The sequence below is a fragment of the Cololabis saira genome, chromosome 20 (assembly GCF_033807715.1).
Source record: "Cololabis saira isolate AMF1-May2022 chromosome 20, fColSai1.1, whole genome shotgun sequence".
Classification (NCBI taxonomy): Eukaryota; Metazoa; Chordata; class Actinopteri; order Beloniformes; family Belonidae; genus Cololabis; species Cololabis saira.
The window spans coordinates 35,709,218-35,773,397 of NC_084606.1; the positions used below are offsets into that span (position 1 = coordinate 35,709,218).

General features: G+C 43.4%; 1 protein-coding gene across 2 annotated transcripts; it reads left to right on the forward strand.

Moving 5' to 3' along the window:
- The first annotated feature begins 13,112 nt into the window (after positions 1 to 13,112).
- On the forward strand, positions 13,113 to 59,631 carry ache (acetylcholinesterase (Yt blood group)). 2 transcript variants are annotated; one of them, XM_061710068.1, is made up of 9 exons: positions 13,113 to 13,312; positions 41,806 to 42,316; positions 45,940 to 46,163; positions 46,931 to 47,191; positions 50,607 to 50,829; positions 52,573 to 52,815; positions 54,494 to 54,686; positions 55,865 to 56,031; positions 58,212 to 59,631. In XM_061710068.1, exons 2-9 carry the CDS (start codon positions 41,893 to 41,895, stop codon positions 58,331 to 58,333), a joined length of 1,857 nt encoding a protein of 618 aa, XP_061566052.1. In that variant the 5' UTR covers positions 13,113 to 13,312; positions 41,806 to 41,892; the 3' UTR covers positions 58,334 to 59,631. The 2 variants fall into 2 exon arrangements, with proteins under 2 accessions (XP_061566052.1, XP_061566053.1); XM_061710069.1 differs by lacking the exon at positions 13,113 to 13,312 and adding an exon at positions 25,039 to 25,452.
- Positions 59,632 to 64,180: the final 4,549 nt, after the last annotated feature.

Sequence of the window (64,180 nt, forward strand, 5' to 3'; positions counted from 1 at the left end):
ATTACAGTGAGGAGTGTGCGTGCTCTTACAGCAGACTGTATTGATTATTTAAGAAATGGCTGCAGCCCTGCAGCGACTCTTTAATTTTCTGAGAGCTGTTTGCTATTATGCTGAGTTGGACACTGTAACAGAGAGAGAGATGGCTGGGAGACAGAAGACAATTACATTAATTCAATAGGAGCAAGGGAGAAGGAACCAGCTGTACGTTCTTGTGTGTTCTCATATTGAAAACAGCCTTAATCAGAGGTGAGTTACTATTTTCTGAAATCATGTCCAAATCACTGGAACGTGAGAGTGAGTGTGTGTTTTTCTGGAATGGATACCTTTTTATACTGATATTCCTGGATTTGACATATTACACTGATTGTTCATCTGGTGCCTCCATTTCTTCACTTTATTTAATCATTTTGAGATGTATAAAATATGGTATCATGAATACTGATGGAAAATAATGTTTTTGTTTGATGATATTATAAAATGCACTTTGAAAACTGGAAAAAGACTGATCCTCCAGCCATCTAAAGCCACATTCACTACATCCATTACTTTCCAAGCTATTTCCACTGGGCGGGGGGACCGTGGGAGGGACTGGTAGCCGCACTCAGGTATGGCATGCTTGCCGGGCTATACCGGGCCTCCAGGGGGAGATGGGAGTGGTGAGAGAATGATTGTCCATGTCTTTGTCAGTGTGTATGTTAGTGTTCGTGTGAATTGGTGTCCGTTGTCTAACCTGGGTTTGGGACTCTTTGCTGTTGGGCTTATCTGGGTGGCTCCTTGTTAGGGGGTTCCCTCTCTCCGGGCCCGTCTCCGCTTACCCCCACTGCCCTTGCAGCTGGGCACGCTTTTGGCTGTGGGCTTCCCGCTTTCATCGTGGCGGGTGCCGGCCTCTCGCTGGATGGGGGTTGTGGTCCTGGAGGGCGTGGACCTCTTGGGCCCGCGATCGACCCATGCCGGGTGGCTGGTGCTCGGCTTGGTCCTGGTCCATCGAAGTGGGTTTCCTGGCTGCCTCCTCCCGTGGTCATGGGGGCCTCGCCCGGGGCTTCCCTCTGTCGCTTGCTGGCGGGGGGGTTTCCTCCCGCCCTTTTCTGGCACTCTGTGGGGCGGCTGGTGGCCTGGATTCGGGTTTCTTCCTCGTAGGCTTCTCGGGTCTCGGGTCTCGGGTCTTGGGTGGCGGGGTTGTGCCCTCCCCCCCCCCCAACTAGACACCTCTCCCTGGCCCTGCCCCTTCTCAACCTTTCCCCGACCCTGAATCTAACCTGGGGCTTGCAGATTGGGCCGGAGCTTCGGGAGCTGCGTGCTGGCCTGCGGTCCCCACCCCGTTGCTGCTTCCACCTGCCTGATGCCCCCCCCCACTCTGGTCATCCCGCTGCTGCTTCCACCTGCCTGCTGTGCTGTTGACGTCCCCGACCCCCCAGTCTGGCCCTCGGCAGGAGGGTCCCCCATTATGAGCTTGATCCTGCTCAAGGTTTCTTCCCTCCTAAAGGGGAGTTTTTCTTGCCACTGTTTGGCTTAAGGCTTTTCTCCCACTATGGGAGTTTTTATTGTTTATTACATTGTTTATGTAATAATTGCTCGGGGGTCATGTTCTGGGTCTCTCGAAGGCATCTAGAGACAACTTTTGTTGTATTAGACGCTATATAAATAAAATTGAATTGAATTGAACTATAGTTGCAGTTCAGATAAAGCCTTGTTTTCACTTTGCACACACACAGATACACAGACATACACACCTGCTCACTCGCCTACATACTCAGCCCACAATTTTGGGTAAAGATAATCGCAGTAGCTTAGTACTGATTTAGTTTAAGAGACCTGGAATGGTTTCTGTTTGTGTCTCCGCCTGTTCCCATTTCTGTTTGTTAGTTTTTATCTGTTAAAAAAAAAAGAAGCCATTTCCACTGGTACAAAACTTACTGGCGCAATCACAACAGGGCGGGTGTCCGGGGTGGGTCCAAGAGCCACCATTCAAAACAACCTAGGTGCAGAATTGCTAATAAAACATTTAAATGTCAAGTTTTTACTGGAAAACCAAAAAATGTTTTTTTTCACAATCGTTCCCGTTCCAACGTCATTTCAGATGCTATTCAATTTTATTTATGTAGCGTCTATTACAACAGAAGTTGTCTCTAAGCGCTTTCCAGAGACCCAGAACATGACCCCCGAGCAATTATTACATAAACATAACATAAACAATGGTAGGTAAAAAAAAAAAGATAAACAGTGGCAACTCCCCTTTAGGAGGGAAGAAACCTGGACCAGGACCTGGATCATAAGGGGGGACCCTCCTGCTGGAGGCCAGCTGGGCAGAGCAGGAAAAGAGAGAACAGACAGAGAGAATGAAGAACAGAGAAAGGAGAGACACAGACACAATGGCTAACTCATGCACTACAGGGATGATTATATAAACAGATGTGCATAGAAGAATAGAAAGAAGGGGCATAACAGCACAACAAACTGCAAGAACAATGGACATCAATAATGGTTATGAGATACTTATAATTATCCATCCATTATCTATACCCGCTTTATCCTTTGCAGGGTCACGGGGGTCTGCTGGAGCCTATCTCAACTCATTACAAGCGAGAGGCAGGGATCCACCCGAGACAGGTCGCCAGTCCATCACAGTACTTGTAATTAATAAATGAGAAAGGAAGAGATGAAGAAGAGAGAATGAGGGGTGATGGGCCCTGCTCAGTGGATCACGTTGGTGCCCGCCTGCAGCGTAGGTCTATAGCAGCATATCTACAGTGAAGCTATGTTTGAAAATAACTATTATAGTAAAGGTTTAATTACTGCAACTTTGAAAACCTGTGGTACACATCCTAAATTTAGGGATAAGTTGATCTGGTCCAGTATTGCCGTGCCAATAAGAGAAAGAATATTTTTGAATAGTTGTGTCGGGATGGCGTCTAACATACACGTGGCTTAGTCGTCTAATCACAACTGAGGTCAGCTCAGAGAGGTTTATAGGATCGAAACAGTCTAGAGTCCCGTTAGAGCCTAAGGAAGTTGCTAAAGCTGAAGAAAGGCCCACAGCCGCTACCGGGTGGGCCTGGTTGATATCTTCCATCCATCCATTCATTTTCCATAGCTTATCCAGAACCGGGTCATGGGGCCAGCAGCCTCAACAGGGATGCCCAGACTTCCTTCACCCCAGACACTTCCTCCAGCTCTTCCTCCAGCTCTTCGAGGGGAGTCCGAGACGTCCCCAGGCCAGCCGAAAGACATAGTCTCTCCAGCGTGTCCTGGGTCTTCCCCAGGGTCTCCTCCCGGAGGGACATGCCTGGAACTCCTCCCTAGGGAGGCGTCCAGGATGCGATACAGATGCCCAAGCCACCTCAGCTGACTCCTCTCAATGTGAAGGAGCAGCGGCTCGACTCCGAGCTCCTCCCGGGTGACCGAACTCCTCACCCTATCTCTAAGGGAGCGTCCAGCCGCCCTGCGGAGGAAACTCTTCTCGGCCGCTTGTATCCGTGATCTTGTCCTTTCTGTCATTACCCAAATTTCATGACCGTAGGTGCGTAGATTGATCGAGAGCTTCGCCTTTTGACTGAGCTCTTTCTTCCCCACGACGGTCCGGTACACCAACCGCATAACTGCGGACGCTGCACCAATCCATCTGTCAATCTCAAGATTCAGCTCTCCCTCACTCGTGAACAAGACCCTGGGATAATTGAATTCCTCCACCTGAGGCAGGACTTCTCCCCACCCGGAGAAGGTACGCCACCCTTTCCCGGTGGAGAACCATGGCCTCGGTTTTGGAGGTGCTGATTCTCATCCCTGCCGCGTTGCACTCGGCCTCAAACCGCCCCAGCACATGCTGAAGGTCCCGGCTTGATGAAGCCAACAGGACAACATCATCTGCAAAAAGCAGATATGAAATCCTGGTGTTCCCAAACTGGATCCCCTCCGGCCCCTGGCTACGCCTAGAAATCCTGTCCATAAAATTATGAATAGAACCGGTGACAAAGGGCAGCCCTGCCGAAGTCCAGCATGCACTGGGAACAAGTCTGACTTGCTGCCGGCAATGCGAACCAGACTCCTGCTCCGATCATACAGAGACCGAACAGCCCTTAATAGAGGGCCCCGGACTCCATACTTACTGACCCCCCACAGAATGGCATGAGGGACACGGTCAAATGCCTTCTCCAGATTCACAAAGAACATTTGGACTGGTTGGGCAAATTCCCATGAACCCTCAAACACCCTGCAGAGGGTATAGAGCTGGTCCAGTGTCTTGAGGAGACTTGAGGTAGTCAAGGCAGATCTCATCCCCCCCCGGTGCCACGGAGGAGCTTACGAACTACCTCAGTGACCTCGGCTTGGGTGATGGACTAGTACATCCCTGAGTCCACAGTCTCTTCTTCCTCACTGGAAGGCATGTAAGTCGGATTGAGAAGATCCTCGAAGGTTCCCCACCTGCACAGTAAACACTGTTGTCAGAGTACTGGTTTCCCTTTCTGAGGCGCCAAATGAGTCGCCAGAATTTCTTCAAGGCTGACCGAAAGTCTTCTTGCATGGCCTCACCGACCTTAGTTTGTCCTTTATTCATCCCTCAGTGGGGAAATTAGCTTTGAGAAGCAGCAGTGCACGAAACACACACACATGCAGTGAAAAATGGATAAAACAGTTAAAAAATATATAATTACAAAATATAAACAGTATATACATCCATCCATCCATCCATTATCTATACCCGCTTTATCCCTTGCGGGGTCACGGGGGTCTGCTGGAGCCTATCCCAGCTCATTTCAGGTGAGAGGCAGGGGTTACAGTATATACAGTGGAATGAAAATAAAAGTAGTGCAGTATGAGAAAGAAAAGAGAGAATCACCAATTACATAATGCATTCCTATATTTTTATTGGCAGGCAGTAGTCCTCGAGAAGCAGCAGAGAAGCGTGTGAGACTGCAGCTGTGCATTCTAGCCGTGTCGTTGCTCTGCCTATGTTGTAGGCCCTATGGCATATCTTGATGGGTTATACATGCTGATATATCAGCCTGGGCTGATATATCAACCTCAACCGTGGTCCGAGCTTTTACGAAGGGCAGGAATCGTCACAGACGTTCAAGACAACAGCAGCGACGCTGACTCGCATCATGGCGACTGACGAGATGGAGCCGGGACCATTGGATGCCGCACTCGCCCAGCTGTTCTATTCCGACACGGAAGAAGTAGATTTCGAGGGATATCGGGATGAACTGGAAAAGTTCCCCTTCGCGTTTGTTTTGGGAGTGAACAAAGTTTTCAGAAAGCTGTTTTTTATTTTGTTAATAAAGTTTTGACTTACATTACCGTAATTTCGCGACCATAAGGCGCAACTTTTTTTTTTTTTTTTTAAATGTGCCGGGCGCCTTAAGAAACGGTGCGCCGTGTCTATTACCTGAATTACGGTAATGTAAGGCCATGACACGGTAAAGGGAGAAGGGGGCGGGTGAAGCACCCGTGAGTTGCGACGTGAACGAGACCATCCACTGAGCTGTTTAATGCGAAACAGATGATGAAAACTTTTAAGGATTTGCTTTATGTGTAAAGTGAAATAAAATACAATCAAACTAAGTTTTGCTCCAGCTCTATTTAAATAAGCACACTTGTTCTGCAGCGCGCGTGTGTTTTGCATGTCGGGAACCGAGGATGCACCTGCCGTGGGTTTGCGGGGTCCGATCGCCGGTTCCCCGGGGCAGATCCGGCTGAAATGCCGGTGCTCTTTCCCCGGGAGCCCCTACTACCAGTCCATGTGGGCTCCTCCGGTCCCCGCCGGTCGGAACCGGTCACGTTCCCCGGTTAAAGCCGCGGTGATGGGCGCTGCTGCAGCCCGACTTCCTGGTTCCCAAAGCGGATCCGATCGACCTGGTTCCCGCCCGCTTTAAGAGCAGAGATTTCTGGGGTACGTCTCAGGTCGGATCAGCTTCACACTCCGAGATTTCCAGCCAAATCTGTCGGTTACAAACCCGGTACCGGATCCCGACATGCGCGTGTGTGTGTTCGCGGCGCGACACACACAGATTCTCATTTATGTGGCGCTTGCCTGGCGCAGCTGATGGACAGAAACCTATGGTGATTTTTAAAAGAAAAACTTTGCATAAGACGTTTCCAGCCGGAGTCATTATAAGGACGAATGAAAAGGGGTGGCTGGATGAAGGGATGATGATCAAGTGGCTGAGACAGGTCTGGAAATTCGGACTGGCGCAGCTGAATTAGCGGAGCGGAGCTCCTGTCGGAATACAACCCGGTACCGGCTCCCCGACAGCGCGTGTGTGAGCGGGACCAGCGCGGGGGGGCGGACCGGGACCCGGGACCCGGTCCAGCGCGGGGGAGCAGACGGGAGCGGACCCGGACCAGCGCGGGGGGGGAGCGGAGCGGGACCCAGGACCGCCGCGGTCGGGATCCGCAGCACAACGGGGTATGACAAGTGTATTTACTCTTGTGCTTGCCTGCCACGCTGATGGACAGAAACTGCCGGCTATGGTGATTTTTAAAAGAAAAGCGTTGCCTGGAAACAAACGCTAAAGGGGTCTGAATAATATCACCATTATTTAGAGTTGTAAGCAAATTCTTGGATTCTTAATTTCTTTGCAATCCTTTTGAAAATAATGTTATACTTTGAATTTTGTACTTTGTACTTTGTACTTTTTACTTTTGTACTTAAGTACATTTTACACCATGTACTTTTGGTACTTTATTATATTTAAGTTGAGGTACTTTTATACTTTTACTTAAGTAATGATCTTAATGGGTACTTTTTACTTTTACTTAAGTAATTTTCAAGCAGAAAATTTGTACTTTTACTTAAGTAAAGCGGGAGTCAGCTCGCGCTGACTCCCGCTTCCTGATTCAAACGTCTGAAGGCCCCGCCCCCGACCAATCAGTGGCACGGAGGGTGGTGACGTCAGAAATAGTCCCGGCTCAGCCCGGATAGAACCTCGCCAGAATTTACAGAAATAGTATCGGCTTGTAGCTGCTCTACCCGTCTCAGCCCCTAGTGCAAAAGCCCAAGACGGGGCCGTGGCGGGTAGAACCGAGCTGAGGCGGGACTATTCAATTCAATTCAATTTTATTTATATAGCGTCTAATACAACAGAGTTGTCTCTAGACGCTTTACAGAGACCCATACCCAGAACATGACCCCCGAGCAGTTATTACATAAACAATGGCAGGTAAAAACTCCCCTAGTGGGAGAAAAACCTTAAGCCAAACAGTGGCAAGGAAAAACTCCCCTTTAGGAGGGAAGAAACCTTGAGCAGGACCAGGCTCATCAGGGGGGACCCTCCTGCCGAGGGCCAGACTGGTGGGTCAGGGACGGCAACAGCACAGCAGGCAGGTGGAAGCAGCAACGGGATGACCGGGGGTGGGGACCGCAGGCCAGCACACAGCTCCCGAAGCTCCGGCCCAATCAGCAAGTCCCAGGTTGGGGTGCAGGGTCAGGAAAAGACTTGTGCTCCGTAATGCAAGCTACAAGCCACCCACGGCCACCTGCAGGACAAAAGAGAGAAAAGGGAGGAGAAGGGGGGGCCAGCAACGGGATGACCAGGGGTGGGGACCGCAGGCCAGCACGCAGCTCCCGAAGCTCCGGCCCAATCAGCAAGTCCCAGGTTGGGGTGCAGGGTCGGGGAAAGACTTGTGCTCCGTAATGCAAGCTACAAGCCACCCACGACCACCTGCAGGTTCCGGTGTCCGGCAAAGGATGCTGCAACATGGACAAAAGAGAGAAAAGGGAGGAGAAGGGGGGGCCAGCACAAGAAACCACAGGAGCGACTCTGACACACTAAAGTTTACACTACCTAGAGATTTACCAACACCAGCTAGAGGTTTACTAAACACTAACTATAGGCTTTACTAAACAGAAATGTTTTAAGTTTAGTTTTAAAGGTGGAGGTGGTGTCAGCCCCCTTAACCCAGATTGGAAGTTGGTTCCATAGTAGTGGCGCCTGATAGCAGAACGCCCGCCCTCCAAATCTACATTTAGATACTCTAGGAACTACAAGTAAACCTGCACTCTGAGAACGGAGAGCTCTGACAGGAACATAAGGCACTATCAGGTCTTGCAAATAATGCGGAGCTAAGCCGTTTTGGGCTTTATACGCAAGTAATACAATTTTAAATTGGATTCTGAATTTTACGGGTAACCAATGGAGCGACGCTAACACTGGAGAGACGTGGTCTCTCCTGCTAATTCCTGTCAGTACTCGTGCTGCTGCATTTTGGATCAGCTGGAGCCTATTCAGCAAATTACTTGGACATCCTGCTAACAACACATTACAGTAATCTAGTCTAGAAGATACAAACGCATGAACTAGTTTTTCTGCATCACTCTGTGAGAGGATTTTCCTAATCTTTGCAATATTACGGAGATGGAAAAAGGCTATTTTACAAACCTGATTGACATATGGTTTAAACGACAAATCCTGATCGAAAATAACACCAAGATTTCTCACAGTTGCACTGGAAGCCATCGCAACACCATCTAATCCCTTCCTAAGATGCTCTGGACCAAGAATGATAACCTCTGTTTTATCTGAATTTAGAAGCAGGAAATTTCTGGACATCCAGTCCTTGATGTCCCTAAGACATGCCTGAAGTTTAACTAACGGTTCTGTTTCATCCGGCTTCATAGACAAATAGAGCTGCGTATCATCAGCATAACAATGAAAGTGTATGCCGTGATTCTGGATTATACTTCCCAACGGCTGCATGTATAAACTGAACAAGATTGGCCCTAGCACTGAACCCTGCGGAACACCATAACAGACCCTTGACTGGTGGAAAAGGGCCATAGATAGACCTGTTTCAGAGTGATGGAGGAGATAATCTGCAGAAGGACAGAAGCAGCTCATGAAAACGTGTGCAGCATGGTGGAGGTATGAACATGCATGACTGCTGACGGAGCAGGCACACTGATGTTTATTGATGATGACTCATCAGAAGTACAAAGATTGATTCTGAGACGTACAGGTCTATATTCTGATCACATCCAAAACGTCACAGGTGGTTAATGGCCATAAAGATAGAGAAAAGGCAGCTCGGGACATTTGGGAGGCAGATTAATGGAATATTCTTCAATGTTCGAGTCAGTTTCCTGATCTAGAGGCAAACTAAAAAAAGGCAGCTTTTTAGTTTAGAAACTGAAGGCAGAAGGACTCAAAAACAAACAGCAACTATGGAGGTCTGGACAAACATGTCCAGGGAGGATTCTCCAGACCCCAGGATTTTTATCAGAATATTAAAAATGGTGGTTATATGTACAGTTGTGTAACTTTGTCCAAATTGCTTAAAGTTGAAGTACTTTCTTAAATGGATGCAATTCCCAAATGGTAAAACTAAAAGTCTACACTTTGATCACATCTTGATTTTATTCCAAATCCATTATTGTGACATATAAATGCAAAATCATAAAAATGTGTATTCTCTAGACACATCTGGACCTCTGAATGCAGCTCTTAAACCTTAAACCCTAGATTAGACCTATGTCTATCCAAAATAAAGTATATTTCTGATAATAAAAAAACTTCACTAAGTAAGAGAGTTTTGCAAATCTCAATTTGAAACCCCAGGAGCGTAAATGTATGGATTTTGCTGTATTGCAGGCCAAAAGGATTATTGCTCTTAACTGGAGGAAAACGGATGCAGCTACAATCGGTGCTTGGATCAAGGTTATGGCACAGTGTATGTCAATGGAGAGAATAACATATAAATTAAAAGACAAACTGTTGTTGTTGTACGAGGAAATCTGGAAACCCGTTTAATCAATTCATTAAAAAAGGAGATATAGAGGTGCTTCTACGGGAGGAAAATGCAGGGCAGGATACCGTAATATCAGAGAAGTGGTGAACCTCGGAAGGGGAAGGGTCTTGGAAGGCGACAGTAACAGTGTAATTTTTGTTTATGTGTAAGTTTTGTTTAAGTATATCTTTAATTTGTTAGAGTTACCATTGGACTGTACTTACAGTACTGTCATATGTTATTTTGAACTATTTCTGGACCTTATACGAAAAGAGATGCAAAGAAAGAATGGATGTGGGTTGGGATCAGTGCACCACCAGGGAGTGGTGAGGGGGGGCCATGGCCCCCCCTACAAAGTTGCTGGCCACCCCACTTGCCGGTCACAAAGATTCTATCGTCAGTTATGCGTTTCAAATGCATATCAGTCGGCGTTTGTTTAAGTATTTCTGAGCCTAATAATAAAAAAGATATATGTATAAAAAAAATATATTTATTAAAAAAAAATATATATATATATATATATATATATATATATATATATATATATATATATATATATATATATATATTCATAAAATAAATATATATGATATATTAAAATATATACGATCTATATATTGATTTCTGTCTTTTATGTTTATGAATCACTGGTTGTTGTCTGTCTGGTGTGTTTTTATTTCGTGCTTTTATGTGCTCTCATCTATTTTACTCTGTTTTTAGTTTTTACTATTTTATCATGTTTTATTTTACTCATTGTGCAGCACTTTGTTAACCTTGTTGTTTTTAAAATGTGCTATACAAATAAAGTGGATTGGATTGGATTGGATATATTACATACAGTGGCGAAACAACTCAGCACCGGGCCCCTATGCAAGATCATTAAACCGGGCCCTGCCCATCACAATGCAAAACAGACACGCTGTGATTGACGCAATCTCACAGCAGATGCAAATGACAACGGGCACTACTGACAGCTTTAACCCTTAACACAACCACAGCGCAGATAGATATGTTTAAAAAAAATCCACATCAATAACACAAGCACATTGCAATTTGGTGACACGGCAGAACACCACATAAAAACAATCATAGCGCATAAACACAACAAAAAGCACATATAACCAACAGCATAACGCACACAGTGCGCCGGTGTGCGACAGAACACCGGCAGTGCCAACAGCTGAGAATAAACCCACACAGCGCACAGATTGAAATTTGGGGGCACGGCGGCACACCACAAATAAAAACATCATAAACACGCATAAACACAAACAAACTAGTGATAGACTATCACTATAACAAATATTAATAATAAAGGTCATTACTTACCATTACAGTTTGACTTTTCGGGCCTTCATCTGGGCAAAGTCATTAATTAATTCCTTAAGATCCAGCTGACTTGCCCTGACATTCTCAATTGAGAGCATTGCCAGTCCTGATAAGCGGGCCTGTCCCATGGTGCTGCGCAGGTATGTTTTTATTAACTTTCATTTGGAGAAGGACCGCTCGGCAGTTGCCACAGTCACTGGTATAGTTAAAAACAGCAGTAAAGCGGTGCAGACTTCCCCAAAGCTTGCAGCAATGCAGTTGTTCTCAACTACCAACAAGTTGGTGAGCTCTTTGATGTTTTGAATCTGTGAGATCCTGTCCTTTAAGCAAGCACATAATGACACAAGTTGGAAATGAAGTGGTTAAGTCTGCTTTATACATATCACATAACGTGCTTGCTTGCTCAAATAGCTCATCATCAGTTGCAGTGCGCAGTGTTTCGGGCTGTCCTCTCCTGACTTCGCCAACTCTTCCTCTACGCAAATATGGGTTACACATGCGCACTACACCGGCATCATCCGAGATCATCTATACATTTAAATTTGTATTTAAACTAGATATATCTTTATAACCAGCCCATAACATTTATGTAAACACACACACCTCAAAAAAAAAAAAAAAAAGTCCAGGGCCCGCACGTCCCCAGGTCCTGCGCGTGCAGGCCCTGGATACGTGCGGGCCCCTATGCAGTCGCATTGTCTGCATATATGGTAGTTTCGCCACTGATTACATATTAAAAATGCATAAGTAAGGGATAATACCCGATGAGGTGTAAATTAACATAAATACATGGACGACGCGGGGGCGTGAACCGGTTTGCCTCCATGAAGTCCATATATTTATGTTAATGTGACCTTGAAGGTCATTATCCCGCTTATACCACGGTCACTTACCAAAAAACATAAATATTAAATCAGTTATTCATGCTTTAATGTGTTTTCAGTTGAAATCATTAGTTTTATAACAACCACAGCTGAGCGGCTGAGCGGACTATTTAATCTCTCGTCTGCAGCCGCTTGTTCGTTTAAAGTTTGTGGCTCGTGATCCTCGCCACTGCTTTCCGGAGCATTGGGAGATGATAAAATGTTGCTCCATTTTGGTCTCTCCTGTAATGATGGAGCCCAGTAAATCTGCAGGCTGCTCTCACGGCGAGTTTCCACCCCAGAATCAGAGAGACGGCTACAGCTCTGCTCCGGAGGCCATGTCACCTCCTTGTGCCGTTTCTCTGGTTTCTTTTCATTTTCTTTTCTCTCCTCTTCTGCATCCCAGTCATCAAAATTGTTAAATTCACCAAATAAATTAAAAAAATTACAAAATCCCTCATGTCGCCGTCCTGCGGTAGCCGGCTCTTCTTCTCTGAATTGCCGTTGCCGTGGTTACCACCTGGCAGTTGATCCAGCGCAATGATATTAAAGTTATCAGGCAACTTGACCGAACTTGCTTGACGAACTTGTCGGTTATCACTTTTAACCTACACCTGCCAGCCAATCAGAATCGAGTATTCACACAGGCCGTATATATATATATATATATATATATATATATATATATATATATATATATATATATATATATATATATATATATATATATATATATATATATATATATACCTTAGGTTTTTATCAACATGGTATTAACCATTAATATATATGCAGACAAGTTAGAAATTAAAAAAAAAAGTATTTCTGGCCCTGTGTACTACAACAGTATAATAAAATCCTGTAATGATGGCTTTTAGCTTTGGTTCCACCCCAAGAATTTAAGTGGCCCCATCTGGGCCCCCCTATGAAACATTTTTGGAGGTGCCCCTGGTTGTGATTTTATGATAATATCCTGAGTGTGAATAATAAATCAATAAAGATATTGTTAAAAAAAGTGAGTTTCTCTGACTGAAGACGTTAAATCAACTGCGTCTCTTTGAATGTATCATCCAGGGTTATTACCGCGTTGCTTGGTCACATTTGGCAGCGGCGGTGATGTGAGTTCTCGCGAGAGCAGCAGCGGCGGTGATGTGAGTTCTCGCGAGAGCAGCAGCAGCCCAGCGGTATTTATCAGCAGCAGTCTCGCTCCGCCGCCAGTCCTCGCGTCTCCCCAGCGACTCCGCACCGCTGCCCGGACGAGGCTTAATCGACGTTTTTTTTTTGCTCTGACAAGCCCCAACGAAAACCCATTTTTGATCGGGAAATCCCTGCCAGGGAGCCCGCGGGACAGAGTCCAGGAACGGAAGCAGAACCCGGGTTCGTCCCCCAGGAGACGCCGGGTAAGACATAAAACACCCACTTTCTGTATTTTATATAGCTTTTATTATTACATAACAGCGTTGACAGTTACTGTAAAATCACGTTATTATCAGAGAACCGCAGGGCGTGCGTGCTGTCATCATTAGAATAAATGTTGCGGCTCATGAGGGGAATAAACATCATCTATCTTTCTACATGACAGATCCAATCCCTTTAATCTATTTACAGTCCTGGTAGCCATGGTAACGAGCCGTTTTGTCCCCCTGCTCCGCCGAGCCGAAGCAGGTCGCTCTGCTGCAGGTGCGTGTTCTCCGTGATGGACCGAGCCGGGCAGAAGTCCATGTAAGAAACCGGGGATTGTGGCCGTGAGCGCGGCTGCAGAACTCACGGATCCCGGCCGGTTCTGCTGTGGAACCGCGGAGCCCAGAGCCGCACTTCGGCTGGAAAACCCCGCCGAAGAGTTACTGATTCCCTGACATTAAAATGTCACTTGTTTTATTGTTTTTTTATCACCTTTTTTTCCACAATGCGCCCACAACTTGAAAAACTGCAGGTGATGTTGCGCAGTTCCGTGCAGTGGAAGCCCAGGCGCACCGGCTGGACCGGACCGGCGTGGGTAGTGATGGATGGATAGATGGGTGGATGGATGGATGGGTGGATGGATGGATGGATGGATGGATGGATGAGTGGATGGATGGATGCATGGATGGATGGATGGGTGGATGGATGGATGGGTGGATGGGTGGGTGGATGGATGGATGGATGGAGGAGTGGGTGGGTGGATGGGTGGATGAGTGGATGGATGGATGAGTGGATGGGTGGAGGAGTGGGTGGGTGGATGGATGGATGAGTGGATGGATGGATGGATTGATGGATGGATGGATGGATGAGTGGATGGGTGGAGGGGTGGGTGGAGGAGTGGATGGATGGATGGATGGATGGATGAGTGGATGGATGGATGGGTGGATGAGTGGATGGATGGATGGATGGATGGATGAGAAGATGGGTGGATGGATGGATGGATGGATGGATGGATGGAGGAGTGGATGGATGGATGGATGGATGGATGGATGGATGGAGGAGTGGATGGATGGGTGGATGGATGGATGAGAAGATGGGTGGATGGATGGATGGATGAGTGGATGGATGGATGGATGGGTGGATGAGTGGATGGATGGATGAATGGATGGATGGATGGGTGGGTGGGTGGGTGGATGGATGAGGGGATGGATAGATGGTGGAGGTGCAGGGCTGCAGCTGCAGGAGACAGGCGGGGTAATCGATGCGTGTCGCGCCTCGCTGGCGAGACATGTGCTCACAGTGTGTTTTTCTGCGTGTGTCGCAAACACGCGCAGCTGCTGGAGTGGGCGCACATGCCCGCGCTGATCACAGCTGGTGACATACTCGGCTGCTGGGCCCAGCCCACAAATCCTGGGCTTTATTACCGCTGCACCACTCTTCATGTTTTCATTTAAGATTCTTTTTTTTTTATTCTTTTTTTTTTTTTCATCCTGACTCCAGAAGGAATTGGTTGACTTATTATTATAATTTTTTATATATATATATATATATATATATGTATGTATATATATATATATATATATATATATATATATATATATATATATATATATATATATATATATATATATATATATATATATAATTATTAGGGGTTAAGGCACAGTAGAAAAGGAATCAATTACACATTTACATTGAGTATCATATTATTTCTTTATGGCAATCTCGAATATATAGGATATTTGACACCATAAACAATACTGTGCATCTCGATGGAATGAGAAAAAGACATCCTAGGATGTTTTTCTTGATTTAAGGACAGCACATTACACAACGAATATTAAGAATGATAAATAAATAACTGAAAATTATTTTAAGTTATAAGTAAGTATTAAAGCTACACAGTATAAATTAAAAAATAGATGAATAAAAAGGGACCAAAACAAAACAATCCCCCCCCCCCCAAAAAAAAAAAAACGTCATAAAGAATCGATGGCCATTTTCATTCGGAATTAGGTGTTTACATGAGTAATTTTTAGTGAGTAGTAGTCGTCCACTCATCTGGGCCTATGGGCCGGCGTGTTGGGTGGGAGCCGAGGAGGCGCAGTGGTGACATGTAACTGTAGCATGCACGCTGCTACAGTTACTTGACTCCTGTTTGTGGAGGATTAAGCATCTTTTTTCATTGGCCGGGCCGGAGTTTGTCACATTTGATACCAGTGTTGTGGTCTTTATTCATCACGCCTGCGATGTTTGAAAGCACACAAGGACGAATGTCACCTTCCCATCGTTACCTTCAATAAGTGGAGTGAAGTGAATTTCCCCATTGAGGGAGAAATAAAGGACAATCTTATCTTATCTTATAACCAGCGTCAGTGTTCTGCAGAAACGTCTGTGGAGATTACTTGCATTTATTATTTATGTGTGCACATGTGCTGCTTGGATCTAATGTAAAAAACAATGTTTTTCCACAAGCAAACATCTGAGGTGCTGCTGTGGTATCACTGAAAAAAAAAGGTCTAACAGAACTGGGCTAAATGTTTTTTAGTAGTCGGACATGGCTACCTCTACTTGAAAGCAGCATTTGTGCTGATATATTAATGATGTTTGCAGTAGTATCAATTACCCAAGTACTGAACTAAAAACAACAAGATGTAATAGCTAGATGGCCGTGACACTGAGAGCGTGTTAAACCTCAGACATTTAGTAATGATGACGTAGTTGCACAGATTGGCCTAATTCGCTTGATTTGTTCTTCTGGGTAACTGCGTATCGTCACAGTTGACATGTGGATGTACCTTAATGACAACGGCAACGTGGAGACAAAGCAGCCCTGCTGCCTCGCTGGCCTTTGCTTCAGCTGAGGTGCCGCTGAGCATAAAACGGAGGCACGTTGTACGTGCATAGAGATCTCGTCCATCACAGAACTGAAGCACTTGCATGCAAACATCTTTGAGGAGTTAACACTGACAGCTGTTGATGTTACCTCGGACTAGGTCGTCCCAAAACCTTTATTCTGTATTTTTACAGCCAGTCTGCAGTGTCTACGCCGTGTCGCATGACCCAGTAACTGAAAGACGGATAGTTAAACTTTCCTCGACTTTCAAAACAGATGCTGAATAGATGAATGAGGATGTTTGTTGGCGTGGCGTTGAAGGTCTGTTCACTCTATTATTATTGGTTACTATTGGTTGATTCTTTAATTTAATCAGGAGGAAAGTACCAAGTTTTAAAGGTGGTCTTTTCAGAGCACATCTTCTATCTTTGCCCCCCCCCCCCCGTTTTTGCTATTTTGGATTAGCCCAGTGTTTCTCAACCCTGGTCCTCGTGGGCCCCTGTCCTGCATGTTTTAGATGTTTCCCTGCACCAACACACCTGATTCTAATTAAAGGTCCTAATTAGCTTGTCACCACGGTCTGCACAACTCTGTTGATGACACAGGTACTTTTATCACGGTGTGCTGAAGCAGGGGAGCACCTAAAACATGCAGGACTGGGGCCCACGAGGAACAGGATTGAGAAACACTGGATTAGCCCAACCCACTGATGAGAGACCGATAGATTGTAAAGTAGAAGGACAAGGTCCAGTGGTTTGTTGAGCTCTTATCATGTCAAAGACATCTGCAGTGCAACTTTTGTACTACAGTACAAATGCACAAGTGAGCTATTATGGTGCTGCTAAGTTTACTTACTCAGTTCATTTCTATGTGAAGTAACATGCCACGTGTTATAGGCATGAGAATAAAAATAATGAAAAATTGCCAACAGGTATTTGTGTATTTCTACATGTTACTGAATCGATATCGAAGCATTTAAATCAATATCGAATTGAAACCTAAAGAATCGAATCGTGAGGTTCTTAACAATACCCAGCCCTATTCAGGATCTAAACTATTCAACAGCTCCATCTTTTCCAGATAACGCTGTCATGCAGATAGACTATTTATAATTTGCTCATTTTCTTAACGTTTTTTTTTGCTTTTCGTGACACATCTTGTCTCCGCTTGTTATCATCTGCTTCTGTAGCTACCAACATGGCCACCACACCTCACAATCCCACCAGTGTTCCCAAGCTCCATAGAAGCAAATCACAGCTGATCAGGTCCAGCAGCTGCAGGCGTGTCCTGCAGCTCTCCGAGAGGGAACACACACCTGAAGGTCCTGAACTATCATTTTTCTAGGGCAGATGATCCTGAATGGTGTCTCTGTCCAGCTGTGTTGCAGGCTGGTGAATAGACTGGATTTATGTTTGAATGCAGTAAAAGACGGGAGCTGTGCACTTGTAGCTCTTGTTGTAAAGACGGGAACGGGCAGATATGCCTCGGCTGGATTTCATGCTTAAGACAGTGAAGCTGCTGCAAAACCAGGGTCTCGACTGGGACGATGGAGCTGTGTGGGACTCTGAGCCAAAACTCCTGGGGCCTCATGTACGAAACAAAGAGAAAGGGGAACAGGCAGACACAAACAGCAACCATTCCAGGGGCCTTATGTACTAAGAGTGCGGCGCACAAAAAACGTGCGTACGCCACTTTCTACGCTCACGGTCGGATGTTCGAAAAGTGATTTGAATGTAGAAAGTTGCGGTCCTTCACACACACACACCATGGCTGGCGTACGCACTTTTCTGAGGTTTTGTCCGTTGACACTCACTGGTGATGCAGTGAAGTGCAGAATATGAGGAAACGTAACGTCAGCAATAAGTTCACGACCACACGTGAACATGACAGTCCCCACATCACCAGATAAATTACACAAGAGTGGAACTGCAACAATCTCACAATCAACCACATGATCTGAACAAACAACTAAAGGAGCTCAACGATGGAACCTGCAAATCCTGATGGAGCTTTGGCTCCGTTAGAGGAACCTGCTGATGATCAGATCACACCGACCTGCTGGTCCAGGACTAAGACTGGACCATCAGCTGGTTTAGTCTGGACCTGCTGGTCCAGGACTAAGACTGGACCATCAGCTGGTTTAGTCTGGACCTGCTGGTCCAGGACTAAGACTGGACCATCAGCTGGTTTAGTCTGGATCTGCTGGTCCAGGACTAAGACTGAAGCATCAGCTGGTTTAGTCTGGACCTGCTGGTCCAGGACTAAGACTGGACCATCAGCTGGTTTAGGTACCAAGAGGATCTTCTGGATCTCTGTCCTGAACTGGACCAGCTGCTCCGGTTCAGACCAACATGATCTTTCAGGTTGGACATCTCTGTCACCATGACGACCATATGGGACAACTACTGGAGATTAAAGCCAGATCCTAAACATCCCATAACTGTGTCTGGACAGAAAAACATTAAAATACATTTTGCAGCGAAAAACTGGTTCTGTAAAGGTGTCTTTCTTAAATAAAACTAAGATGTCACGGAAAGGTTGGTTGGTACGAACTGATGTGACTCAGAAATGAATGAATGAAGTTGAATGAATGTTTATGCAACTTTCAGTGTCTGATATGGAGTCAGCTGCAGGTGCTGCAGGATCCAGAAAGTGTTTCTCCGGTGATGGACCGAACACTCCGAGTTACAGCAACTTTGCTCTTTATTTCTCACGTGACAATGGGATTATCGAGGTGCAAACAAGTTGTCTTTCTGCTGCAGAGGAATCAGATCGTGATGCTTCATGTTTTAAATTATTAAGTTTATATTGTTCATATTGTTATACTTATGAGAGGTGATCGCGGACATCGCGCGCAAGACTCAATAAACGTGTACATTGAGCTTAATCCGGTATAATACGCGTGACAATGAGGGGCCGTTTTTCAGTTCTGGTGTTGGTTCTTAAAGTACAAACAAGAAAAGCAGAGTGTAATGATGCACTAACGCTGCCCATAAACATTCACAAATCCTTACGATCATAATAAAACCACAACTCTTCACGGAACGCAACACAAAGCAAAGAACAACAATACCCATCATGCAATGCAGCTTAAATCGGGAGAAATGCCTCCTAAATAAATTTTTTTTTCCAGGCCTCTACTTTTGACAGGACTGTCTCCAGCTCATAGCCGATGTTTTTTTAATTTGTTTTACTTGTTTTTGCAATTTCCTTATTAGGATGAGCGGTTTTTAATGGATAATTATCTTCATTATTATATTCAAACATATGTATTTGAGGGAGGAGACAGGGTGGAGTGTTGTGCTCCCGCATGTGCACTCAAATCCACTGATTGTGATGTTTAAAGGAACCTGTGTGGATTTGGGCGTACGCACAGTTTTGAACATCTGAATTTTTTTTTTTGCGTACGCAAAAATTCCACGCACGGATTCACGTTGAAATCCACGCAACATGAGGCCCCTGGTCTGGCGTACGTACAAATCCTGCTTCGCGCAACTTTTCGCTCACCTTCTTTTAAATCTGGCTATCCCGGTACTTTCTACCGTCTATAAATGCAGAAATGTTCATATCTTTCATTGCATTTATGAAGTGATTAGTCTCCTCCTGATCTTGCGTTTCACCGTGTTTATAAGAACTTCCTCAAAAAACCAAGATTCCTTGCAAAAAGAACATGCGCAGAAAACAAATTCATGTTCCTTTTGATGGGGAAATCCCGTTAGGCGTTTACATGACCCAATATTCAGGTTTTAAAAGGAGTATCCCAGGGGTCATATTCGGGTTTTTAACAAACGGAATATGAGCAAATTCCGGTTATTCAAAGGGGTTATTGGTGTTTACATGGCGCAACTGGGTTATTGCTAATATTCCGGTTAGAAAAGGGTTATTGACTGCACGTAAACGTAGTCTATGTTTATTTCCCAGTCTTTTCAAGATACAAACAGAAAATCTAGGAAGCCGGGTTTCCAAATAGAACCTGAATTGTCCGTATGGGACGGTCTCCTTAAAGCCGCTCCATGTAACACCACCACTGGCCCATGGGGGCGTGTAGATCTGCCGCCTTGACAACACTGCTAATGAGTGGGGAACGGCACATCTTGTTGTGTGTTTGTTGTTTCTCACACCCAGGTCCTTTTGTTTGGATATGTGAAATTAGCTCAGAAGTGGTATTGTTACAGAGACAGGCTTTAAAGCGTTGAATCTGTGCTCGGTGTTGAGTGAGGTCAATGTATATGCTCTTTTTTTTTTTTAGAGAGAAATGTTGTTTTGAACATTAAGTGGTTGTGTTGTGTATATATATATATATATAATATATATATATATATATATATATATATATATATATATATATTTATTTAAACTTTATTTAAACTATTTATTTAAATACAAAAGTAAAAACAAATAAAACAAAGACAAAAACAGCAACAACAAAAGAGCAGTCAATTAAACAAATATAAAGTTACAATTAATACATATATTAAGTATGAATGTACTATTTTGGAGTCAACTGTTTGGGGTTTTCGATGGCCAGTGCAGATTTAGTAGCAAGTACTCAGGTAATTGGCCAACCAATTAATTGAACTAGCAGTAAACTGATCTACTGCTGGTGTCATCATCGTATACATTGACCTCGCCCTGAGAACCTGTTAATAGAGGTTGGCAGACATGGAGACACTGCAACCCATTTGTAATCGCTAGTAGATATACAGTATACATAGATATAGAGCAGGTGCAGTTAAATAGAGACAGTATAGTGTAAATAAGTATATTTATATAAATATTTATATGGGCATGTGTGTACAAATATATAGAAATATTCAACTATGTGTATGTGTGTGAGTATAATTACAGTATATAATAATAATAATTAAAGCTGCAAGCAGCGATGAACGGGCCCTCGCACCCTTGTGCACGTTCAGGCTGCAGGGGAAGCTTGTTTGACTTGATGTAGATTCTTCAGGCCTGGACATTTAGTGGATGACACCATCCACGACTCTCTATATCAAACCGTCTAAAAGTTATGGCAGAAAGTAGGAACTATCAGATATCGACCAATCAGATGAAGGGGGGGCGAGCTTTTTGGCGTCTAGTGTTGCCACGGTAACGCTTTTGACTGAGAAAAGTAATGTGCGTTATCGCAGGATGGAGACGCACATTTTGATGTATAACACACCTGGGTGCACGTTATGGTTTGGGCCGCATTAACTTCCGAAGGAATGGCATAAATTGCACCAAAATTACACGGTTAATTCAAAATGTCCGACTTCCTGTTGGGTTTCGGCCATGGCGCCAAGAGACTTTTATTTAAGTTGCGCCATGATACAGGTGTGTACCGATTTCCGTGCATGTACGTCAAACCGTATTGTGGGGCTTGAGGCATAAAGTTTTCTAGGGGGCGCTGTTGAGCCATTTTGCCACGCTCATTAATACAAACCATGAAATATCACATTTTTCACCAGACCTGGCTTGCATGCAAAATTTGGTGACTTTTGGAGCACGTTTAGGGGGAAAAAAGGCCCTCCTCGTTGTAAAAAAAATGAGGATAAAAACAAAAACGAGAAAAATTCCTATAGATACAATAGGGCCTTCGCACTGTCAGTTTTCGGGACCTAATAATAATACTGTTATTTAGCAGTGTGAGTACAGTGTGTGAGTATTTATAATTACGGGTTAAATGATTAGTGAATGGGGGTAGGATTAAATAAATTTACACTTCTTCCTACTCCTTTAAATTAAGTTATCAAGTGCTAAAGGATGAAATTCTCTTTTTTATTGTTTTGTTTTTTTAAACTTGTCTTGAAGTGTTGTTTTTTACATGTACAAAAATAAAATAAATCAAATCAAATGAGACATTTCCCGCAAAAGGAAAATACTTTTACAGACGGTTAACTTGTTCTAATATCACATGCATTACCTTTATTTTGGTACCAAAATTAATCAAAAAGCAGTTAACCTTGTAGGAAGGAGGTCAAATAATTTAGTATGGTTATTAGCGCTAAGACAGAGAACAGAAATGTGTTTTAGTAAAAGGCGGATGATGGAGCATCACAGTGACGAGGCAGGAGCTAACCGATGAAGGAACTGCTGCTGGTAGTATGTATTTACCACATCTGATAACCGGTTGACTACAGTAGAGCCCTGCGCGGGACTGTTTTCTTCATCCCGCTCCCGCCCACTCCCGCTAAATTTCTGACCAGTACCGCCCGCACCCGCAACCTGTGTGTTACACTCCCGCCCGCATCCGCAAAACTCTGAGAATTCATGCCCGCACGATAATAGAGATGCATTGATTTAGTGTGTTCTCCCGTCCCGCAAGAGAAATGTCCAGACAAATCTATCAGATTTAATGTTAACATGATAATTGTAGAGCTTGATAGATAATTGACAGTTCATAGGCACCTGACCGAAAGTTAGATGTAACTCCATCATTGTCATCATCGCACACAATTATGTGATTGAGGTTATAGCAACAAGAGTAGCTGGGAGTGGCTCAAATAACACTAATAAATAACATAAAATAAACAAAGTTAACGAATGAAACAAATTAGTTTAACAAAAGAATCTCTTGGCCATTACATTGCTGTGGAGGAAGAGAATGTTGCTGACCGACTGAGGTTCCAATCCCTCGTCTCTCTTCCAAGATGCTCCACAGACACTAAACACAGTTTCTCCAAATATCTGACTTGCTTTGACTTTGTTTTGTAAAGACCTTGTTTGAGGTTCTTTTCCACGTCATTGTTCCCATCTTGTCGCTAGGCTAGATTCCGATCCTGCAGTGTTTTTTTTAGCCGCCCGCAGCAAAGTTCAAACCACCCGCTCCCGCCAGATTTGCGTTGGGTCGGCGAGATCCTACCGTCAGAGGTCGCTTTGGTTTGGATCTTAACGTCCCTGAGGATCCTGGATGTGCTGGAGAAGACCTGACTCTCCATCGTCAATGCAGGACGTTGGAGGAAAAACAACACAAGTCCAGTGGGAAGTGAACATGTAGGTAATAGAAATGATGCTGCAGTCACAGCTGGAGGCCGTCCAAGTCAGTATCAAAATGTTCAATTTCTGAGCAAGGCCTTAACCCTAATTGCTCCATGGTGTGTGTGTCTCGGTCGCTTTGGATAAAAGTGTTTGCTAAATGGTAGTACATTAATCCCTCGCTATAACGTGGTTCACCTTTTCACGTCTCGCTGCTTCACGGATTTTCATTGTGCATCGTGTTCTGCATTCTGATTGGCTAAACAGTCTCCCCGCTTCTTCACTTCCTGTTTCAATAACGATGGTCGCTTAGCAACAATGCTGAGAACGGCCAATGAGCTTCAGCAGCAGCAGCTCAAGAGCGGGACCCTTTTATGAATCGTTCATTACAGTTCTCAGATATAATCCATGGTGGCATGACGGTTTATAAGAAGAAAAAAGAGCGACAACAACGACCCATAACTATGTTCTTCTCTGGAAAAAACACACCTGCACCGCGGGCTTTAGAAGAAAAAGACGCGAGTCAGGATGCAGCGGCATCAGAAGAGCAGTGAAATACGCACCAGTCACAATCTGTCCTACTGTACTTATTTCATTTTTTTTTCATAATCATTTTTCATTTTCTCCCATTCAGATCCAATTAATCGGGTTGCAGTGGGGCGGGGCTGATCTTCGCAATTTGAAGCCTTGTATAATAATTGTAAAAAAAAAAAAAAAGGTTGCTACTTTGCGGATTTCACTTGTCACAGGTTCTTTTTGGAACGTAGCCCGGGGAAAACCAGGGGCTCCATCCGAAATTCCATACTTCCACCGTAATGAGTAGCAAAAACAGTATGTGAGATTTTTTAGTGCGTCCGAAACATTAGTACGTACTCAATAGTATGCACTATCCATACTCATTCTGGAGAAATGTATTAGTATGGATTGATGGACACGAGCCGAGCAGAAACTTCCCACAATGCAATGCAGCGGTGTTTGGTTGCTATGTGATACGTATATGTCATAAGTATAATATTAAGTACAATAATATTGTTATATAATTATAATATTCATATATAATAATATTATATTATGTCATCTTGTTTGGGCCAGGATAAACAGGAAAAAGCGGAGCGGTGCTGCTACTGTTGCTGTTACCATGGTAACAGCTGCTACTGCTGCTGTGACACGTCACTTCCTCCCAACGGCAGGAAGTGACGTGTGGCTCTGAGTAGTACGTCCAAATTAATGCACACTACTGATATTTACTCAAATGTGTGCCGAACTTAAGTATACTTTTTAGTATATACTGTTTAGTATGGCATTTCGGACGCACCAAGGGAATACTGTATTGGTATTAGTATTTGTTTTGATTTGTCTTGTATACTGAACCTTGGTAAGCCTGAGTATTGCTCATCTCTCTCTCTATTTCTGTGTGTGGTTGTGTGTGTGTGTGTGGTTGTGTGTGTGCACACACGTTGTAAATGCAGTGCAGTGTGAAACATTAGATGGCCGAACTGCAAAATGGAAAATTCTCTTGAATCCCCGGCTGCCAGGCCGTCTCTCAGCGAGCAGAGTCCTCGCTCGTGCTGTGGACTCCACGTATATGTCAGACTGTGTGGGAGCAGCTTATCGGCCACATATTGCCTTACTATTTATTTTTGGCAGAGCACATAAGGGTGGAAAGCACAGAGTAGAAGGAGGGAGCGAGCATGCGGAAGAGACGGCATCATTTGTAATCCTTGTTATTAGGCATTAAATTGAGATTAAAATCCCAGCAGACCCGTGTCGGCCGTGCTTTTGCACATCTGGGCAGCGTAACCTGCTCGACGTCTACATTTATCACTCAATCAGTTCCCGACTTATTTGGCAAATGTAAGACGTGCAACCTGAGCTGTTCCTGGAATCAGACTCGGAGCTCGTGGCTCGTCCAGCCTCTGAGTTCAACTGTCCAGGGTTGTGGATGCAGCACACGTGGGCTGCCGTCACGGCTCCAACCTTTCAGCCGCTTCACTCACACTTTTCTTTTCATGATTGGACTGTAACTCCAGTGTCCCTCCGTGCCACGGGCTGCACCCTGCCAGATGTGGTTGGAGAGTTGTCCCAGCCGAGCCACCGTGGGAGTTACAGCTGGAGATCCATCTGGACAGACCTCAGAACCAAGAACGACATCCAGAATCGGGAGGATTTTCAAAAAGCTCCAACTTGTACACAGAAATTAACATATGAAGGCCATGGATAGATAAGTCATAGCGTCTCTAGTAGATCTGCTGCGATTAGTTGACATAATCGGCAATGAAAATTCAACCGTTCTACAATTTATTTTCGGTCTCCAGTGTCAAACGGCTCCCCTGCGTTCAGGTAATTACAGTCCACACCAATATTTTGGTGCTGGTTAAATTGCTACCCCCTCTCTTCCCCTTCCCTGTATTGAGCTTCTTTTACCTTTGTTTTAATACAAACAGTGGAAGTGGGCAGTGAGTCTAAATCAAGTATGGCGACTTCAAGAAATGCATCGAAAGTTTGGGAATACTTTAGGGTAGCTGGTGACAGGGTGGTTTGTACACTTTGTAAGACTTAGTTTTCAGAGTGTAATGTGAATGCTTATCTAGACTTATCTAATGTCTTTGTTAGGCAAAACAGAGATGTCGGACCCATGGTTCTGTTTCTGTTGTGTGTTCAAGTCTGGCAAATTCCAGAATGCAAGTTCATAAGATGAGGCTCTGATGTAGGGGGCTTTCATCAGAGTTTCAAGGCCTCAACTGTGTGGGTAACATTGTAAAGCTGCTTTCACATAGAGCGCCGACTCTGATAGTATACTGACAATACCAGAGTATCAAAATATCAGAGTCAGCGCTCTACTGAGTGGACATGTAGTAAAGTATCTGCTTCAGTTTACAAAAGTATTGACACATTGTCTTTTCATAACCATATATTGATAAATGATAAGTGATCCTGATATGAGGCATGGAAATGCTATATTTTATTTTAAGCTAACATTTTATTGTTAAAGAGCTAAAGAATATCACATTTCTATCACTTTTAAACACAAACCTGGTATGCCTGAATTGTGGGAGATTTCTTTCCACTTTTGTCCCTTTTTATTGATGTCACGATAGACCTGCAGTCTTGTATCCCACAGCTCCTCACAGACTCGCAGCTAAAATAATTTTTTTACTCCATCTTGATCGTCTCTGATCTACAACCCGTGAGTTTTTTTTCACCCTCCACCACCTTCTCTCCTATTGGACGCTCCGAGATGTCGTTGCAGCGCGGAACGGTGAAAGTAAAAAATTTTCAATTCGGGCGCAGGCGGGCGCAGGCGGGCGCAGGCAGGCGCGGCGCAAACGCTGTGGCAGGCGCCCTCTCGCTCTGCCGACGACGTTTGGTCTGCTTTTGGGCCGTGGTAGCACATACACATTGAATGGTATCGCTGGCAGCGGTCTGCGCTTTGTGCCCTCTATTGGCCCTTTTCCACTAGTACCTACTCAGCGCGCCCTGACTCGGGACGGCTCGTCACGCCTCGTCTCGCATCCACCAGCTTTGTCCTCGTTTGTTTTTCGACACCCAGGTGAGAAGTGGGCGGGTTGGGGTGAAGCTGCTGTGACGTATTTGAGTGTGTGATCTAAACAGAGAAGACAACAACACTAAAGATGTAGAACCTGGAGGAGATGATAGATGTGCTGCTGGGTCTGTGGCTTGTGTTCGATATCAAGTTAAAAAATGAGAGTGAAAGAAGCTTCAAGCGGCAAAGTTTTTTTTAAATTATTTTGTTCGTCGGCGGTGATGAGAAATAAAGCCTGAATTATGGTTCCGCGTTAAATCGGCGTCGTAGCCTACGGCGTACGGTGCGCGTCGCCGCGTACCCTACACCGTAGGCTCTGCGTTGGTGTAACGCGGAACCATAAATCAGCCTTCAGCTGAGAGCCGCGAGCGGTTGGGAAGTGACCGAGAACCTAGTAGATCTGGTCGTTCCTTATCGCCCGTCTAGTACCCTTTTTAATTCTCTCCTCAGCCACAAGGTTTATGAATATCTGCAGCCTTTGGATCACCAAAAAGACTTTTGCGCTGCTGTTGCCTGTCGGATAAAATGAAGGCTGCTCTCGCGCTGACTCCCCGCTTCCTGATTCAAACGTCTGACGGCCCTGCCAACCCGACCAATCAGTAGCGTGTATTGTGATGACTTCAGATACACGGCCGACTCAGCACGCTCAGAACCTCGGCAGTATAGGTACAGAAAAAGTACCTACTTGGCCAGCCTCTACCCGTCTCAGCCCGTAGTGGAGAAGCGCAAGACGGGGGCGTGGCGAGTAGAAGCGCGCTGAGTAGGTACTAGTGGAAAAGGGCCATATGTGAAAGGGGCTATAACCATTGGGTCCCACCGTGTGGCGGGGCATGACGGCACAGTAGCGATGCACCGCCGCTGTGAATCACAGTCCTTCTGGTCAATGACAGCGAGCCCCCCAGAAGTGCCACAAAGCGACGTAGAAGCAACCGTCCACTCTGCTCCGCCAGTTGTGATGCTGGACTGTAGCTTCCCCAAAGCATATGGAGATGACAGGAAGTTAGACACAAGGATGGCAGAGAGAAACCGGTGTATTTTCAAAATAAAAGACCATGAACAGACTCGTACATCAACATTACATTAACCTGTAGAGGAGAGAGGTGAACGGTTCAGAAGAGGAAATCTGACCCACGTATGAGGGAGGGCAACGGTGGACCAACAGATGTGACATGATACCCAGGTGTCCTGTGTTAGTCCTGCTTTACTCATGTGTCCAGCATGCATAAAGCCTGGGGTATACTTGCACTTCAGAACGCGTACGCATCATGGCCGCCACGCGTATCCTGCGTTCATTTGACGCGTCAACGTGCACGTTCTCAAAAAGACACTGAACGCGTACGCGACCTGCAGTTCTCGCTGTGGCCACGAGTGGCGCTGGTCCCGGTCAGATACCAGCTGGCCACAAGTGACAACGCGGAGGTCGCTGGCGCCGTTTCCTTTGCCGAGATCGCAACCAAAGCAATGTTATAATCTCCTCTTCATCCAATGTTGTCGTGTAAACTTGTTTGTTGTTCTAATCTGCTACTGCTACTACTGCTGCTACTACCTCTACTACTAAATATTTAATCACTTTTCCAACTGTTGCTCTGCTTACTGCCCCCAATCGGTCACCGCCGGTACGACGCGCTCTCCTCGCGTACTACGCGAGCGACGTTGCGGTTGGTGGTGCACGCGAACGGACGTGAACGGACGTGAACGGACGCGAACGCAAGCACCAACAGCAAGTATATCTGGAGCTTAAGAATCTAAGCTGGTTATCTATAAGACAAAGGTCTACTTATACTTTGTTAAATTTTCTGAGGAATATACTGGTGACACGATCTCCAAAACAAATGTATGACAGATTATATTATCATTTAGCTCACCATGGTTACAGTACAAGAACTACATCAGAAAGGAGGTTCATACCAAGGGTGAGAACAGGTTTGATACAAAGAACTTTTCTTTACAGAGCCGTGGTTGGCTGGAACTCTATACAGTACCAGTTCATATGTCTCATGTAGGTAGCGAAGATTGGTTTAAGATTCAGTTGAAACAATATCTTTTAGAATTTAATGAATTATGATTTGACATTTGGAATGAAGTTTGAATAGAATTACAGGTAGTGTAAACCCTATGACAATAAAGGTGGAAAGTGGTCAAGAATTCTAAGATAAGGTCATTTCAGGAAAGTATTGTTTATGAAGGTGGTTTATTTGATTTAATTTCTTTGTATTTATGTCTGAGAATGAGGGCGATTTAGTTCTTTGTGTTGTTTGTGACTAAGGGAGTTGTGTCTATTATTGTTTTGTTTGTCATGTATAATGTATGTCTGTTATGTATTAAGTGTTAATTAGTATATAATAATCGCTAATGCTGTTGCTAATGCGAATGGGGATTAGGGGTGGGTTAAGAATATCGATATATCGATATGCATGTGTAGGAACAATTATCGATACATAAATCCAAGTATCGATTTAAAAAAAAAAAACAATTATTTTTTTTATTTTTATTTTTTTTTTAATCCCGATTTTTTCCCCCATTTTATCACCCAGTGCTCCTACCTAAGTCAGTCCTGGGCATTGCTCCATCTACCAACCCCGGGAGGCCCTGCACTGAGCTCAAGTCTCCTCCTTACTTGAGGAGTGAGCAGGCTGCTTCTTTTCACCAGCCAGGGTGGGGTTTCTCTGGCCGGACGTAGCGCGTGGAAGGATCATGTTATTCCCTTATTGTAACCAGAATATCGATATCGAATCGTATCGTATCGTATCGGAAATCGTATCGCCTTGGGACCTAGTGTATCGGAATCGTATCGTATCGGGAGGTCAGTGATGATACCCAGCTCTAATGGGGATCCTAAATAAAACAAACAAACTCAGCAGGACACTCAAAATATGGATAACTAAAACGGGACCAAAAAGAGAACGATGATGGAGACGTGTGTGAGTGACAAAATATGTGAGGGGGAGAATTTCTGGCCAACTCCAGAAATGCTCGGCCGTGGATTTTTGTTGGAATATTCTGGAATGGTTAAGATCGTTACCACCCAATTTAGGACAAAGTACAGGCTGGATGAATATCTGTTAAAACCAACGTGTAAGCTCTGCTCCTGTGACGACGGGACACTGGCGAGTAGAAGCAACAGTCATAAGATAATTCAACTGAACTCACGTAAAACGTTATTTCACCACGGGTATGCTGATTAACGATCTCCTTTCAGCTGCGTCCTTCTAAAACCTGCAGGTTTGCACTTTATTCCCATTAATTCCTATGTGTTCTTGTCATTTCCCTGGAAAGTTCCCAACATTTAAGATTCCTGTGACTTTTCAATCCTCTTGAGTGCCTTCATGTCTTTGCTGCATAGACACATTCTGTATTAATTACATCATTTAAACCTTTTAACTGTAATGTGATTCTGAGTTTACAGCTTATTTATTTATTTGAAGTTTGTATTTATATTTGGACATCAGTGGACCTCACGTACTTCCTCCTTGGATCCAAGTCCTGAAACATCTGGCTGCTTTGTTTTCCTCAGAACGGCACGAGTGTTTTTTAGGCCATTTTGTCCAGACGTACACTGATTTTCAGATTCATCAGTCCTCCTGGACTGATATTGACCTCTGTCTCGGGCGTTTTATCCGGAGACACATCCCTTGCGCCTGCCCCCCATGAAACCAATCCTCCTGTGAACTTCATACACAAATTCCTCAGTCTAATTTGAGAAGTGACACACTTTCTCCCCACGGAGGCCTTGGCCCCTCGACTCGGTGTTTCCCTCTGCGCCCCTCTCTCTTATTTCCTCATCGGATGGAATTCCTCCTGTTTCTGCTTCCCCACATTTAAGCCCTCGATCCACTTGTCCTTCCTCAGGAATCAAGATTAGAGGTCAGTACAAGTTAGATATCGTTCTCGGTTGTTTCAGTCATACTTGCCACGGTTACATGATGTTTTTTAATTCGGAATAATTAATTCCGAATTAAACTATTTTTTTCCTTTGAGTTTACATGGAAATAGTAATTCCGAATTGAGGTTTACATGGAAAACACGTTTGATCGGCTTTATCCAATTCCTCTTATGGTCTGGGGGTTGGGAAGGTTCTGATTGGATAGGGGGGGGACCGGAAGTTAAACTACCGGAAGAAAAACTAACTTAGCTTAACTTTGAAAAGCTCATAATTTTTTATTATAATTCCTGCCATCTGTACTTTGAATTATTTCCATCTCCTCCAAGCTATTTATTAAATAAATGTCTCTGCTCTTGACCAGCGTTTACTGCTGCTGCATCTTGAAACTTTGTTTGGAAAACCAGCCCAGCAGGAATATAAGCGTCATGGAGACAGACGGGCGAGGGAACGAGCAGAAAGAAAGACCGGAATTAATTTAAAGAGGAATGAGTGTTTACGTGATCACGGAATTATTCTATTCGGATTTAAAATCGGAATAAACCAGACACTTACTTCAGAATTAAGTTTAATTCAGAATGACCATTTTCATTGGGAATTAGGTGTTTACATGGTAATTTTTACTCATTTTAAATCAGATTTCATTTAAATTGTGAATTAAAGAGGAATTAAACTTCCCATGTAAACGCACTGGATTACAGGAAGAAAAAGAATTAAATAAAAATCAGCTAAGAATACAAAGAACAAAAATGCAAGTGTGTGTTTAAGTGTGTAAATTGTCTACAGAGATACTGCACTGACATTGATAATATTGTCCATGAAATTGCATAAATACGTAATGATGAATCCCTCCTTCAGAAGGGGGAGGAGTTACACAGCTCGGTATCCACAGGTAGGACAGACTGGTGCACTTTAGTGGTCTCCGTCTACTACTGGAGGTGGTCCAGAAGTACTACTGGTACTACCTCGTACTATCACCTCAAGAACCTCCGCAAACTCCGCCCTTCACTCACCATGGCAGATGCTGAAAGGTTGGTCCATGCTTTTGTTTCCTCCGGGCTGGACTACTGCAATGCACTCCTTATCGGGATTCCTAGCAAGAGCACTCAAAAGCTCCAAGATGAGGGTGTAAATACAGTCATATCACTCCCATTCTCAAAACCCTCCACTAGGGATGGGCGGTATGGACTAAAAAATGTATCACGATAATTTCTGGCATTTATCCCGATAACGATAAAAAAATACCAATTCAACTCCACCTTTGTAACTATAAATCTATCACCACATTCAGTCTTTGGAGCCCCCAAAACACTGCTCTAAAAGATACTAAATACTACTAAACTACACCAATTAAATTGGTTTGTTACACAAACACATATCAACGGGAATTTATCTTTCTTTCTTTCTTTCTTTCTTTCTTTCTTTCTTTCTTTCTTTCTTTCTTTCTTTCTTTCTTTCTGGCTCATTTCTTTCTGGCTCATTTCTTTCTTTCTTTCTTTTAGGCTCATTTCTTTCTTTCTTTCTTTCTTTCTTTCTGGCTCATTTCTTTCTTTCTTTCTTTCTTTCTTTCTTTCTTTTTTCTTTCTTTCTGGCTCATTTCTTTCTTTCTTTCTTTCTGGCTCATTTCTTTCTTTCTTTCTGGCTCATTTCTTTCTTTCTTTTAGGCTCATTTCTTTCTTTCTTTCTTTCTTTCTTTCTTTCTTTCTGGCTCATTTCTTTCTTTCTTTTTTCTTTCTTTCTGGCTCATTTCTTTCTTTCTTTTGGCTCATTTCTTTCTTTCTTTCTTTTTTCTTTCTTTCTGGCTCATTTCTTTCTGGCTCATTTCTTTCTTTCTTTTTTCTTTCTTTCTGGCTCATTTCTTTCTTTCTTTCTTTTAGGCTCATTTCTTTCTTTCTTTCTTTCTTTCTTTCTGGCTCATTTCTTTCTTTCTTTCCTTCTGGCTCTTTTCTTTCTTTCTTTCTTTCTGGCTCATTTCTTTCTGGCTCATTTCTTTCTGGCTCATTTCTTTCTTTCTTTCTTTTGGCTCATTTCTTTCTTTCTTTCTTTTTTCTTTCTTTCTGGCTCATTTCTTTCTTTTTTCTTTCTTTCTTTCTGGCTCATTTCTTCCTTCCTTCCTTCCTTCCTTCCTTCCTTCCTTCCTTCCTTCCTTCCTTCCTTCCTTCCTTCCTTCCTTCCTTCCTTCCTTCACGTAGGTTGTGCGTGGATTTAACGCAGAACCATAAATCCGCTTTACACAAAAACGTCATCAACGGGAAGTAATCGTTTTTACCGCGAGATGACAAATTCTTACTGTGGGGAATTTTTTTGACGGTTTATCATGAACGGTAAAATATCGCCCATTCCTACCCTCCACGGGCTCCCTGTATCACTCCGGATTTAGTACAAGGTCTCTCTCCTCACACACCGATGTGTTCATGGAACTGCTCCAACTTACGTCTTGGATCTCCTCACTCCTCAGACATCCTCACCTCCCTCCGTTCCTCCTCCACCTACCTGTTAAAAACCCCAAAAACCAAACTCCGCACAATGGCCGATGGAGCCTTCAGTTGTGCTGCTCCTCGCCTATGGAATGCCCTCCCAGACCTGAGGGCCTTGCAGACTGTGGACGCTTTTAAACGTGGCCTAAAAACCCACCTTTAAAAAAAAAAAAGCATTTTCCGGCTGATTTTATTCATGGTTGATTTTAACTTGTAGCACTTTGAGATTTGTTTTTAATGAAAAGTTCTCTAGAATTAAAATGTATTATTATTACTACTGCAGGACGTGGGTGTGGCATGCAGCGGGGAGAGTACATAATAGTACATAGTATACCTGATGTTTACTGATCTGAAGGGGGCTGGGTTTATTATCATTCCTTTCCCAGTCAGGATGTGCATTTATTTTTTGTAGGTTATTTTTCGAGACGGGTATTTCTTTTTGTTACGTTAAATAATAACTACAGTAGGACTATGTCGTTTCTGGGAAAATAGCAGCCGGATGGTTAAAACTGCCACCCGAAATGGGTCTAGAACTAGGGAAGAGATGAGATGAACATGAATAAGCTGTGAGTTTCATGTCAGCCGTGGTTGCCATGGTGACATTTATCATTCTGACTCACACGATAAATTCACCGAAACTTTGTCGGAAAGTTGTTCTGAAGAAAAGAAAACCTGGACTCTGTGGATAGGCGTTCTCTTTCTTTTTCTATTTGTTTAAATGAAAGTCAGGACATGTGCCCTGTATTTCCCCCTCTAATAATAATCAGTCATCAAAGTCCAGTGTTCAGGCTTTAATTAACCAACACAAGGCACTAGTGGCAGCAGATATAGACTTCTGCTTTTAAATCTGTCCAATTGGGCAGATCAGTCTTAAGATAAATTGTAAATTAACTGAAATAAAAAAATCAAAATGCCGTAAATATAACTTAAACCCACCAACCCATCAGCAGTTTCATCCTCTTCCGTGTAACCAGCATCCTTATCCCCTACTTCCATGCATCCTCCTTTCTATTTTCCGCCTTGTTTTTCCTGCCATGCAGCTGTCACTGCTATTAATAAGCGTGAAACCCCCATAAAAGCTTCTTTCCGTCCTCGATCCCAGCCATCTCCCCCTCCTTCCTCCTACACAGCACAAAGGACTCTTCTGAATTTCACTTGTTCCCTGTTGTTAGTCGGCAGGTTCACTAGCAACTCTCCAGGAACGTTGTCCCGTCCTAACATTAGCCTTTCACTTAGTAATGGGTCTCCACGTTATCAAGACAGTCACAGATTCAAAACACATCACTCTTATTTTCCAAAGGAACTAAATATTGGTGCGGTTTTTTAAAAACATTGAGACACAGTGAAGGAAAATTCAGGGAAATAGAAGAACTGCAGTCAAAGTTGGGGTTAAGGTCAATATTCTGGTTACTGAAACATTTGGAATAATCTGTTTCCATGCGTGAGCAAGCAGGGTTATCCCTGTATACATGGTGATTAATCATTTGGGATATCTGGATCAAACCAACGACGCACAGAGAACGTCATGACGCAATTCCCCTCAGTTTTGCCGTCCATATCCGCACTATCACGCAACTTTTGGCTCACCTTTTGTTAAATCTCAATCCCGGTACTTTGTACCGTCTACAAATGCCAAAATGTTCATATCTTTCATTACATTTATGAAGTGATTAGTCTCCTCCTGGTCTTACGTTTCTCCATGCTCTCCAAGAACTTCCTGGACTCAAAAGACCAGGATTCCTTGTGAACAGAACATGCAGAAAACAAATTCCTGTTCCGTTTGATGGGGATATTCCGTTTGGCGTTTACATGACCAAATATTCAGTTAGAAAAGGAGTAACCCAGGGGTCATATTCGGGTTTTTAAAAAACGGAATATGAGCAAATTCCGGTTATTCAAAGGGGTTATTGGTGTTTACAACTGGGTTATTGCTAATATTCCAGTTAGAAAAGGGTTATTGACTCCATGGAAACGCAGTCACTGTTTCACTCGTCCAGAGCTGAGAAACAGCTCCTCCACAAACCACTTTTACATCTGCCGTGATCCGTGGTGTGAGATTCAGAGCAACAAAATACATTTCGATTCCCATCCCTGCATGTCACTGACCTCAGCCATGCAACCATGGTTTGTGACTTTACCGGGATAAACACCTGTGAGGAATAAAATGTGTCCGTCCAGGATGATAACTCAAGTTCCACATTGGACCGGTCGCCGGAGAAACAGAGCGCCTTCTGACCTGAATAAGTTATCATGCTCTCTGGAGCTTCAGTAGAAGATTAGAGTGAATATTTGGAGTTTTGATAACAGGTAGCAGCATGTCCAGCCCGTCCTGTAGAATTTGAGCGACTACCTTTCATTTAGAGTCTGAAACCAACGAGAGTTAAGTCTCGTTCTTGCACAAGAGTGACGAGCCCTTCAGCAGTTATTGGAACTACAATAATCAATTGCAAATACATGTATACACACTACATGATGCAATTTCATTAATACTGTACATCTGTTTTGGTATTCAAATGTTTTTGATTTATTTACATCATTTTAATGGAAACTTAAAATGTTGAAAAGTGTGGTTAGTAATCCGTAGACCAGATATTACTTACTACACTGATGTAGTACTTTCACCTGGGATACGGTCCTACAAACTCCCCAGACCCTGAGTAAGGTGGAAGTGGGTTGAGATGATGGATGGATGGAAGGATAGGATGATGGATGGATGCATTGGTGGATGGATGGATGGATGGATGGATGGATGGATGGATGGATGGATGGATGGATGGATGGAAGAGTGGATGGATGGATGGAAGAGTGATTGTTGGCGTTGCTGGCGGGGATCTTATCTAATGTCGGTGAGGGATTGAACCGAAGTGGTTGGTGATTTCATGTCAGGGAGATTTAACAAAGCTTAACAAATAATGTCCTTTCTATTTAAAGGTTAAAAATGTATGCTGTCATTTATTTGAGTGCAAAAGGAACAACATGCTTTTAACTAATTGTGTTTTAATCAGTATGTATTCATATATAATGTACCGTATGCTTTAAACTGTGTACACTTTACCTTTTAGAGTTTGTGGGGGCCTTGGTACTGAGGTAGAGCTGGGTATCATCACTGACCTCCCGATACGATACGATTCCGATACAATAGGTCCCAAGACGATACGATTTCCGATACGATATCGATATTCTAATTACAATAATGGAATAACGTGATCCTTCCATCGCTACGTCCGGCCAGAGAAGCCTCACCCTGACTGGTGGAAAGAAGCGGCCTGCTCACTCCTCAGGTTAAGGAGGAGACTTGAGCTCAGTGCAGGGCCTCCCGGGGTTGGTATAGGGGGCAATTCCCAGGACTGACTTAGCAAGGAGCAATGGGTGATAAAACGGGGAGAAAAAAAATCGGGATTAAATTATTTATTTATTTATTTTATTTTTTTTTTTAAATCGATACTTGGATTTATGTATCGATAATCGTTCCTACACATGTATATCGATAAAATATCGATATATCGATATTTTTAACCCACCCCTATACTATGCTAGTTGGAGCCGGGGTTGTCAAACTACTCTCACCATGGTGACCCAGAACAGATTCTCTGGACAGTAGGAAGTCTAAAGTACAAACACATTTATTTGCCAACCACATACTTAAACTCCAGCAGAAACTTGTCTTGTTGCAGTTGTACTACACAGATGTGGACAAAGCCATCTGGTTTTTATCTTTTGTGTTCGGATAGTTGGGGGGACAGTGTTGGTCGTTGATGTGTGTCTTAGACCTGGACTGTGTTCAATTTGAAGGCGTACATGAAGGCGTCGCGGCTGCCACACGTATCTGACAGACGTGAACCTTCGGTCAGACTGCCAGTGTCCTTCTAAACTCTGTCCACATGAGGGCCGAGAGACGTGTTGATGGTAAATAAAGACAGCCGGAGAGGTTAATGTCAAATGGCGCTTTTCCACTAGTACCTACTCAGCCCGACTCCACTCGACTTGCCCTTGTTTATTTTCAATACCCAGATGAGAAGTAGGAGGTTGGAGTGAAGCTGCTGTGAGGTATTTGATTGTGTGATCTAAACGAAGAAGACAACAACACTAAAGATGTAGAACCTGGAGGAGATGATAGATGTGCTGCTGGGTCTGTGGCTTGTGTTCGATACCAATTTAAAAAATGAGAGTGAAAGAAGCTTCAAGCGGCCACGCTTTTTCATTTCTGTTTGTTTGTCTGAAAAGTCAGCTGGAGCCGTGAGCAGCTATGAATTGACAGAGTTCCTGGTGGATCTGGTTGTTCCTTATCACCCGTCTAGATCCCTTTTTAATTCTCTCATCACCAAATAGACTTTTGCTGCCATTGCTGGTTGAATAAAATGAACAAGAATCCGTCAGAGTCTCTTTCTCTGATTTCCTCCTCCTGACTCAGACGTCTGACTCCAACCCCCCGACCAATCGGTGGCCTGTAGTGTGATGATGTCAGATACAGCTGACTCAGCAGCTTAGAACCTCGGCAGAATAGATACAGAAAAGTATCTACTCGACACGTTAGACCCCTAGTGAAAAGAACCAAACCGAGTCGAGTTGAGTAGGTACTAGTGGAAAAGCGCCAAAAGCTGAACGTTGCGATTCTCCGCTGAATGAAGGTGTGTTAAAATGACGTTTGTGAAAGAGATTTCCTCGTCTCGGTTTGCTGAAATCAACTGGTGAATGAGCAACAATGCCTGGACACAGTTGTCCTCCACCTGTTGCGCTGGACGCCGCTGTTTATGTTTGGTAACGTATAGTTGTCAGAGTGACAGGATCAGCTTAGAGGCGATTTAAAGGATAGGAGGCAGCTGTGCGGTCGGGGGGGTTGCTGGGGGTGTTACCTCACACTTGTCACCTTCCTCTGTCCCTCACACACAAACCACATTCACAAACAGCAGTACACACTCTTTTCTTTGACTTTGTCCAGCTGAAAAGACCTTGAAGCAACATTTTGCTCCAAACGCACGTTCTACCCGATAAGTCAAGCATTAAGATGTTTTCACGAGGGATAACTGGACCCGGGACAACCCAGGACAAGCTAGGATGGAATGGAAAATGTAAATACATGACACTGTGGTTCCCGAAGTTACTTTCAAGTGTTGTATTGCATTGTTCCTGCAAACACGTCTGCAGGCCAGTGGATCATGTTGGTGTCCCCCTGCAGCGTAGCTGTATAGCAGCATATCTAGGATGAAGATCTGTTTCAGACCAGCTGCTCTAGTCTGGTCCTGCAGCTGCAGCTACGACTACTGACTCTAACACACGAGTTACACTAACTAGAGGTTTACTAAACACTAACTAGAGGTTTACTAGACACTAACTAGAGGTTTACTAAACACTAACTAGAGGTTTACTAGACACTAACTAGAGGTTTACTAAACACTAACTAGAAGTTTACTAACACTAACTAGAGGTTTACTAAACACTAACTAGAGGTTTACTAACACTAACTAGAGGTTTACTAAACACTAACTAGAGGTTTACTAACACTAACTAGAAGTTTACTAACACTAACTAGAGGTTTACTAAACACTAACTAGAGGTTTACTAACACTAACTAGAGGTTTACTAAACACTAACTAGAGGTTTACTAGACACTAACTAGAGGTTTACTAACACTAACTAGAAGTTTACTAAACACTAACTAGAGGTTTACTAACACTAACTAGAGGTTTACTAACACTAACTAGAGGTTTACTAACACTAACTAGAGGTTTACTAAACACTAACTAGCGGTTTACTAACACTAACTAGAGGTTTACTAAACACTAACTAGAGGTTTACTAACACTAACTAGAAGTTTACTAACACTAACTAGAGGTTTACTAAACACTAACTAGAGGTTTACTAGACACTAACTAGAGGTTTACTAACACTAACTAGAAGTTTACTAAACACTAACTAGAGGTTTACTAACACTAACTAGAGGTTTACTAACACTAACTAGAGGTTTACTAAACACTAACTAGAGGTTTACTAACACTAACTAGAGGTTTACTAACACTAACTAGAGGTTTACTAAACACTAACTAGCGGTTTACTAACACTAACTAGACGTTTACTAACACTAACTAGAGCTTTACTAACACTAACTAGAGGTTTACTAACACTAACTAGAGGTTTACTAAACACTAACTAGACCTTTACTAACACTAACTAGAGGTTTACTAACACTAACTAGAGCTTTACTAACACTAACTAGATGTTTACTAAACACTAACTAGATGTTTACTAAACACTAACTAGAGGTTTACTAACACTAACTAGAGGTTTACTAAACACTAACTAGAGGTTTACTAAACACTAACTAGAGGTTTATTAACACTAACTAGAGGTTTATTAACACTAACTAGAGATATTACTAAACACTAACTAGAGGTTTACTAAACACTAACTAGAGGTTTACTTAACACTAACTAGAGGTTTAGTAAACACTAACTAGACCTTTACTAACACTAACTACAGGTTTACTAAACACTAACTAGAGGTTTACTAAACACTAACTAGAGGTTTACTAAACACTAACTAGAGGTTTAGTAAACACTAACTAGACCTTTACTAACACTAACTAGAGGTTTACTAAACACTAACTAGAGGTTTACTAAACACTAACTAGAGGTTTACTAAGGTTTACTGAACACTAACTAGAGGTTTATTAACACTAACTAGAGATATTACTAAACACTAACTAGAGGTTTACTAAACACTAACTAGACCTTTACTAACACTAAGTAGAGGTTTACTAAACACTAACTAGAGGTTTACTAACACCAACTAGAGGTTTACTGAACACTAACTAGAGGTTTACTAACACTAACTAGAGATATTACTAAACACTAACTAGAGGTTTACTAAACACTAACTAGACCTTTACTAACACTAAGTAGAGGTTTACTAAACACTAACTAGCGGTTTATTAACACTAACTAGAGGCTTACTAAACAGAAAGGTTTTAAAGGTGAAGGTGGTGTCAGCCTCCTTAACCCAGATTGGAAGTTGGTTCCATAGTAACGGTTCCTGATAGCAGAAGACCGTCTTTCAAATCTACATTAGAAACATAAGGTACCGGTACTATCAGGTTTTGCAAATAATGTGGAGCTAAGCTGTTTTTGGCTTTATACTAATATATATTAATATACTGTTTAAACAACAAATCCTGATCAAAATAACACCAATGTTTCTCACGATTGTACTGGAGGCCAGGGCAAAATCTGCTAATCCATACGTAAGGTTTATGACTAAATACTTCAATTTTAGTCTTATCACAACACAACACAGGACTCCAAAAATGACGATTTTGTCTTCATGTTCATCTGCAAACTGTAATCTGGCTTTTTTATGATGGTTTAGGAGCAGTGACTTTTTCTTTGATGCGTTAGCCTTCAGTACATGTTTGTACAGAATATGTTTTACTGTGGGTAAAGACACTCTTCTTGGCTTCAGTTAGCATCTTTACAAGGAGTTTCATTGGGGTTCATTTCATTATTTCGTATCAAGGAAACATAAACTTTCCTCTTCCTGAGGTTCTCCAAACATGTGTATTCATGTTTGAGCAAGTGAACATAGGAACTACAGGTATTTGGAAATGATATCCCCGAATGGATTCCACTGGAAGAGATCCATCATTCTATTCCTGATGTCTTGGTTGGTGATGTCAAGCAACCTTAAATCTGAAGCTCCAGCTTCTAATATGTTCACACTTAGCCTAAGAAGCATTTGAAACTAAAAGAAAAACCATTATGTGGAATTCTTGAAGCTGTTTGAAGCCACTTAGTTTATGTTATCTAAGGGTGCTTTCAGACCTGTGGCCCGATTGTTTTGTTCTGATTCAGGGGCTTAATCGATACAGTGGTTTCGTTTTTCGTTTGTGGCGTTTGTGTTCACAAGGCAACCGTCTGTAGCGGTTCAAAGCTGTTTAAAGGAACATGAGGCAGGATTGAGGCAGGATTTATGAATAAAATTAGTATACGTTTTAAGTTTTCTAGTAATAATGCCAGATGAAGCGTTCCAAACCAAAACGAATGAGCCCTCTAGTGTATCTCTCCGTTGCCTTGAACAGGCTGTGTGCTGCAAAATGTGCTGCAATTGTGACCAGAATTTCCCACGCTGTCCTGCGGATGTGACGTCACATGACGCTGCATGCGCGTTCTCCCCGTTCTCCCGTGCCGGCTTCGCTGTTGGCTGCAGTACCCCCGACGGCCGTCGTGGTGAAGGGTGGCGCTAGAGAGTCTCATTTCTTAAAAGGAGCCTCATGCTCCTTTAACAAATGCCATGCACGAACCAACTGTTCTCTCATTGGTCAGAAATTAACGCGGAAGGAGTTGTGGAGCATCGTAAGCGAGTTATGAGTGGAATGGAAGCGAGCCGAGACCACCTCTCCTAGGAAATCTCTGTGTTGACATATACCAAATGAACCGATCTTTAGGGGGAAACGCTCTCTGTTTCGGAACAACTGCTCCAAACTGGACAGGTGTGAAAGCACCCTAAGACAATCATATCAAATTCTCCAAAAACTATTTTCTCTCCCATTTTAAAAATGATTTTAAAAAAAATATATAAAATCCTAACTGACAGAACTCCAGAATAAGGTTTTCCTTTTTCAGGTTGGAACTGTGTGTGAAACTCAAACCTTGTTTTGTGTCTCATACCTGTCTCATCTCTGAAAACTTGACTTCCAAACTCTCCTCTTCCTCTGGACCCTCATTTGTTCCCTCATCTGATTTCCTCAGCCCCGTCCTTTGATGTAATCTGATTACTCTCCATGTCTCTGTCTTCTGCAGATCTGAGGTGAAGTTGAGCAGATCCTGCCCTTCCTGATCGGAATCGCCGCCACATCTTCAACCACTCGGACGCTTTTTGCCTCCACGATGCAGCCCTTCGCTCTTCTCTCCTCCGTCTTGTTCCTCGGCCTCACCTCCGTCTGCTTCTCCCAGAGCGAGACGGACCTCGTCGTTCAGACGCGCTCCGGCTACGTCCGAGGCGTCCGCCGGACGGTGCTGGACCGAGGCTACGTCTCGGCCTTCCTGGGCATCCCCTTTGCCGAGCCACCAATAGGGAAGCGGCGTTTCCGCCCCGCCGAACCAAAGCGCCAATGGTCCGGTGTGTTCGACGCTTCCCAATACCCCAACAGCTGCTACCAAACCGTGGACGTGACGTTTCCTGGCTTCCAGGGCAGTGAGATGTGGAACCCCAACCAAGAGATGAGTGAGGACTGCCTGTACCTCAACGTCTGGGTGCCGACCTCGCCCCGACCCCACAACCTCACAGTCATGGTGTGGATTTACGGTGGAGGTATGTGTGAACAACTCTTCCCAAAGCGTTAACTATCATTCACACAATACCGCTTGTAGTAAGGATCAGTGTTGTGCTAGTTACTGAGAAAAAGTAACTAGTTACCGTTATTAGTTACTTCATTAAGAAGTAACTCAGTTAGTAACTCAGTTACTTAGACCAAAAAGTTGAGTTAACAATGAAAAGTAACTTTTTAGTTATTTTAAATGCTCCCATTAATGCCCCTCTAGCCTTCATTTCACCACGGTACTCTATGGAGAATAATACAAACTTTTGATCAACTTGAATAGTTAAATAGTCTTAAACTTAAACAGTCTCCCCGCTTCTTCACTTCCTGTGTCAATAACGTTGGTTGCTTAGCAACAATGCTGAGAACAGCCAATGAGCTTCAGCAGCAGCTCAAGAACGGGACCCTTTGATGAATCGTTCATTACAGTCTCAGATATAATCCATGGTGTCGGTTTATAAGAATCTTTTTGCCCAGAAGAAAAAAGAGCGACAACAACGACCCATAACTATGTTCTTCTCTGGAAAAAACACACCTGCACCGCGGCTTTAGGAGAAAAAGACGCTACAGAGTCTGGATGCAGCGGCTCAGAAGAGCAGTGGAATACGTACAAGGCGGTGCTGATCTCCGCAATTTGAAAGCTTTTATAATAATTGTAAAAAAAAAAAAAAAGGTTGCTACTTCGTGGATTTCACTTATCACGGGTTCTTTTTGGAACGTAACCCCCATGGAAAAAACAGGGATTACTGTAATGACATTCACTACGTTTACATGCAGTCAAAATTCGGGTTATTACTAATATTCCGGTTACTGAAACATTCGGAATATTCCGTTTACATCCGTGAGCAAACAGGGTTATCCCTGTTTACATGGTGATTAATCATTCGGGATATCCCGATCAAACCAGAGACGCGCGGAGAACATCATGACGCAATTAGCGTCATTTCTGCTTCTTCTTCCTGTATCCAAATTTAAAACAAATGCTGCTTCGCGCAACTTTTCTCTCACCTTCTTGTAAATCTTCTATCCCGGTACTTTCTACCGTCTACAAATGCAGAAATGTTCATATCCTTCATTACATTTATGAAGTGATTAGTCTCCTCCTGGTCTTGTGTTTCTCCGTGTTTATAAGAACTTCCTGGACTCAAAAAACCAGGATTCCTTGTGAACAGAGCATGTGCAGAAAACAAATTCCTGTTCCGTTTGATGGGGATATTCCGTTTGGCGTTTACATGACCCAATATTCGGGTTTTAAAAGGAGTAACCCAGGGGTCATAATCGGGTTTTTAAAAACCGGAATATGAGCAAATTCGGGTTATTCAAAGGGGTTATTGGTGTTTACATGGCCGTGCAAATTCGGGTTATTGCAAATATTGGGGTTTTAAAAGGGTTATGAGTGCATGTAAACGCAGTCAATATCTCCATGCTGCGAAACTCTCCTTGCTCTCTTGGCTCGCCATGACCATGTTTTTGAAAGCACACACACACACCCACTACGTTTCCTCCGGTCTCCGCGTATGGGGGAAAAAAGTTTCACTGTAGCCAGAAATAATGGAGTAACGCACCGTTTGGTTACGGTAATTGAGTTACCGAATTTAAAAAGTAATGTGTTAGAGTATTAGTTACCGCTAAAACTAACAGCGTTACTGTAACGCGTTACTAAATAAAGCGTTAGTCCCAACACTGGTAAGGATAATAAATCATGCTGGGTATCTCGATCACGCCAATCCTCATTCCTTAAAGGGGACCTATTATGAAAAACAGGTTTTTTCTTGCTTTAACATATATAAAGTGGTCTCTCCTCACCCTGGCAACTCAGAAAAGGAGGAAAGCAACCAAATTCTGCAGTGTCTGTACAGCCGCCCGGATGAGCCGTCCAGTGTCATGTGGATCTACGAGCCGTTCAGAATCTGCTCCCGTCGTTACGTAACGACGGGAGCGATTTACATAGTTTGGCCTCAAATGCGTGAAACCACGCCAACAACTAACTCCGCCGGCTGGAGCTTCCTCCATTTTTTCGTAGCGGTGTATCGCGTCATTCAGGCAGCCAATCAGCACAGAGCCTCATTATCATAGCCCCGCCCCCTCAGAATCCTGCATAGATAATGAGGTTAGAGAATGGGAAGATAAAGACATGGCTCAGAGGCTGAATTTCTAATTTATTTAGCAAAAAAAATCAAAAGCTTGTTTTTAAGACATTCAAGGCCTGTTTAAAATAGGTATTAGATGCCATAATAGGTCCCCTTTATATTACAGATTTTTTTTTTTTAAGGTTTTTTTGGGCTCTAGTGGCCCTTTATTGGAGATGCAGACTGGAAAGGGGTAGAGAGAGAGAACGGGGAAGACACACAGCAAAGGTGCGCAGGCTGGATTCGAACCCGCGACCGCTGCAGGAGGAGGACTGTAGCCTGTAGCCAAAGCAAAATTGTTTTTGCTTTTTTGATATTTTGACGCTTTTAATTTGATGGTGATTTGTTGTTGTTCGAGATAAAGCCAACAATAAACAATAATTCCTGGCTGCAACCATCTAAGATCTGTTCTGAGAGGGCAGCAGAGATTACTCAAGTACAGAACGTGGCTGCAGCACACAAATCCTGGTCCAAAGTAACACCAAGGTTTCTCAGTAGTTCTGGTTGCTAAATAGGGGTGTAACGATACACTAATCTCAAGATACGGTACGATACACGATATTGAGGTCACGATAACGATACGATACGATATTATAGCAGTATTTTTTTAACAACCTTGAATGAGGAACACATGACTGGAAAAAAATGGTCTTTTATTTGAAAGACACAAAATACAAAACAATGCTGTGTGTTTGCCCTATTGTTACAGTTTGTAATGCTTTATAACTGTTTAAGTTTTAAAGAGAAAGCCTGGCCAACCATTTTCAACAAACTGAACTAAAAGTAAATGTCAGGTTTGCATTATGATCTTCAGTTTCATACAAGTACAAATATTTTGCCACAAAATGAATAGTTTTTCTTATGTATGACTTGACTTTTTTCTTTTCCAGAAATGTAACAACTTAAATTAAAGAAATAAATAAAAGTAAATAAATGAACTATGAAAAGTCCCAAACTCCAAATGCAACATGACTGTTATTGATCTTCTGCCAGAGCTTCACCTGCTCCAGCCTGTGGCCGTAAGGTGAACCCCGTTATCGTTTCATCCTCCCACATTTGGAGATGACACAATCTTAAATCAAAAAAAAAGATTGATTCATGCTCACTTTATAAGTAAAAGTTCAGAGCTCAAAACCCCCCAAGAGTCCTGTGATCGGGACCACAAAACGGTACTAGTTTCTTCTGAGCGTAGTCAGATTTGGTCCGCGGGTCGAGGTCGTCACGTGATCCCGCTGCACCAATAGGAAGTTACTAATAAACAATATATTCATATTAATAACCCAATGTCGCGCTACAGTTTGTCACCTCCACGACACGTATCGTGACGTTTTTGTATCACGAAATTTCGTGGCACAATATATTGTTACACCCCTATTGCTAAACTAATGCCATCCAGAGTAAGAAGATGGTGTAATAGTCTGAAGTTGTCAGTAGGTCAAGTTGTGATAACGTAGGTGAACATAAGCTGTGATGCTGAACGCTTTCAGGGTTCTACAGTGGCACTTCCTCGCTGGACGTCTACGACGGTCGCTACCTTGCTCACACTGAAACGGTCATTGTGGTGTCCATGAACTATCGCATTGGCGCCTTCGGCTTCCTCGCCCTGCACGGCTCGGCCGAGGCTCCTGGGAACGTGGGCCTGCTGGACCAGAGGTTGGCGCTGCAGTGGGTGCAGGATAACATCCATTTCTTCGGTGGAAACCCCAAACAGGTTTATTTCTTTCCATTAACTCAGTCATTTATCTTCAGTGCAAGTGTAAAATGGAGCCGGCAGTAGGAATGGGTGATATTTTACCGTTCACGGTACACCGTCCAAAAAATTCCCCACAGTAAGAATTTGTCATCTTGCGGTAAAAAACGATTACTTCCCATTGATGACGTTTTTGTGTAAAGCTGATTTATGGTTCTGCGTTAAATCCACGCACAACGTATGTGAAGGAAGGAAGGAAGGAAGGAAGGAAGGAAGGAAGGAAGGAAGGAAGGAAGGAAGGAAGGAAGGAAGGAAGGAAGGAAGGAAGGAAGGAAGGAAGGAAGGAAGGAAGGAAGGAAGGAAGGAAGGAGCCTGAAAGAAAGAAAGAAAGATATGAGCCTGAAAGAAAGAAAGAAAGAAAGGAAGAAAGGAAGAAAGGATGAATTCCCGTTGATACGTGTTTGTGTAACAAACATGGAGGATCTGAGTCATTCCAGTTTTGCAGTACAGGTAGACTCATTTAATTGGTTTTTATTAATTTAATTTAATTTAATTGGTGTAGTTTAGTAGCATTTAGTATCTTTTAGAGCAGTGTTTTGGCTCCAAAGACTGAATGTGGTGATAGATTTATAGTTACAAAGGTTGAGTTGAATAGGTATTTTTTTTATCGTTATCGGGGTAAATGCCAGAAATGATCGTGATACATTTTTGAGTCCATACCGCCCATCCCTACCCAGCAGTCATCATGACCTTCATTTTCTTTTTCCTCTTTTGTGTTTGTAAAACAGGTGACCATCTTTGGTGAGAGTGCCGGTGGGGCTTCAGTTGGGTTCCACCTGTTGTCTCCAGACAGTCGGCCCACTTTCACCAGGGCTATCCTCCAAAGTGGCGTCCCCAACGGTCCCTGGGCCTCCGTCAGCACGGCTGAGGCCCGGAGACGCGCCACACAGCTGGGTAAGCTGGTCAGCTGCAACGGCGGCAATGACACCGAACTGGTGGCCTGTCTGCGCAATATACCTGCGCAGGAGCTCATCGACCAGGAGTGGCAGGTAACGCAGACTTGGTCCACTGCTCATTTCACCTCTAACCCTTTTTATATAAGGCCACGTTTACACGTAGCCGGGTATTTACAAAAACGGATATTTTCCCCTCTACGTTTTCAAAAATATCCTTGTTTACACGGACCTGCATGAAAACGCTGTTAACGTCATGCCAGCCAATCAGAATCCTGGAAAAAACATCAACAAATGACACGTGTATTCGTGTAACATCCAGTTAAGGCTGAATTATGGTCCCGCGTTAAATCGACGCAGAGCCTACGGCGTAGGGTACGCGGTGACATGCACCGTACGGCGCGCATCGCCGCGTACCCTACGCCGTAGGCTCTGCGTCGATTTAACGCGGGACCATAATTCAGGCTTTACTTCCAAAGACGGAACGAGTCTTTCGTTTGGAGTAACAGAGAAGTGGAGTTACTTTTAAGTGTGACTTTAGAATATAAAACAGGTAAAATACAAGAAAATATTGACAGTAGCCAAACTAATTGTAAACACAGGTCGCACACATGACGCTGGTGAGTTTCTGGTGCATAATGTGACGTTCTGAAGCTTAAATTTCCGTTTTCCTCTGTTTTCCTCCGTTTTCCTCAGTTTTCCTCCGTTTTCCTCCGTTTTCCTCCGTTTTCCTCTGTTTAGACGCAAACGTGAAAACAGAGTTTTTGAAAATCTCCACTTTGGCCGGAGTTTTCAGAAATGATCGTTTTTGGGGGCTTTGAGCTGCGTTTTCGTGTAAACGAACGGCCAAAACGCATGAAAACGCCGCCGTTTTTGCTCCGTGTAAACGGGGCCTAAACCTGCACTGCCACAATCATTTGGCCTACCATTACCCTGGATTCACACCGAAAGCATCACAGGCGTCATAGGCGTCCGGCTGCCATTCATTGTCTACGAAAGCTCGTTGTGAGAGGTGTCGTCGGCATTGGAGGCGTCCAGAGCGTCAATTTGAAGTTGAAAAATCTGAACTTTATGCAAATGAGCAGCGGCGACGCCGAAGCAGCGTCCAATCACAGACCGGGATTTCCGAAGCAAGAAGCCTCAATGCAGATTGTACTTTCATGTACACACAAACGAACACTCATTCACATGCACACATGAGCAGAGCTGTGCACTAACAAACTTATTTTATCAGGAATTAATACATTTCATCCAGCAAACTAGGAATGCGCGATATTTTTTTTTATTTTCACGATAAACCGTCAAAAAAATTCCTCACAATAAGAATTTGTCATCTCGTGGTAAAAACGATAAATTCCCGTTGATGTTTTTGTGTAAAGCAGGAAGGAAGGAAGGAAGGAAGGAAGGAAGGAAGGAAGGAAGGAAGGAAGGAAGGAAGGAAGGAAGGAAGGAAGGAAGGAAGGAAGGAAGGAAGGAAGGAAGGAAGGAAGGAAGGAAGGAAGGAAGGAAGGAAGGAAGGAAGGAAGGAAGGAAGGATAAATTCCTGTTGATACGTTTTTGTGTAACAAACATGGCGGATCTGAGAGCGAGATAGATGTATAGTTACAAAGGTGGAGTTGAATTGGTATTTTTTTTATCGTCATTTTTATCGTTATCGGGATAAATGCCAGAAATTATTGTGATACATTTTTTAGTCCATACCGCCCAGCCCTACAGCAAACTGACATTTCTGCTGATTTGACTGCCGTTTTCACCTGAATTGCTCATGTGAAACACGTAACTGATGGTTGAGGAGCTGTATGGTCTGAACTATTTTATTTGCTACATCTATCCAATCATGCGCTCGTCTGGATTTTAAGTGTTTTTTCTTTTCCTCCACATTCACTCTTGCTCGTGAACATCAGCTGTGTTTGTGAAGTTAAACATGTGAAAATAACATATTCGGCAATAGGATTTAACACTGATCATTAGAAGGTGGCCCTGGTGCAGAGCTGAGAAAGGATGCTCAAAAACAGGCTTTGTTCATGGAGGCCATGCTGCCAAACGTAAGAGTCGCACCTAAACAACAAGGTTCTGTAATCTCAGATCCTGTTACTGAAAAATAAAGTTTTACACATGTCACAAAGGAGCAGAAAAATGGCTGACAAATTCCAGAAACCCTCCAAGGGATGTTGGAGTAGGAACACAAAAACGTAAAGCCAGAGGTCTATTTCAGATATGAGGTTCTTCAAACTCTTTTTTTAAATATTAGGGCCTTAAAGTTAGATAAATCAACACTGAATATGATCTTAATCTGTGTATCTCAACTATAAAACCGTCATCGGTGGAGCTCTGATACTTTGGGCCAGTCCCAATCCCCCCCTAGTCCTACTTTTCAGCCCTACCCCTAAATTTTGCGGGTTCCCGTGAGGGTAGTGGTGTCCCAATTCCTCTTTTCATGTAGGGGTAGTGGACATATTGAGGGCTAGTGTGTATCAATCTAGCCCTTCAGAGCGAGGGATTTCAGATGCTGACTTGCTGACCGAGGGCCTGAGAAAATTTCCCAGAATGCTTTACGTCATCATTTGCAGACTGAATCAAACAAAAAAACATGGCGGACATTTCTAATTTTTAGTGAATAAAATCAATATTTTTAGTTAGTTTCTGCATAAAAATGTGTTTTGATTACATTTCTAGCGAGAAATTTATATTTTACTTTCATAATATTCACTCAGTGAATGTACATAATCACTCGCTTGCTCGTTGTTGCGAAGTTTTTTCAGATCTCGCCAGAATAAAGGATGATTTATGGTTCCGCGTTACACCAACGCAGAGCCTACGGCGTAGGTTACGCGGCGACGCGTGCCGTATGCTCTGCGTTGATTTAACGCGGAACCAGCTTCTTCTCCCGAGCCGGCGGCTTTTCTCATCCCCCGAAAACATCGGAGCAAATTTCTTAACAGGGGTTATTTAGATAAACTGAGCCCAGGTTAGGGATCTTAAAGGTTAATTTTACGCCTGAAAAAATATTAAAACTTAATAAAGTGGCATATTAACAGCGCTACAGCTGAAATTAAAACAGCTTCTAGCTCTCGACTTCCTGATATGGTGTGACGTATGTGCAAACGTAACTACGCAGTCGCTTACGTACCCAAACGTAAACCACGCAGTGACGTAGCAAGTGGTGTCCCAATCCCTAGGGAACATTACAAGGACCCTACCTATTTTTAGGGTTAAGTGGTAGTTGGTGAGGGCTAGTGGTAGAAAGTAGGGGGTGTATTGGGATTGGCCCTTAGATTCACAGTATTCGGGCCAGGCAGGAGAAAAATCTAAATAATAGGAGGAGGAAGATTTTTTTTTTCATTATGCACTTCAAGGAAATAGTCGAAATGTCGAGAAAAAAGTCGAAATGACGAGAATAAAGTTGAAGTACAATATCGAGAAAAAAGTCGAAATGTTGCACTCTTTGGTCTTGTGGTGTTTGTGTCAGTGGGATCAGCACGTGAACCCTGGATTGTTCTTCCTGCTCCAGGTTCTGCCGTGGTCAGCCCTCTTCCGGTTTTCCTTCGTACCCGTTGTTGATGGTGAGGTTGTGCCCGACACTCCTGAGGCCATGCTCAACTCAGGAAACTTCAAAGACACCCAGATCCTCCTCGGTGTCAACCAGGATGAAGGTTCCTTCTTCTTGGTGTACGGAGCACCAGGCTTCAGCAAGGACAATGAAAGCCTCATCTCCAGAGAGGACTTCCTGGAAGGTGAAGTTCACAGAGCTCTGAACATTGACCTTAATTTGCTGGTAGATTAGCTGGAGGGTCTTCTTTCGGGAAGATTGGCAGCTGTCTTAAATGTGTTGGCCCTGGATCCTCATCAAGAGGATGTGATGCGGTCCAGCTGGGCAGTGGTTCGGTTGACTTCAGGTCCCTCCAGGAATGTTGACCGTTCCGTTGCATTGTGTTTGACTGTGATGAAGATTTATGGTAGATGCAGAAAACCAGTTATCTCCCAAAGGTTCATGGGCTTTTTCTGGTCACCGCATTTAATCAGTGGTGTTTTAGGGTTAGCAGTTACTGGAAATATTTATCCATCCATCCATCCATCGTCCACCGCTTATCCGTTCCCGGGTCGCGGGGGCAGCAGCCTCAGCAGGGATGCCCAGACTTCCTTCACCCCAGACACTTCCTCCATCTCTTCCAGGGGAGTCCGAGGCGTTCCCAGGCCAGCCGAGAGACATAGTCTCTCCAGCGTGTCCTGGGACTTCCCCGGGGTCTCCTCCCGGAGGGACATGCCTGGAACACCTCCTAGGGAGAAGGGACATGCCTGGAACACCTCCCTAGGGAGGAGGGACATGCCTGGAACACCTCCCTAGGGAGGAGGGACATGCCTGGAACACCTCCCTAGGGAGGAGGGACATGCCTGGAACACCTCCCTAGGGAGGCGTCCAGCAGGATCCGGTACAGATGCCCAAGCCACCTCAGCTGACTCCTCTCAATGTGAAGGAGCAGCGGCTCGACTCCGAGCTCCTCCCGGGTGACCGAACTCCTCACCCTATCTCTAAGGGAGCGTCCAGCCACCCTGCGGAGGAAACTCATCTCGGCCGCTTGTATCCGCGATCTCGTCCTTTCGGTCACTACCCAAAGTTTATGACCATAGGTGAGGGTAGGGGCGTAGATTGACCGGTAAATCGAGAGCTTCGCCTTTCTAGCTCTTTCTTCACCACGATGGTCCGGTACACCGACCACATAACTGCGGACGCTGCACCGATCCGTCTGTCAATCTCACGCTCCATCGTTCCCTCACTCGTGAACAAGATCCCGAGATACTTGAACTCCTCCACCTGCAGGACTTCTCCACCCACCCGGAGAAGGAACACCACCCTTTCCCGACGGAGAACCATTGCCTCGGTTTTGGAGGTGCTGATTCTCATCCCTGACGCGTCGCACTCGGCCTCAAACCGTCCCAGCACATGCTGAAGGTCCCGGTACGATGAAGCCAACAGGACAAATTCATCCGCAAAAAGCAGAGATGAAATCCTGTGGTTCCCAAACCGGATCCCCTCCGGCCCCTGGCTGCGCCTAGAAATCCTGTCCATAAAAATTATGAACAGGACCGGTGACAAAGGGCAGCCCTGCCGGAGTCCAACATGCACCGGGAACAAGTCTGATCTACTGCCAGCAATGCGAACCAGACTCCCGCTCCGATCATACAGAGACCGGACAGCCCTTAGTAGAGGGCCCCGGACTCCATACTCACTGACCCCACACAGAATGGCACGAGGGACACGGTCAAATGCCTTCTCCAGATCCACAAAACACATGTGGACTGGTTGGGCAAATTCCCATGAACCCTCAAGTAGGCAATATTTATGGTTCTGACTTCTGGTCAGACCGCACTGCTTTCTAAGCTACAGACAGTTATTTTGTCTAAATTTAACAGTTTTAGAGCCATGATTTCATCAACCACAGTTTCACACATGAATCTCCAAACTTTTGTTCTGAAAGGTGTCAAGCTGAGCGTCCCGCACGCCAACGACATCGGCCTGGAGGCCGTGGTGCTGCAATACACTGACTGGATGGATGAGAACAACGGGCTGAAGAACCGGGACGCCTTGGACGACATTGTGGGTGATCACAACGTCATTTGTCCGCTGGCCCACTTTGCTCGCATCTACGCTCAACACCACGCCCTCAAGTCCAATGCGGGAGGAAGCACCATCAGCCTGAACGCTGGAGGAAACTCCCCAGGTAACTGAGATGAGTGGGTGTTTCACACTTCACAGCTTCAGCTGTGGAGAGCGGCTTTGCTAAGCGTCTTCAGGGCTGATGAGCTCATGATCATCGGACGCATTCACTTGGCTTGTACCACTGATTGTAGAGCAATCTCTTCCTCACAAAGCTGAACGCCGTTTGTGGCAATATGTCTTCTACTTCACACATCTGTAAGTAATGATGTTGTTTTATCTCCAGGTGAAGTTTTTTAAACGCTGTTCTGCCAACAAAGCATTACGTTTGTCCATTTTAACTTTAAACATTCAGACATATTGATTCATAACATATTGTTCTGCCAATAAGAGAAAGAACATTTTTGAGTAGTGGAGTCGGGATGGGGTCTAACATGCACGTGGTTGATTTAGCTCTATTGACGAGTGAGGTCAGCTAAGGGAGGTCTACAGGATCGAAACAGTCTAGAGTCAAGTCAGAGCCTAGGGAAGTCGCTAAAGCTGAAGAAACACCTACAACCGGCTGGTTGATTTCTTCTCTAATTCTCATGATTTTACTGTTAAAGAAGCTCAAGTCTTCACTACTGAGAGCTGCAGGAATGCACGGCTCAACAGAGTTGTGACTCTTTGTCAGCCTGGCTACAGTGCTGAACAGAAAACGAGGGTTACTTTTGTTATCCTCTATCAACGGTGAATAATAAGCTGTTCTGGCTTTGCGAATGGCTTTTTTATATATTATTAGATTGTCTTTCCATTCATGACAGGAGTCTACAGACTTACAAGAGTAAGTTTTACGCATTTTACGCACGTTTTATTTCAACATGCGGATATCTGAGTCATAGGAAACCCTCCTTCTCAAATGAGCAACTGCATCTAAAGCTGAATGCAGCAAATCAGCAGTGTCACTAGCAAGGAAATCAACATCTGCATAGGTAGAACCCAGGTCACTGGCCTCGACTACTTCACTATTTTCCGCTATTGTAAGATGAGCAATGGCCTCCCTAAATTTAGCAACAGCTTCATCGGACAAACTTCTGCTAAAATAATACTTCCTATTTTGCGCTTCAACATCGTCAATATTAAATTCAAACGTTATTAAATAGTGGTTGGATAGGAGGGAGTTTACAGGCGACACTGACAGATTATTGGGGGTCGACACCGTAGGTGAGGACGAGATCCAGGGTATGGTTAAAACAGTGCGTCCGTTTGCTTTCTTTTTGTGAAATGCCCAATGATTCTAGAAAAGAATTAAAAGCTAATTTAAGATTATCACTGTCAACATCGATATGAATTTTAAAGTCACCCACTATGATGACTTTATCTGTACTGATCAATAAACCAGATAGGAAATCTGAAAATTCAGACAGAAACTCTAGATAAGCCCCAGCAGGGGGCCGGTACACTACCACTAACATAACTGACTTCTTTGATTTCCAGCTCAGGAGTTTTAGACTAAGTGTGAGCCTTATAATCACATTTAGTTTTAGGTTTTATTTGGTTGTATTTATTAGGTTTTATTTTATCTTCTGAAAATGCCCTCCTTACATTTCCTTTTAAATTGTAGAAAATGTTGAGTTTGTTTTAGTTTTCATTTTAGTTCCTTATTTAGCTTATTCCAGAGTTAGTTTGGAAAGTTTGCTAAATGACTATATGATCTGAAATAATTCAAAAGACCAAGTTGTTTTCTTGTCTTTTTCATGAAGGAGGCCTCTACCTCTACCTCTTTGATCACCGCGCCTCCAATTTAGCCTGGCCAGAGTGGATGGGCGTGATCCACGGCTACGAGATTGAGTTTGTTTTTGGCCTCCCACTGGTGCCTAAACTCAACTACACCGCCGATGAGCAAATACTGAGCCGGCGCATCATGAGATACTGGGCCAACTTTGCTCGTACAGGGTAAGGCATTCAAAATGACAACGGACTAACATTTACCTAGCCCTAAACGCCATGTTAGCGTAAAATAAAAAAACAGACTAACGTGGACCTCGCCTTAATAATCAACATTTTGTGAAATACAGACAAACTAATGTGGACCTAGCCTTAAACATATAATAAAAACATACTTACATGGACCTAGCCTTGAACATCATGTTATTATAAAAATAAAATGGACTACCGTGGACCTAGCCTTAAACATCGTGTTATCATCAAATAAAAAATGGACTAACCGTGATGTTATCGTAAAATAAAAACAGACTAACGTGGACCTAGCCTTAAACATCATGTTATTGTAATATAAAAACAAACTAATGTGCACCAAGCCTTAAACATCATGTTATTGTTAAAATAATACGGACTACCGTGGACCTAGCCTTAAACTCAACGTCATCATAAAATAAAAAACGGACTAACGTGAACCTAGCCTTGAACGCTATGTTATTGTCAGACGTTTCGAGGTTGCAGAACTCCCGGCCACAACCATCTAATTCAGAGGTTTTCAACTGGTTTTGTCCCAGCGACCACCATTATAAGCAAGAAGCAACTCGGGGACCACTGCTTTGGGGAATGTTTGTTTTTTTTTGCACCTTGCTTTTAAATAAGAGTATGGGCCTATATAGGCTATTTATTTGCATCAGTGTCTATTTTTATTTGCACCTTTTGCTATATATAAAAAAAAAAAAAACAGTCAATGAAAAATGAGCAATAGGAAGCCAAGAGGGCTTATAATATTACAAAGTTCACTCTCACTCATTTGACATCATTTGGATGGGTAAATTATTCACAAAAATGAATAGTAAATGGAAAATAAATTGAGTCTAAAGAATAAATATATATTTTTTAAATTATTATTGTTTTCCATTTACAATTTCACGGACCACCTGCAATACCACCACAGACCACCAGAGGGCCGCGGCCCACCGGTTGACAATCCCTGATCTAATTGATCTTCGTGTTGCCTTGATTCCTACATTTTTCAGTTCACACTGATGTGTTTGAGCAGGTGTGAACTTCAGTTGTTGTATCTGTATGAGCTGTAGTCGGCAGCAGTGGCACTTGTAGGTACTTCACCTCTTTTAATGGCTTGCTCCTTCCCCCATTGTCTTCTTCTTCTTCTTCACACTGCTGCTTGTCAGAAACCCCAACGAAGTGAGTGACAGAGGGAAGCGCTGGCCCGTGTTTACCCTCAACGAACAGAAGCACGTTGGACTCAACACAGAACCTCTGAAGATCCACAAGGGCCTGCGCAACCAGATGTGTGCGTTCTGGAACCGCTTCCTGCCACACCTCCTCAACATCACAGGTGAATATCTCACCCCACACGGAAGTGGCTTACCTCTAATTTAGCCTCATTACCTCATTTGGTCTAAAACATCTTGGGAGAGAATTTTCACACAGACACAGTTTATAAATGGTAAACAACACTGGCCACGGTTACATGATGTTTTTTTAATTCGGAATTAATTATTCCCGAATTAAATAATTCCGAATTAAACTATTTTCCTTCAAGTTTACATGGAAATAGTAATTCCGAATTTAGGTTTACATGGAAAACACGTTTGATCGGCTTTCTCCAATTCCTCTCCAGGTCTGGGGGTGGGGAAGATTGGATAGGGGGGGGACCGGAAGTTAAACTACCGGAAGAAAAACTAACTTAGTCGCTACAACTTTGAAAAACTCACAATTTTTATGTTTCCTGCCATCTGTTCTTTTAATTATTTCCAGGTCCTCCAAGCTATTTATTAAATAAATGTTCTCTGCTCTTGACCACCGTTTACTGCTGCTGCATCTTGAAACTTTGTTTGGAAAACCAGCCCAGCGTGGAATATAAGCGTCATGGAGACAGACGGGCGAGAGAACGAGCAGAAAGAAAGACTGGAATTAATTTAAAGAGGAATGAGTGTTTACATGATCGCGGAATTATTCTATTCTATATTCTATATTCGGATTTAAAATCGGAATAAACCAGCCACTTACTTCGGAATTAAGTTTAATCGGAATGGCCATTTTCATTCGGAATCAGGTGTTTACATGGTCATTTTTTAATTTATTCTCATTTTAAATTAAAGAGGAATTAAACTTCCCATGAAAACGCACTCACTGATTGATTGACTGAATTAGCAACCGTAACTAAGGGGAACGGAACTCACTGAAGAGATATGGGTACCTTATCTATTTCTATTTCTCATTTAAAGCTTTTTTATTTTATTTTCTGATCTCACACACACACACACACACACACATACCCTGACACTACATTTCAAATTTGGTCAGAATTGGGGTTTTACAAATGTCACAACATGGTGCAAATTTCACAATGTTGATCAGGTAGTTTGAATCTCCGTTTGGTCACAGTAAATAAACCTCTGTCAAGTTTAAAGAAGACAAACTACTATGTCTTGGTAGAAGTTCATAGTTTTCTGAGTCCTTAAACAAAAATCTGTAACGTTTTGGTTAAAATTCCAGAGATCCGGTATAACAGATGTGTTCACAGCAGCTGCTTTCAGTCTGGCATTAGACTTCATATGAACCTGGGGCGGAGTGTACTTTACATTACATTATGTAACCAGGACACATTGAGCCCGTACAAGCATTGAGTAGATTCATGGAACAAATCAGGGAGATAATGTGACATAATGTTCCTCAGTTGAAGTTTAATTCCTCTTTAATTCAGAATTAAAATTAAATAAGATTTAAAATGAGTAAAAATTACCATGTAAACACCTGATTCCGAATGAAAATGGCCATTCCGAATTAAACTTAATTCTGAAGTAAGTGGCTGGTTTATTCCGATTTTAAATCCGAATAAAATAATTCCGCGATCATGTTTACACTCATTCCTCTTTAAATTAACTCTGGTCTTTCTTTCTGCTCGTTCCCTCGCCCGTCTGTCTCCATGACGCTTATATTCCACGCTGAGCAGAGACCATTTATTTAATAAATAGAAATCATTAAAAGAACAGATGCAAACAGGAAACATAAAAATTGTGTTGCTGCTAATCGAGTAAGTTAGTTTTTCTTCCGGGAGACGTAACTTCCGGTCCGCCCCCCCGATCCAATCAGAACCTTCCCAACCCCCAGACCTTAAGAGGAATTGGATAAAGCCGATCAAACGTGTTTTCCATGTAAACCTCAATTCAGAATTACTATTTCCATGTAAACTTGAAGGAAAATAGTTTAATTCTGAATTATTTAATTCCGAATTATTAATTCCGAATTAAAAAACATCATGTAACCGTGGCCACTAATACAATTACAAAGTCGGTCTTCTATCACCTGAAAAACTTCTCCAGGATCACAGGACTGATGTCTCAGCAGGAAGAACTCATCTGTTTCCAGCTGACTTTGATGGATTGTTCTAAATTATAATCTCTTTTCTCTTTACTTTTCCTGTGTTTGCACCTTGAACTGCCTTGTTGCTGCAATGTGATTTACAAATAACTTGATGTGTGTGTGTGTGTGTGTGTGTGTGCGATCCTGCAGACAACATCGACGAGGCGGAGCGCCAGTGGAAGGTGGAGTTCCACCGCTGGTCCTCCTACATGATGCACTGGAAGAGTCAGTTCGACCACTACAGCAAGCACGAGCGCTGCGCCGACCTCTGAGCCCGTGGGGAGGATGGAGGGGGGGTCCCGGAGGTCACATGACCACTGCTCTGGTCACGTGACCCCTGCTCTCCTCCGTGGTCGCCCAGCGAAGTCTGACTTCTCTCTGTCTGTCTGTCTCCAAACTCACTCAAACACAGGCACTGTTCATCCTTATTTAACTTATTTATTCTATTTATTGAGAGGTGTGTGTGTGCGTGCGTGTGTGCGTGTGTGTGTGTGTGCGTGTATGTATGTATGTGTGTGTGTGTGTGCTCAGCATCCACTCCACCTATCATGTATTTCAGGAACACTTTGTCCTTGCCTGTTCCGTCCCTTTATTCCTCCTCACGTCTCATTCTTTCATGTCCGCTCTATTTTTCTGCCTCCTTCCTTCCTTCCTTCTTTCCTTCTCTCCCTCCTCCTCTCCTCTGTGTCTCTTCTGTCCCTTCATTTCTCCCCTCTGACCTCTTCTCCTCCTCCTGAATGTGTTCCTCTCCCTCCATCTCTTGGTCCTCCTGACCCCGTTTCTCTTTCCTTCTCTGATCTCCATCTCTAACCGGTCTCCTCCCATCCTCCCGTCCGTCACACTTCCTTCCTTTCGTGTCTTGTTCCTCTTTCCTTTTAAGCTGGAGCGCTCCCTTCTTTTTCCACTCTCCCATCCACTTTTCCATCCCCTCTTCCCTTCAGCTTCTCTAACTTCTCGTGTTCCTTCCTCGGCAGGGTCTGAGCTGCATCCCTCTCCCTCCCTCCTCCCTCCTCCCTCCTCCTCCCTCGTCCTCCCTCGTCCTCCCCTTCCCTCATTAGTGTAATGGAGGCAGAATAATTCACTCAGGAGTGAGATGGAGCGACAGAGCGCTGGCTCAGCCTCCGGCCCACCGTCCCACTCCACACCAAGGATGGATGGAGGGAAGGGAAATAAAAGAGAGAAGGTAGAGAGAGGACGCCGCAGCAGAAAGGCAGGAGGAGGCAGAGATGTGATGGAAAGATTAAAGGACAAATAGGCAGGGTTACGTAACTGCAGTGAATCTGCATGAATGTTTGCAGCTCACGTTCACCACTGATCATGTGACTCCGGTACTCAAGCTAAACACGGACTTGAAATGAAAAAAGGAGGCGTTTTTATGAACAGATGCGAATGGTTTTGTTGGTTTTAGCAGCTTTAACTCGCATCTGCAAATCAGAAATAGAGGAAAAACATGTGTTTAGCACTCGTGTGTCTAGCGAACTAAGCGCTGGTTGAACTCCCTGGTGGCCGTCCGTCCCCGGGCCGACGCTCTGGTCCCGGCAGACCGTCCAGCATCTGCTTCTCTGATGAAAACATCATTCAACTGAAGCTCCACATCACAATACAAGTCCAGGTTCCTACTGTAGCGTCTTCTCTGATCCCTGAACATCTTCTCAACTGTGCGGCGTCTGAACAGTTCAGATCCAGTGTATTCACTCTTGTCTTAAAGTGCACAGACGCAGCACTGACGCAGGGCCGGCCCAAGCCTCCTTTTTTATTTTTGGGGCCCTCTATTACTGCCAATAATACTGATTATTGATCATTCACACACCCACTATAAACGTACCGTATTTTCTGCACTATAAGGCGCACTAAATATCTGGTAAAATACCGTACTGTAGTGGCTGGGGTTGAGTTACGTATCTACTTGATGGAGCTGCGCTACAGGAAATGCTACAAAATCCTACGGCAAATGCAAAAAAAAAAACCAAGAAGAAAAGTACCGTATGTCAAACTTTATTAACAAAATAAAAACCAGCTTTGCTCCGTCTTGTCAAAGTCGCCATTATACGAGTCAGCGTCGCTGCTGTTGTCTTGAACGTCTGTGACGATTCCTGATGTTTTTAGCGCCGTTACTTCGGCGACACCAACTACATTACCCACAATCCCCCTGACTACAGTAACAGAAATTACCGTAATGATCATATATAAGGCGCACTGCATTATAAGGCGCACTGCCGGTTTTTGAGAAAATTAAAGGCTTTTAGGTGCCTTATAGTGCGGAAAATATGGTATTTCGCGTACTTGCCTGTCATTACAAATACACGTGTAAAACTAGATGGAAGAACTTTTTGTTATAGTTAGATTGTAATCCACAGGGATTAAGACCATGGAAGCAACAACAGATTAACAAATTTGCAGAAAAATCTTTCAATGAATATTGATCAAAGTCAGCAACTGCCCCTACTGGCCACACAGAGAAGCAACAGATAAAAGGTCAAAGGTCACAGTTGCAGCAGAGTTGTTTCATCATCCTACTGTCAGCCTGGCAGGTTTTTACCATCTATGGTTTTTAATCTGAAATGGAGCAAATTCAGCTACAAGAGCGGCCTGGGGTTGATTTACACTTAATATTTAAAGTGATATAGTACTAAGTGTGATACTGAGTGTCATCTACAGTGTAGGCCTGCTAAAAGAAACAAAATAATCAAATAGATCATTTATAAACCATTTACTGTAAACACATTATCTACTTTAGTTTTGGTTTTAAATAAACTGCAACAGCAATGTGCAACAACAATTTGAAGTGGAATCACAACAATTAAGTGCAACAACAAAGTGCTACAAAAAGTAGAACTTTAATTAAAATCAAAATCAAAAATGTTTAATTTTTTAACTCTTGGGGGCCCCCTAGTGGTCACGGGGCCCTAAGCAGCCGCTTACTTCGCTCATGCCTTGGGCCAGCTCTGCACCAGTTATTATCGTTATTGAACGAACGAAATAACGAAAACTAAAATTGAAAAAACAATTTCATTAACTGAACTAAATACAAACGAAAATTAAAAGACAAAAACGATAACTAACTGAAACTATATTGCGTGTTTTGAAAACTAACTAAAACAAACTGAAATTATAGATATAATTTCCTCCGTTTTCGTCCCTGTCAATAAAAGCCTCTTGGTTTGATCAATTTATTCTGCTCTGGCCGTTTATCTCCAACTGGCAGCTACGGCAAAAACTAAGCATTTTTGAAAATATAAAAACTAGCAAACCCACACTAAAAACGAATTAAAACTAACTGAATTGAAGGAGAAAAAGTCAAAATAAAAGTAAACTAAAATTAAAAATTCAAAACAAGTTCATGGTGGGAAAAGGAAAAACTGTAGGTTGTTCAGAATTCAGAGTCGAGACTCAAATACTGACGTAATAATTAAGGTTTCTGTGAAGTTTTTTCGATTCACAAGGAAAGTCAGCTGGAGGCTCTTAGAGGAACATTTCACCGGAGTCCAGTTCAGTCAGATTCAGATCAATTTAATGGCAGCTCATGAAAAGCAGCTGAATAACGAAAACCAACAGATGGTTATGAATTTTCTTTGCTTCAGTGTTGAGAAAGCAGTGGAGAGGAAAGCCCTGACCCATGTCCAGCTAGTTGAAGCAGATGGATGTCCCTCTTGGGTTCTGCTGGAGGAACTCTGTCCATTTCTACTGTAGCAGGAAGTGAGACGTCTCCCGGGCATTGGTGTCTTGAAGACATGCTTGCTTCTATGTACAGCTGAGTATCATCTGCATAGCAGTGAAAATATATGCTGCAATGATGAATGTCTTCCCCTAAAACCCTCATTTATCTGGGTATGGGACGAGCACTGGCCTGTGACCCCTTGGTTGATTAGTTCAGACAATGTGGATCTCCGTGTTTTGCCCATGAACACTACAGATCCATCCACTATCCCTACAGTTGTACTCAAGGGCGTAGGTTTGGTCTCAACATTGGTAGGGACGATATAACAGCATAACCTGCATGTACACTTTTTGCTGGGGATGGGACGTTAATAAGACCAAACAGATTGGGGGAACGGGGGTCAGGGCTACATTTGTCACGAATATGAACCTAATTAATTGATAGGCTAAATGATCAATGCAAAATAAATCTGTATTGACTTATACTAACTTTCATGTGTTCACCTGATACACGGTTCGATTCAAGTCTTTGTTTTCAAAAACTACTAAAGAAACATTTTGAAAACTTCCAGAATATTCCAGGATTTTATTAGCAATTTAAATTCCAATATTTGAACATAAATTAAATTATTATATTATTATAATTGCACTTATTAATAATCTCTTAACTATCCAGAATACAAAAAATAAACATTTGTCTAAGACCATCAGCCAATCAAACGTGCGTTTGAGGAAAAAAAAATGGACCGGCACATTCAGCAAGCGAAGAGGGGTAAATATAAGTCTGGACATAATGAAAATAATCCACTTAATAATGGTAGGGTCAATTCTATCCTTACCCAACATTTGGGAAGACAATCTAAATTACCTTTTATATCTGAACTCGTATAATGCAAATAAGGTTGCTTAAAAGTTGGTGGGGACAATTTGAGCCCCCTGAAAAGTTGGTAGTGTTATGTCCCTACCGTCCCTTTGCAAACCTACGCCCTTGGTTGTAGTGTAACTGACGCCCCCCCCTGAGGAACCGCTGCCCTGGACATTCATGCAACGCTGCCCAAAACTAAATGCCTTGTAGAAGCTTAACTGAAATGTATGGGTCCGATCACAGAACCCTGTGGAACACCAATACTAAGGCTGGTGCATGAGGACGAGTCCTCGTTCACATCATTTAGAATCATTCAGATAAATACAACTAAAACATGGCTCATGCAGTTCCTTAAACTCTTATTTCAAGGCACCGTTCTGATTCATCATATGAACTGCAGAATTAAGATCTCTGAGGACGAGCCTCGTCCGCGAGGACAAGTCTGAGGTCACGAGGAGGCGTTTGGTGCTGATGGGATCTCAATCCTGACTGAAACCTTTTAACCATTTCACAACTTCAAAAACCATCTCAGCCTCTGCCTCCCGTCCTGCTTCCAGACACGTTCGAAGACTAAATCTCAACTGGAGTCCTCATCACACTGAGGCTGCCGTTGAAAGTGAATTTTTCAGCAAGGTTCACTCCCCAATCCCTTAATCACCATCCTCCTGTTTTTCGTTGTGTTCCACTCCCCGATCAAGCTTTACCTCCACGAACACAGTCCAAATATGCACGAGTCAACAAGTCAGGATCATTTTTTATTCATTACTGTATGTCTGTGAGAACAGTGTTTGTGTGTGTAGAGCTTGGCTTTAGGGTGGAACCAGTACGTTACGTCAGCAGGTCCTCACAGGGACAGTGAAGAAAAGTGTGTGTGTGTGTGTGTGTCAGCGTTGCTGATGGCTGTCGGCATGTGAAGCTTCTATTTATGGCTCTGAGTTGCTTTAAAAAGATCTAAATATGAATAAAGGACTGTAGCTTGTGTCTAAAAGCAGAGGAATGCATGTATGTGTGACTCCTCCCCCTGCGTCAGCCCCACCCCCTCCCCAGACCTATCAGATCCATGCATGTCCTCGCTGTTTCCTGCCAAACCTGGACTGTTATCTTCTCACATTTGTACTGTTCAACAGAAATAAATAACGTGTGTGTGTGTGTGTGTGTGTGTGTGTCTGATCTTTGCTCAGTTTGATGTTAGCAATAAAAACACTAGTAAAGGAATATATTTGATATTTAAACGCAGTGAACGTATGATACAATAAAAACAGCAGCGAGGACTGACTGTTGTGTTTTCAAAGCAATATTATATCCAGCATAGAAACCAAACATGAGTGCCATAAACCTTCCTGTCCTGTGTTGTGTTGGGTTTGTTCGGTCCTCGCTGATCGCTGTCGGTTCGCTCACTCGTTCTGTAAGTGCTGAAGACTTCTGTAGCTTCCTGCTGTGTCACCGCTTTACAAATAAAGGTTTCCTGCTGCTTCCGTCCACTCCCAGTCTTTGTTGTGCAGTCATTCGCCAGCATCACTTACCTGCATCCAGAGGTGTCTTCAGTATTCACATTCATTACTCAGGTAGAAGTATAGATACTAGAGTTTAAAAATAC

Excerpts from the sequence above, each read along its gene's own strand:
- ache (XM_061710068.1), top strand. The coding sequence starts at position 41,893 with ATGCAGCCCTTCGCTCTTCTCTCCTCCGTCTTGTTCCTCGGCCTCACC. Across the intron at positions 46,164-46,930 it reads TCGGTGGAAACCCCAAACAG|GTGACCATCTTTGGTGAGAG; the intron begins GTTTATTTCTTT and ends TTTGTAAAACAG. Across the intron at positions 52,816-54,493 it reads CGCTGGAGGAAACTCCCCAG|GAGGCCTCTACCTCTACCTC; the intron begins GTAACTGAGATG and ends TTTTTCATGAAG.